Here is a 72,089-nt window from a genome sequence, read left to right on the forward strand (position 1 = left end):
GTTCCAGGAGGAGACCCACATTCTTTCCCTCCCGGCTGGTGGTGTCCCTCTCAATGCCCCCCCCTCAATGTCCGGAACCTCCACACGGGCCGATGGTGTTGTTGGTGTAGCTTCGCTCTGGGTTGGCACATTTCATCTGCCTTAGTCTTCATCTCTCTCCTCCTCCTCACTGGTGACATCAATGGTTTGTACCCACCAGCAAGCTGAGGTTCCAATGTCCTGCTCCTGGTCCTGGATGTATATCCATTGGCCATCTGGATCCACTCAAATAGAAGGCAAACAATTATGTAGTTGTAGTACAAATCATAAAGAAGCTCATGACAACATAAAGCAAGTGATGAATTTGTAATCCTTTGGTCTCACTAGGCTATGCAATGTTTTTTTAACCCAAGCATATGTGTATTATCACTGAAAAGTATTGTAAGTATACACACAATAACATCTGTCTCATGTTTTCTCTGTATCCTCTTCAATATTTACTAACCTTCACCTTCAGCATTGGTGCAATGCGAGTTTCTGGACATTGAAACATAGTTATCTTCCAATGTAAAAGTTTACAGGTAGGAATGTGATACAGTCAGGATGGATATATCCACACCTAAAAGTGGATCCAGGATTATCCTGTAATATGCAGTCTCAACAGTCATTCACTTACTATCAAATGTCATATACCTGCAAAATAAGGTCTACAGAAAAAAAACAAGGCCTTGGATATGACCTTGTCAAAGATGTGATTGAAAATATTGGAATATCCCTAGAGAACATTAGACAGTATACATGGCAAGTGCCTCATTTAGCCTGCAATGAAAGCTTTGTCTGATGTATACTGTTAACCAAATGTGCATATTTAGGACTTCAACCTAGAAATTAGAGATGACAGATGTGCCATTGCATTGAAGATGTGTGTATGCCCTCTTTGATATGTTTGTATCATTTTGAGTAAGACAAGAATCACAAAGTCAGCCTTTACTTCATTATCAAAATATATTCTATTCATTTTAAAATCAAATACACACACAAGCATGCATGAGACAGCATCCAACACCCAAACCCCTCACAAACCAACACTAAGCCTTGTGCAATCCATTCCTTCATAATTGGATGCAGTGTTTATGAGATCTTTTGTAAACTAGTCATGATTTTGTAAGTGCATTTCTTCAATAAAATGCAGCTGTAAGTTAAATTTTCCCCAAATGTTTTTACTACACTACAAGACCCAGAAAGCCCTCATAAAGCAGTGTTCCAATTGCTCAAAGGAGACATACACCTCATACGCACTGCAACCATTGCATACATAGGGTGAATGCCGACAAGAGACAAAGAGAAATGCATTGGGTAGCATCAAACACCCAAATCCCTCACACACCAATATTAAACATTGTGCAAGCCATTCCATCACCATTGGATACAACAGTTGTGAGGTCCTTTGTAGACTAGTCATGATTTTGTGAGTGAATTGAATCATTAAAAATCAACTGTATGTGAAATTTTATACAGTTGTGCTTAGTACACTACAGGTAACAGTAAGTCCTCATAAAGCAGTATTCTAATTGCTCTAACTTGAAACAGACTTCATGAATACTATACCCATTACACAGGTAGGGTGAAAGCTGACAAATAAACATGATGTAACATCTCTTTCACCACTCACATCATACTACCAGACACATAAAGCATTTACCAGAATGTCCTCATAAAGCAGTATTCTAATTGCTCTAAGGTGACATAGACATCATAATTACTATAACCATTACACATGTAGGGTGAAAACTGATGTATAAACATGATGTAACTTCTCTTTCACCACGCACATCATACTACCAGACACATAAAGCAGTTCATGTGCTTACCAGATCTCTGCTGCTCATACGCCTCCAGCTGAGCAAGGAGAGTTGGCCAGACTGTCCTCAGGACCCTCTGGTAGAGTGGGCTGAGGTGGGGCCTATGCAAGTGCAGCTAGGAGGACAGGCCCAATAGATCCTAGCTCTTAATTCGGGCCCAGTGTTGCAGGTCCTTCCAGTGTTTTTTACACATTTTGCCCCGTAGAGGTAAACACCCACTGAACTTCAGTGCGCTGTGATGTCCGCCCAGAACCTGGTGTGTGCTGCAATACTCCGTTTTTGCTCCAGGTCCCCATAAAGCTGAGGGTACTTATCAAGTACCTCTTGAGCTACGATGTTTAATTTAGCCTCACTGTAAGGGGATGCCATATCATCAAGTCCCTTAGCCATGTTGCGGATAGATTTGCCAAACAAAGCAGCAGGATGGCATATTATCTACGCATGCAGGTGAAGACAGCTCTGAATGACTAGACAATGACTGCCAGCATCTTCCTGTTATGAACTTCCTGCTGTTTATTTCCTGTTTGTCATATCCTGTATAATATTGTTTAGTTCCTGCCTGTCCGCGGGCAGTCTCTGCTCTGTGTACAGAGTCTCTGCTCCGTATGCAGAGTGTATTCTGCTCGGGCACAGACTTTGTGCTCGAGCTGCAAAACAGTGATTTACTAAAAAAAATGACACACAGGCAACAAAAAAGCAAAAACACAGTACTTAACTTTACACACACCCATTTGAAGATTTTCTGAGCCATCCTCACCACCAGCAAAAAAGCAGGCACTCTTGCAGCTGAATAAAGCAGGAAAATGTTTTAAAAGCATATGTCCGAGAGAGTTGCATCACTTTAGCACCACACAAAGTGGTTCCTGCATCAAGCAAGCCTCAATGGCAGATATATGAAGCCATGCAAAGCAAATTTACATGGCTTTCAGTGGCCTAATAAACCAGAAGTAGCCGTACGCTGCGCAAGTCGCAGCATTACATTACTGTGCCCTGGGTTGCGGTGGTTATTCCCATGCAACACCCATAGAGTTTGACACATCCCTAGATTTAGAAGGCTGTGCAACCTTGGAGAAGCACCAAAACCATGCGCCTCCCCAGAGGAGGTGTAATGAGGAAACAATTCAGTATTTCTCTTCGTTTTTTCCCTTCATTCTGCAGTACACATAGAATGAGGAAAATGCCTTTTAGGTTTGTTTATGTGTGCCTCTACCTGCACCTATGCAATTGTGCATGCAACAGAGGCGCATTTGCACCATGGTGCAATGGTGCCTGCATTGGTACTAGGAACCCAATTTTGCACCAGCACGGGTGTAAAGAACAGGAATGTGTCAGATGCCTTAGATAGGGCACATTCCTGACACTTCCGAATGGCGCAGTGCAGCGCTGCAAGTTCACTTGCTGAGCAGCACTGCACCATTTTTTTGTAAATATGCCCTCAAACTCATAACACTGCCTGACACCCCCATGTCACATGTATATAAGGGCCATTCTCCAACGTACAGTCTGCCACACAGCAAGCCTCCTTAAACTATAAGAAAAACGTGCTTTTTTGTAGCAAACAAAATCTAAGGTTGACACTTGTACATAGTGCCATACATAAGTGCATAGGCATTGTCCCTTGTGACACTTGGGGGCATATTTTTGGGGATTTGGCTCAGGTCTGCGCAGCTATTCATCTTACTGTGATGGCCTGTGCCATGGTGAAAGGGCAGTAATGCGCAGTATGTATAGCATACAGCACATTTCTGTCCCCCCCTACTGGTAGACAATGGGCTGCCGAGTGCCAGGATTGTTTCTGTGTAAGAAGGAGCACCTTTCTGCACAAAAGCAATGCTGGGAAGCTTTTTCCTCTTTATATGTGTGATGCAGAATGCAATTAGTTATCTTGGTCTTTTTTTGATTTATTCATTTATAGATTTGTTAAAGATAGGATTAGACCTTACTGTATGCATTTTCTAACTAGTAAGGGTGGATATCTATGTGCCCTGAAGAAGGTGTGTGACCAGCTGGTCACAATAAACTGAAATGCGTGTCGGCACGATTCTTGGCGGGACTCAACGCCTTGATTCTTCTCTCTTTGGATCTTGGAGCAGATATTGCATTGAGTTAGTCATTTGGAGGATGATACATTCAAGGATGGAATCAATACATCATAATAGACTTTGTATGAGTATAAAGTGAAAATAGTTGAATCTGGAAAAGTAGAGTGCAAACAGTTGAATCAGGAAAACTATTTCGGTGAATTGTATTCAATAATTAATGATACTGTTCCTCCTTACTAGTGAAAGATCCTGAGAACAATATCAGTTAGGCCAACTGTAGTTTTACAACTTTTTACCTGGTGAGCATGATGAGAGTATGTGGGTATGAGTTTCTTTTGATTGGGAGTTTCAAGACAGGTCCATTTATTTATGAAATAAAATATAAGATGATATTGGTTTATAAAAGTTTGCGTACAAATAAAAAAAATCATGATAATTACTGTTTTTATATGTATATAGTTTATGCTCAACATTTAGAGAATCATTATAAGGATTCCAGTGTTGGAACCTATATGGGAGGTGGGTTTTTCTCTTTTCTCAGTTTGTTTTGTCCCTGTCCCCCTCCTTTATAATTTTTTCCAGGGAGCCCTTCCTTTGTGTGCCTCCTTTTAATGCCTGCTCTGCGCAGGTGTTAAAAAATGCCACAAAAAATGGCACAGTGGAATCTCATAGATTACACTGTACCATTTTTGGGGCCCCCTAACAGTGGAACCCCCCCTTGCATACATTATGCCTTGTGCAGGCATAATGTGGCACAAGGGCTTACAAAGTGGTGCAATGCAAGCATTGCACCACTTTGTAAATATGGCACAGCATTTTTGCCACACTATCGCCAAATTAGTGTAAAAAATAAGGATGCTAATGTGACAATGGTTGGCGCTAGGCCCTCTTAAATTTGGGCCCTATTGTGTGCTGTGTCAGCCAATTCTTCTGTTGTGGTTGTTTGGGATAGCTGGCACTCAAGATAGTTTTCAAAGATATCCCTCTACTAAAAGTACTATCAGATCTATCTGAGACACAATCTCTTAAGATTCTATCCGCTTGTAGAAGGTGACAATGTTACTGTAAACATTTGCATAACTTGTGTGCAGCCCAGCTAAATTCAGTAATTAACTGAAACCTCCCCGGTATATCTCTATAACCTTTATTCACTCCAGGGGTACTTGTCCTATCCACCCTCAGGATCTTATTCCTAGATGTTTTGATTATGTGCATGTTATAGCCTATCTGTAGAAATCTTGCATCCATGTCTTGCCGGCATTTCTGAAACTCCAGTTCATAGCTACAGTTGCTTTTGGCCCACACCATTTCTCCAAAAGGAATCACATTTATCTGACATTTGGGATGCAAAAAAGTTGCATCCCACACAAAGAGCTTATGTTTGGCCTATGTAAAATTGTTTTTTTCTTTTAGCCCTGATGAAGTTGTGGGGGTAAGACTCCCATTCATTGAAACACATGTTGGCAGAGGGCCAAGGACCAATAAAAATTGGATTCTTGATAATAATGGACTTTGACATCTGATGAATAATTTCACCGGGTAGTGAACAGTCTGTGTGTACTTAAGGCTTTGTTGTTTGTTATAAAAACCTTATAGATTTTTTGGGGGGTCTTGGGTGGACATCTATCGAATTCTCAAAAGTAAGCTTCAAATTTTAGTCGAAATTTAGACCAAAAGTCAAAGTTTACGGCTTTTGGTATTCACAGAGGTCATTTACAAGTAGTATCTTTACATCCACAATTGGGGTGGGATCTCTACACTTGGAGTGGAGTTTCTGCACTTGGGGTAGAATCTCTGCACTCTTGGGCCAGATCAGTTCTGAAAATATGAAATAAGTACATGTGGGCACTGGCCAGTCACATATGTGGATGTGTAGGGTGTGTATTGCAGTGGTAAATGTTTTGTCGAAAATACATACTAAAAGAATGTTGAAAAACGTAATAAATGCAATAAAACATGTCCTCTACAGTTTCACATGTAACCCACAATCCTAGTTCATGTAAAGTATTCCACAAACATTCAATTTGTGAATGTAATATATCACTCTAGGGGATATATATATAGGCCCCTAGTGCCACAGGAATGTCACTTTTTGTGACTTTCCTGTGGCGCTAAGCACTATGCTGTATTTACAAGGTGGTTTTAAGCCACTTTTTGTAAATACGGCCGCTTCCCATGCAGCACTGTGCGTAGAAGGGGTTGCAATGGGTATTGCTGTTGGCGTGCCACAGCAACACCCATTGCATTTTGACGCTGCCTCAGATTTATGAAATTTCGTAAACCTGAGGCAGCGCCAAAATATAACGCCACCCCCAGGGGTGGCATTAGCAGGGCACAAAGAGGAGGAATACTTTTATTCCTCCTCGTTTTTTGCTTTTTCTATGCATGCTGGATTCTGCAGCATGCATAGAGAGAGCAAAATGCCCAACATTATTGTTTATGTGAGGGAAGATGTACCTTCCTGCACATAAACAATCACACCCCTCAATGCAGACATCATTGCACGATGGTGCAAGGACGCCTGCGTTGGTGCTGGCAGCTGAATTTATCACCAGCACAGGGGACAACACAGGGATGCACCGTATTCCCTTAAATATGGTGCATCCCTGCGTTTCTAAAGTGACGCAGCCTGGCGCTGTGACACTTTTCCGTAACTCTGGCCCTAAATCTATGAACAAACATCACAATCCTCCGTTTCTCCCAAAGACCCCACATACACACACCTGTGTCAGTGCCATCCCCTCACCCAGCTCCATCTAGAATTTGTTAGCCAATTCCATCCTGGTTGAAGACATGAAAACTGAGCTGCCGCACGCAAACCCTTTCAGACCTTTCAACATTTAGCTGAATGTGTTTGTGATCATGCAACAGAATGTTGTGAGGAGAAGTGACAGAGGAGAAAAGCAGAGAGGACCTTCAGGCAAAGGATTAACCTCTTTGGGACATTCAGCCTAGATGTCAGGTCCGGATTTTGTGTTCCCCTTTGTGTCATCTGGGAGATGGTTTCTGAGTGGGAGCAGAATCTTGATTCCATCCCAGCCACTGTCAAGATCCTAGCAGCTCTCCATTTCTTTTCCACAGGCTCGTTCCTGAGGGTGTCCAGTGACATTGTGGCTATATCAGAGGCAAGCCATTCCAGATTGCTTGCATAAGGTACTGCACTGCATAAATAGGAGAGTGCATCAGTATATATGTATGCCCCATACACAGGCAGAAAGGCAAAGGGTTGCCAGGGATGTTTACATCTTATTCTGCTTACCACGTGTGGTCGGTGTAATAGATTGGACCCATGTGGCACTTCAGTCATCAATGTGCAGGGTGTGGGGGACGCCAGTGGATGCTTTTCAGATTTGCATGCAGTGTTCCCCGGCAGTACACACAACAAATACATGTCCTGCAGGTCATCTCTGGCCCGGAAGCTGACAGCTGGAGAATTTAGCAGCATGTGGTTTCCGAGTCAGTACACAAACTACAGAGAAGTCTGCATATGCGTAAAGTTGTTTTCATACACATCCATCACAATGTTGTTATTTTTTTTGCTCCACATACATGATGCTAACAGATATTGCAGATACCATTTCATATCTTAGTAACGTAATAAATACAACAGGGAGATGCAGCAAAATCTCTACTTTTCCTTCTTTAGGTGATGCTGCATATGTACACGCCCCTCATCTCCTCACACCACACCTGCGATCACTGTACCACAGCAGAGGTACAATAGGACAAACATACAGACACAAGCCATAATCAAGTGCACTTTTGTACTCCTGAAATCATGTTTTAGATGTCTTGACCATACAGGGGATATGCTGCTGTACTCCCCTGAAGTTATGTGCAAGGTTTATAGTAGCTTTTTATGTCTTACACAACAATGCAGCCTTGATCAGGGCTTACATATGCTTCTGAACCCTCACCTAGGCCTGAATCGTGTGAACAGGGACATTGTACTTAACAGAGAACAGGGTCTTCAGGCCCATGACCAGCTGGTTGATAAATTTTACTCTTAAGCCACTAGTTGTGTTACAAACTTTATGTGGTTGCAGAGTCAGTTGTCAATGATGATTGGTGGACATTTAACACTCTGTCCACAAATTCCATCCTGACATGTCTTTTTAAGCCATACATATAGGGCCATATTTATACTTTTTGACGCAAAACTGCGCTAACGCAGTTTTGCGTAAAAAAAATTAGCCGCCGGCGCTGCCTGGTGTGCGTGAAAAAAAACGACGTACACCAGGCAGCGCCGGCGTAGGGGGATATGGAGCTTGGGCGCCAAAAAATGGGGCAAGTCAGGCTCAGGCCAATTTTTCGCCTCAACCCGATTTGCGCCATTTTTTTCGACTCCCAACCCCCATTGAAATGACTCCTGTCTTAGCAAAGACAGGAGTCATGCCCCCTTGCCCAATGGCCATGCCCAGGGGACTTCTGTCCCCTGGGCATGGTCATTGGGCATAGTGGCATGTAGGGGGGCACAAATCAGGCCCCCCTATGCCACAAAAAAATAAAAAACAAATACTTACCAGAACTTACCTTAATGTCCCTGGGATGGGTCCCTCCAGCCTTGGGTGTCCTCCTGGGGTGGGCAAGGGTGGCAGGGGGTGTCCCTGGGGGCTTGGGAGGGCACCTCTGGGCTCCTTCCGAGCCCACAGGTCCCTTAACGGCTGCCCTGACCAGGCGCTAAAAAACGGCGCAAAAGCGTCCGGACGTCATTTTTTTTGACCCGCCCACTCCCGGGTGTGAATTTTGCCCGGGAGTGTAAATACGGCGCACATGCCTCGGAGTCAATTTTTTAGACTGGAACGCCTACCTTGCATATCATTAACGCAAAGTAGGTGTCCACGCTAAATAATGGCACAAACTCCATGGACTTTGGCGCTAGACGCGTCTAATGCCAAAGTATAAATATGGAGTTAGTTTTGCGTCGGAATTGCATAAAAAAAAACGACGCAATTCCGGCGCAAACAGAGTATAAATATGGCCCATAGTATTTCAACAACAGATGTTTTCAAAAGTTCCTGCTACAGAATTTGTGTCCATGTCAGTGTATAGTGTTGACAAAGTCGCAAATGACTTAATTGCCTAAGGTGAGTACATGTCATTTAATTTGTGTGATCTTCCTGGACAAGAGACATCTTAAACTTTCTCCTCACCAAGGACCTTATTTCTGAGTCCCTTGGGTCACTGTTGCATCGTCCTTTGTGGCACAATGGCAGCATAGACCTTGCAACCAAATCACTTTGAGCGGCTTTGAATGGCCTTATAGATAAGGAGTAAGGAAAGGCAGTGCAAATCTGTGCATTTCTTTAGTCTGCAGAAAGGAACCGTTCCATGGGCATTGCAGTGGTTGCTCCCACCCAACACCCATGGATTTTGATGCAGCCCTAGATTTACATGTCGTGTATAGCTGGGGATGTGCCAAAAGTAGTGGTAAGCTGTTCAAGTCACGGTGCTACACTACTGTGCCCTGAGTTGCCATGGTGAATCCCACGCAACACCCATAGACTTTGATACATCTTCAGATAAAATGAGGCACACCATTATTTATAATGGGCCTCCATGTACTTTGCAGGATTGGCGACAAGAATATTGGCGCTAATCCTGCAAAATACAACAATAGCTTAAAAAATTATGACGCTCTTACCCCTAACCTGTGCCATGGTGTGCCGTATGTTAAATACAGCACACACATGGTGGCATTAGGGAGAAGCAATGAGATGCAAGAAAGGTGGCGCTTCATTACATGAAGCGCCACTTTTCTTAAATCTGGGCCTAGGTTATTACAAAAGCGGCCATTGTGGAATGTGTAGATGGGCACTGGATAAGACTAGAAGTTTTAGGAATGGGGATAAAGATGAATATGTAATATGCTCAAACATTACTGCAGTCCTAAATTTGTGATGTGTGTTTGGTGTGTGTTATTGTATGTAAGTGCAACTGCATTTATGTGAGGAGCACAATTAGGGTTCTGGGGGATAGGGTTGGTGAACATATGAGGGCACTAAAATCAGGTGAAGTCAAGTACTCAATAGCGGTTCATGCCATGGAATGTAAACCACAGGAACATTACAGATGCTTCCATTTGTTTGGGATTGTCCAGGTTTCAAGGGATCCCGGAGGTGGGAATAGGGTATTGGAATTAAAACAATGAGAAGCAATGTGGATAATGAGGAAGAGTTGATTATGGATCATGAATTGTATTTGAATTTTGCTGTACACTGTAATGTGACAGGACCAATATTGCCTTTCCATTATTGTAACATTAATGTTAGCTGTGAGATGTGATTGATTTACAATCATTATTAATTTATAAACCTTCTGTCGGGATCGGTGGGTCTAATCTCACCCACGGAATTACTAAAGGACTATGATGTTGAGTTCATTGTCAAGTTGATGGTGACTCCGCTTTATTTGGGGGAATCCACTAAAGTATAATATTTATATATGTTTTTGGGGGGAGCTTATTTTACCCCTTGGAGATAGTTTTGTGCTTTATTATGGTGTGACAATTCATTTGATGGTTACTACATGGACAGAAACAGCATGCACCACTATTGTTAGCACGTCTGACCTTAATAAGTATACTTACAAGGAGAAGCGAATAGGTCGATGAACCTTTTGACTCACAATTAAGATGTTCTTACCATAGCTCCAGTACATAATCAATAATCAATACACAATAATCAATAATCATTAGTAATTAATAAATCAATGATCAATAGAGTCAGTAATTGTCATACACCATGACCTTTCAGTCATGAATAACCACACATTTTAGGAAAAGTTTTGAATATTTATTTCCCTATAATAACAATGCTAAGGTAATTCTAGATTAATCTCAATATCAAATGAAACACATACAGAAACAATACTGGTTTTCCAAAGCGGCGGAAGAAACATAACCTAATCAAAGCTTGAACTACAGCACATTCTAAAGTTAAGGGGCAAATCAATAGCAAAGTCAACTACATCAATGTGATAACATACATGAAGGTTAACAGAGAATTTCATCAAACATTAGTCCCTGTTATCATAATTTCATTAGTGAGAATCCTTAAATGACATCAGATTAGCATCAGCATGTTGGGCTTCATGCAAAACCATTTAGTAACACAAATTTGGGAAAACGTCTAACTATGGCTCTATCAAAACAGCGCAGTTGGTACCTAGAAAGAAAAAGCAAATATGCATAATAATCACAATTTGGATAGACCTATCCTCAGGGTGGATCAGCAAAACAGAATCAGTCTTCGTCCTCAGGACGTCAGTCTATCAGCAAGGTATCAGGCTTCAGCATCAGAATTTAAAAGGGCAAAGTCTTTAAGCATTAAAGTTAAGCACGTCTCTTGTCAAGACGCATAGGAAAATAGTAACCTCTCGGTCAGAAAGGCAATAGGCAATGGGCTCAGAATGGCTCAGAATGACCGTCTTCTCACTGTGCAGTGTCGTTAAGTCAAAGTTACCTAAACTACCTCCTCCCCCCCAAAATCACTATTGGTCAGTTAATCGTATGTCCAATAAAACTAAAATCTCAAATCTATGAATTCTAACATTACTCCATTCACATATCATTCATTGGTTTATCTTGCAAGGTCCTCATCATTCGGCTTGTCAGGTAACAATATTGTTGCAGCTTCCAGTCTAGTCATTATCTTCATTGTTACTTGTCCTGGGAAAATCAGTCTCACACACATTGCACACAAAATGTTGCATTAGCAGGAACATCATCTCCAAGCAGTCGGTTCACACGAGAAGCTTTCGTTATGAGCACATTTAAACAATACAATAGAAATTCACAGTTTAACTTTCTTGGTCAGCTATTTTATTAAACGCTAAGAAATACAGCTTTTACATGAGGCCTGGCAAGTAGGCCAAGACACTCGCTAAGTTAAGGCCTACAATCAATAAAGCTAAAGCTTACTGCATAACACTTAATATGACATATCACTAGATTAGTCAAACATATATTCAACATTTCATAATATTAAATCATTGATTAGTACACTTCGTTAACATTGATGGCTATTCTTTGTAATCACATTTTCAAATGCGTGCATTATTTTTCTACGTTATCTTTTTTTTTACACAAACTTATTAAACAGAATACATAAACACTCATTAATAATTTTTATTAAAACACCTGCACTAGCGCTCTGAATACATTATTTCTACCAAATACCTACATTCTTGTGGGTATTACCACCTTTTCTGTTTGACTTAATGATATTTGGAGTGGCAACTGATATGAGCCAGAAAATGGCTGATTCAGGATCTGTGTTTGTATTGATAAGAACATCATGGTTGAAAAGAGGTAATGGTATATGTAGTAAGATATTTTGACTTGGTTCTGCTGTGAACAGTATAGACAGTGTAAGGACATTCATTTGATCAGTAGCTGTTTTAAAAGTTTTTTCTCTCGTGATATTTCTAATATGGATTAATATAGGCCTATATTTGTGACTATATATAGAATGCGTTCTCGTACCTTAAATGTGGCGGCCAAGATAGAGATAGTCAGGTAGTCTGTCTTTACTACACATACTATGTCTGTGTAATATTATATGTACTATATACGTGATTATATATTAGAACACGTTCTTGTACCTTAAAGACGGTGGCCAAGGTAGAGGAGTCCATCTTTTAATGTACTGATTAGGTAGACTGCCAATAAATACGGCAACAAAAATGGTGCCCAGAAAGGACACCATGATCCAGACCCTACTCGCTGCTGGATCTGAGCACAGAGGGAGTGCAGATTGCCAGGTGAGTGTAAGCGGTTGTCTAGAGGGGCTGCCAATTAATAAGGAAATTCTGCTAGGACAGCGGCATCTGGGCCACAGTGCCTGATACATTGTTGACACTTTATTTTACAGAAATATCGGTTATGTATTGAAGGAGCAGAGATGTACTCGTCCCTAATTATTGATATGGGTGTTGGCTCTGTACTTGGAAAATGCTGATTACTTGGTGAGTCAGAGCGGCTGCCTAAGGGGGTGATGATTAATGGATTAATTCTGCTGGGACAGTGGAAGTTGGGCCACAGTCCCGGATACAATTTTGACCCCTTCATTTCCAGAAACAGCAGTTTTGTGCTGAAGAAGATGGGCTTACTCTTCCCTAATGGTTGACACTGGCTGAGAATGGCTTTATATTTGGAAGGAGCGTAATAGTCTGACGGATTGTTTGCTGACCGTGGTTTGCTTGTGATTAATATTTGGTCATGAGGTAGGAGCCTCATATTTAGGCTTGACACATAAGAGTTGTTGGTAACTAGAATTGGTACAAATATGTTCCTTTGGTCTTACAGAGAGACGACTGACAATAGGTATTTGTTTCACTACTTGGATGTCTGGGATTTGTAGATTAGCAAGGCTTTGCTTTAGTATGGACACTTATGATTTATATTACATTTTGTTTTACTTATGATACACGCCTGATTATACAAGGTATTTAGGGCCAGATGTATCAAACGTTTTTTCATTCGCAAACGGTGCCAATCGCAAAATTTGGCCGTTTACGAATGCAAAAATGTGGTCTGCAGTGCATGGAAGGCATTCGCAGACCAAAAATACGAATTCGCAAAAATTGCGATTTTTTGCGTTGCGACTTGGTTTTGCGAGTCGCATTTTCCGTCTCGCAATTTGCGACATGAAATACCGAATCGCAATTAGCGATTCGGTATTTCAAGTAGGAAATTGTGAGACGCAAAATGCGACTCGCAAAACCAAGGCGCAATTCGATGCACCAAAAAATCGCAAATTGTGATTTTTCGTAGAATGGTATTTTGCACATGCAAATTACCTCTAAGTGAAAGCAGGTGGTAACCAGGTGCAACCTATATAAAGAGGCCCAGAATGCCTCATACTCTTTTCCACAAATGCTGCACTCTAGGTCATGGCGAGGAGAATGAGGATCTTGGCAGGTTTGAGGAGAGGGAGGAGGAGACAGGAGTGCATTTTCAGAGTGCGCATTACACTTTTTGACCAGACTAAGGAGGAAATATTTGAGAAGTACAGGTTGAGCTCAGCCATGATACTTGACCTGATAGCTGAGCTACAACCCATATTACAGCACACAACACATAGGACTCATAGCATCCCCAACCATGTGCAGCTATTATGCTCCCTCCACCTACTCACCTCAGGGAGCTATCAAGGGGTCATAGCAGCAGCTGGAGGGGTCTCACAGAGTACCCTCTCTAGATTTTTTAATGCATTTATCAACGCCATGCTGAGCAGAATACACCAGTACATCAGATTCCCCCACACCCCACAGGAAATACAGCAGACAAAAATAGATTTCTACCAGATAGCACAGTTCCGCCATGTCCTAGGTGCCATAGATGGGACACATGTAGCAATCTGTCCACCATTAGCCACAGAGTATGTGTACCACAACCGTAAATACCTCCATTCCATGAATATCCAGGTGATATGCAATGCCTCCTATATCATAACTGATCTCGTGGCCAGGTACCCAGGGAGCACACATGATTCATGCATCTTTCGCCACAGCGGCATTCACACAAGACTGCTAGCTGGGGAGTTTGGTGAAGGATATCTACTAGATATTGTCCCTCTGTACACTGGCGCATTGATGGCGTGCTGATGTCAGATGGCTCAGCTACTCATTATACCCTCTGTTCCTTCCAGGAGACAGTGCATATGCAGTGCGCACCTACATGATGACACCCTACCTAAATCCTACAACAGCTGCTGAACGGAGATACAATGCAGCACACAGGGCAACCCGCAATGTGGTGGAGCTTCCGGTGCCTCCACAAAAAGTACAGCCCAGAGACAACATGTAGAATAGTGGTTACTTGTGCAATCTTTCACAATATAGCTACCACCAGGGGCATACCTGTGGAAATATGTGATTCTGAATCTGATGAGGATGATGATCCCATACCACCCCTACAGCCAGCAGACTGGACCAGTGCAGCAGAGGGCAGGCAAAGGCGTGCTGACATCACGCACAACCATTTCAGATGTAAGTATGAACAACACAAATCCACTAACAATTGTACTTGTAGTAAGTAAATGTATTACCTTAATGTCAGGTAATATCAGTTCCACTAGTATCAACAACAAGTAATTGAAACAATAAACAAAAGCAGTTAACAGATATTCATTATTCCTTCATAGTTTCCTTATGGCACAAATATTTACAGTCCCCTGTGGCCAATACACTCATTTCCTCCGGCCACGCAAGCCACTCGAGTGCGCAGTTGCCTCACTGGCACCTCTATTTTCTGCCTCAGTGACAGTGCTGTGCCTGGCACTGCGACGTCTGGCATCAGTTGTGGGCCCACTAAGCTGCTGAGGCTCGATGTGTCCTCAGTGTCCCCCAGTCCCAGTTCACTTGGTGTGGCTGACCGGTTACCCATCATGTTGTCTATCACATTCGTGATCTGCACCAGTCCTTGTGCCACATCCCTACTGCTGGGCGCTGCCTCTACCAGTGCGGCCAGAGCACGCCGCAATATGAGGGCTGTTGAATCTGCCAGCCTATTGACAGAGCGACAAAAAACGCCAAACATACCCATGAAACGTCTCTCCTGTCTTCGGTGGCTAACTCTGTTGTGGCGCAGCTCATGACACAGTTCCCTCACTGCACTAGTCAGCTCCCTCATGTTCTCCGATGCTTGAATCTGTCCCTCATGCAGCCGTTTGATGTTCGCATTGAGACACTCCAGCTGGGGATGCAGCCCCCCCCATGTTTGTATTGTGTGCCTGCATCTGCCTTTGTAACACAGAGATTTTTTTGTTTTGCAGGCGCTGCTGCTTTGACATAGCCGATTCCAGGCCACCGAACACTGATGGTCCCTCACCTGCCTCAAAAGCCTGTGCGCCTGCATACGTAGGCATCCTGCGGGGTGTTGTGCTATGCTGTGGATGGGGTTCCTGCATTCCAGTGCATCTGCACTTGGGGAAGGTGTGTGTGAGTCATCCTGCTGCTCATCAGAGTCCTGGCTCAGTTCTGGTAGTGGCACTGCCCTAGGCCTGCGTTGGATGGGAGCTATGTTCTGTGACCCGCTGGTATTAGAGTCAGAAGCAGGTTGGGTGTCTGTTTCCCCTGCAATGGCACATGCTGTAGCTGCTGGGCCTGGGCCACCTGCAACGACAATATGCAGCATGTCAGTTATGTATGTATCAATAAAGGTCACACAATGGTAATAAACATACAGTTACTTCTCATCACAATGTTGCAGGTGTTGTGGTCTTCTCTGTGTCGCTCTGCCTATTACATTGTATGTGCTACTTTTAGCTCTGGGTTGTGGACTACCACTCCCATAAGGCATTGTTGTGCTGCTTCTAAGATGTGGAATGGACTACTTCTCACAATGCTTTGCCCTACTTGCTAATTCCTAGGGGCTTTTCTGCATACACATATGGGATTACATTTCAATATTGCACTTACCTTTTTGTGCCGGATGTGTCAATGTCAGTGACCCCACTGACTGCTTCTGGGAGGAGTGTGGACTCCACTAGGTCTTTCATCGGGCTGAAGGGTGTCTCTGTGGGTGGTCCGCCTCCTGTGCTCCTGGCCTCCTGGAGTCGTCTTGCCACCCTCTCCTTGGCACGGGACCACAGGTCGTACCACCTCTTCTTTATTTCCTCCACAGAGCGCTGCACTATTCCAACAGCACAGATTTTGGTCTGGATATCTGCCCAGAGTCTGCGCTTTTCACTCTCAGGCACCTGGAGTGAGCTTTTGCTGAACAAACGGTCATGGCTCCTGACCACCTCCTCTGTGAGCAGCTCCAGCTCTTGCTCAATAAACTTTTGTTTACGCTTCCTTTCTCCCTTCTCCTTTCCCTGTGCAGAGGTGTCCATGGTAGATCTGCAGTGCTGCCTTCTTCAGAGACTTGCTCACTGTGGCTCGGCTGACTCTCTCTGAGTGCTAGTTTGGGTGTGGCACCTGCAAACTGCCTGGGATGACTCACTTTCTGCTTGTGATGTCATCAGGCTCCTCCAGGTGTACGTTCTCGCAATTTGCGATTTTCAATTACCGAATCGCAATTTGTGTTCTCGCAAATTGCGATTCGGTATTTGGGCCTCACAAACCACAAATAGTGAATTTTAAGAAATCGCTAATTCCGATTCGCAATAGTGATACATGGCCTATTGCGACTCGGAAAAAGCAGTTTCTTAAAAATCGCTATTTGTGATTATCAAGGCCATTTCATGATACATCTGGCCCTTATTGCATTATCACAGAGACCGATTGGGATTAATTGTGAGCACATAGAGGCTTTTAATGAGATGGAGGGGCAATTGGAATGTGGCACAATGGGTTAAGAATGTACATTTACGTAAATATTACAGAGATTGTTTAAATGTATGGTGTGATCACACTTATCGCCGATGGTGGTTGAGGCATATTGGCGACGTATATTCTGTATGGAATAGTGTTGTGTGTTTTGAATTGCGACTTCTATTTACTTATACAACTAATACATAGGGTCTTTCTTATAATTTATTCATATGGAATTGTATTTTGAAACTTAACAGTGAAGGGTTTCCACTAGATTTTGACTATGACTGTGGCATGAGATAAGTGCATATCATGTCATGGGGTGACTGGATTTCACACAGAGAGCTTATTTTTGGCCTAAGTAAACTCAATGTTTTTTTCTGTTTTAGCCCTGATGAAGTTGTGAGCAAGACGCCTATTTGACGAAACACTTGTTGGCAGAGGGTGAAGGACCAATAAAAATTGGATTCTTGATAATAATGGTTTTTTAGGGGTGTTGGCTGCACATTCTCCCTTTTAAGCACCACATTTACAAAGGGAATTCTGAAAAGATAATGTGTACCCTAGAAGTGAGTGCCAGTTTTTATAAATCAACCTTTGTTTGTAGTTTCACAGCAACATGTCCAAGGTACAAAAAAAATTCCCTGGAAGGTGTATTGGAAGGTTGGCAAAAAAATAAAGCAGTCAAAATATCGGGATCAATAGTGCATGGTATTAAGGGTAATACACGTTCAGCCAAAACCTTGTTGAGGATCTTGTAATTGGTGTTGAAAATTACCAAGGATCAATAGGAGGCAAGGTTGGCTGGATATCGCCCTAGTTTACTGATGGATATAAGAAGAGTTTCCCTAAGTGATGGGGGTAAGCTATTTTCCATAATACCTATGACATAGCTTCTCCAGCCACAGTACTATTAGATCAGGGAACAGATGAATTCTTATGTTTTGGTGGAAGTGATAGGTGCCTCTAGTTCTTGATGCTGTTTGGGAGAAATGCTAGGCTATGGAGCATTATCCAGGAAGGCAGTCAGTGTGTAGCAGCCACTGGTAACCGCATACAGTGCTATTTAATATTGGGTGAAGGTAGCGTGTATTTCGGACTCTGACTATACAGTGGTTGTGGACGTGAGAGGGATGGGAAAACATGGGGGCGGGGGTACTCTTGGTTAAGAAGCCAGGTGAGTAAAGAGCTTGATTTATCCATAACAGTGTAGGTTTTTACCCCTGAGCATTAAAGTTAAATCAGCGAGTCTCTCAAGCAGTACAGCATGTTCAGTGCACATAGTGGCAAATGTGCAGGGATGCAAAGTGTAATGCATACTGCAGCCTTCTAGTAGGAGCAACAATTCCTAAATTGCTTTCAATCCCCTGTCTAATGTTTTTGAACCCCTACCACCATGCTGACAAGGTGGCCACTGATAGAAAGTTTGAATTTTTCCCATTCAAGGGCATTGAATGAAGTTGAATTTTGATTGAGCTCAAATAAGTCAGCAATTTTGTTGTGTAAGGCAGCTTGGAAATTTGAATGTTCATGTGCTCGCGGCAAAAGTAGCCATGTTGGCACCAGCTGATTTACCCTACCCCACTAAAGCCTGACCAAAAGAGGGTTATGATCAGAGATAGTTCAACCCAAGTGATCCGTATGAGTAATCAGGCAACATAAAGAAGGCGTACATACCACACAATTGAGTCTGACATGAACGTTGTGCAGAGGAGAATTGTTAGCAATTGGGTCTTTAGTTGGCAGAGGTATGTACCCTCTTCAAGTGGGAACACAATCCTAGTCAACGTAAATCACAACACAAACTAAATTAAATCTTTTGCTAACCCTCCGGTAGCTTGACACAGAGCAGGCAGACAGGCTTAACTTAAAAGGCAATGTGTAAAGTATTTGTGCAATAGCTCATACAGTAACACAGTGGAAACACCACACAAGTTATTCCACAACAGTTTAGTAAAATAGATAATATTTATCTGAATGAAATAATACCAAAATTAAAAAAAATCCAATATGCACAAATCAAGATATCACTTTTTGGAAGTTTACGAAGTTTAGGTGCGTCAATTCTTTTTTCTCACTGTCAAGGTGATACATGGATTTCCAGGTGTGCAGCCTTGGCTCCTGGGGCTATTTTGCTGCCCAAGGAGGATGTGTGGAAAATCTAAATACACTGCAATGATAAAACAGGCAATCCCTCGATTTGGGAGGTGCTACATTAGTTTTTCAGCCGCGAGCAAGGCGCTGTGTTTATTCTTCAAACGATGCGTCGATTTTTGCAGGCATTGCATCAGTTTTCCGATGCAGTGGATGTTTTCCCTCTGTTGAGGTCTTTGATAATCCTGAGACTTCTTAACAGGAGGCAAGCTCAGTCCAAGACCTTGGAGATCACTTGTGGGGGAATGCAAAGTCCTTCCAGCAGAGTCAGGGAGCAACAGGAAGCAGGGCAACAAGCAAAAGAACAGTCCTTCAAGAAAAGCAGTCCAGATGAATCCTTTGGGTAGCATGGCAGTCCCTCTGAAAGAGTCAAGTTTTAGGTCCAGAAGTGTCTGATTTTAGGGGGTCACAGATGCGGGATATATACCCAAAGGTGCCTTTGAAGTAGAGGAGACTTCAAAGAGTGGTTTTGAAGTGCACCAGTTCCCCTTTCAACCCAGTCCTGTCTGCCAGGAGATCAGTCCTTTGTGTGAGGTCAGGCCACCAGTCTTTGAAGTGTAAGTGAGAGCCCCTCCACCCTTCCTGCCCAGGAAGACCCATCAGCATGCATATTAATGAAGATACAGCTGAGTGTCCTGTGTTTATGGCTGTAGGGGAGCGGTCAACCAGCACAAATCCGATGTGGATTGGAGACAGTCTGTAAGGCACAGAGAGCAGTAAGTGCAGAGAAATGCCTACTTTCTAATAGTGTAATTTCTAAAATAGTACTGTTAAATCCAACTTCACCAGTAAGCAGGATTTCTCACTACCATTCCAACCTTACCAAACTTGACAATCCTACTGCTTTCAGATCAGAAATTATCACTTAAAAGCATGTAAGGAAATTTCTAATGGTGGCCTATAAGAGGAGCAGGCTTCACAATAGTGAAAAGCGAATTTGGGAGTTTTTCACTGCCAGGACATGTAAAACTTACAAGTACATGCCCTGCTCTTTACTTACATAGCTCTCTGCCCTGTGTGCTACCCAGGGCTTACGTTAGTGGTTACTTATATGTAATAAAAGGGGAGTTTAAGTCTTGGCAAAGAGTTTTAAATGCCAAGTCAGAATGGCAGTGAAACTGCTCACACAGGCCTTACATTGACAGGCCTCTGACACGATTAAGGGGCTACTTATATGGGTGGCACAATCAGTGCTGCAGGCCCACTAGTAGCATTTAATGTACAGGCATGTAGTGCAGTTTACTAGGGTCTTATAAGTAAAGTAAATACACCAATTGGGTATGAGCCAATGTTACCTTGTTTAGGGGAGCAAGCACAAATGCTTTAGCACTGTTCTGCAGTGGAAAAGTGTGCAGAGTCCTAAAGCCATCAAAAACGAGATCTGAAAAATGGACAGAGGCAGGCAAAAAGTTAGGGGAATTCCGCTCTAAGGCTGTCAGGTCTAACAGGAACAAAAGGAGTAGACCCTCATACCTATGTAACACTGTCACCAGATAACTCTTAGTAACCCCGGTGAAAAGGCAGAGAAGGTTGTGGAAAATATCTGTCCTTTTCAACGCTTTTTAAGATTAATAACGTTTGTACCTGTAGTGTATGCCTCATGAGATAGCACTATGTGAGTTCCACTGTTCTTCAGTTAGGAGAATGTGGCTTAGTGCTTATCAGCAGAAGCATGCCTCTAACATTCCATGTAGTGAAGCTTGATTTGCCTTTTAGTTTCATGTTGGGTTAAGGTATGGGAATTTTGGAGGCTGATTTTGATCTTGATGGTATTACTAGCAATCTTCCGCTATGGTGGTCCCAAGTAGTCTGTCAAGCTGTTGGTGTTCCAACAGCCGTATTCAGATCTATGGCTGCACACCCTCCCTCCACGTTGATGGAGTCTACCTCATTGCCTTAGCTGTATCCGGCAGCCGACATAGCAGACTCCAATGCTGGCAATGAGCACTCCGTCACTGTCTGGATGGCAGCATTGTGCCAACCATATTTAGGTATCACAGTCAAGCTGGCAGTGTACCAGTGGAGATCCCGTGATGGCAGAAGTCCGTTGCAGGACAAGTTCAGCATTGGACTATGGCTAGAGCTAGTGGATGGATTTTACCAGCCCACACCTGATGTATATTAGACAATTGTAAACACCTTCAAAACACACTATTAAACACACTCCAGTTTAGACCATGATCCTTTGCGTTGCACTGATGACCACCATTCTGAGGATGACATTGGAACTGAACATCCAGGTTATTGTTTTGTTTTCCTGTTCTCCCTCTGTTGCTTTCACTTTTATAGGACACTAGTATATATATTTGTTTTTATCACAATAGCAGGGAGGAGGAACCCACATTTTACAGAGGGAGAGCTGTCTGTCATGGGGAATGAAATTATTAGAGTACAGCCACAAATTGTTTGGAGCATAAGTATAAAATACTACCATATCTCAGAAAAAGCAAATGTGGGACAGAATAGTCAGCAGAGCTAACAATCTGCGCACACAGGAGGAAATTAGGGAAAGGGTGAATGACCTGCAGTGAAGAGTCCATTCCCTGGTGCTTGAGCTTCACCTGGAGGCCTGAAGTACTGGTGGTGGTTCTCCCAGACCCCAGTTACAACTAATTCCCTCGGAGGAGAAGGTCTCACAGATCCCACTTCCTGAAGGCTTGCATTTTTCCTGCAATGTCAGACTTTCAAAAGTAATATACCATTATGCCTGCTGGACTTGTCTGGATGCCTGATATATAGGGCTTGTAGGTTTATCAAGAACCCTAGGTAGCCAGAGCCAATAAAGAGCTGCACCTTGCAATGGGTTTTCACTGTAATCCGGTTATACAGCAATTCATTTTTTGGAATATAAAGAGTGAAAAGTAGGTATCAAAGAAGCCTTTGTATTTCCAAAATGGGTACAATAAGGTGTTGAGAAACAGTGGTTATTTGCTCATCTCTGACTTTCGGGGTCCCCATACTAGCATGTGAATTACAGGGCATTTCTCAAATAGATGTTTTTTTTACACACTGTCTTACATTTGGAAGGAAAAAATGTAGAGAAAGACAGGGGGCAATAACACTTGTTCTGCTATTCTGTGTTCCCCCAAGTCTCCCAACAAAAATGGTACCTCACTTAGGGAAACCTAGCAAACCTGTGCATTTTTCACTCTAGAGGGGAATCCAGGATCAGGTGACTTGTGGGCCTCTCGTCAGGTTCTGTTAACCAGAATCCTTAGCAAACCTCAAAATGAAACCTCGCTTGTGTAGGTGGGCCAAGTGCCTGTGACAGGGAAGAGCCAAAAACATGTCAAAAATGATTGGGAACCAAAGCGGGTCCAAAAGGGCAGTTTGTAAAGAAAATTTTTAGGCTGCCAAATGGGGTATAATTTTTATCGGTATAGATGAGACAATGCTGGGTGGTAGGAATTTTGTAGATTCCTGCAGATTCCAGAAGGTTCCATCACAAACATGTGGGAAAATGTGTGATTTCAAGCAAAGTTGGAGGTGTGCAGGTCATTGTGGGTATGAAAATGATGCAGGGTGCATGTGCAGCACAACACCCTGGACTCACCCAGATGTTTAGTTTTCAGATGTGTCTTGGTCTTGTAGATTTTTCTACATGGCAGTGTCCCAAACTCCAAAAAGTGCAGCCCTTACCATTCCAAGTGGGCCAAATTTGAGAGTTAGACAAACTTTCATGGTCCAAATGTAAAACCAAAACCCAAAATATTCAAATGTCCTCTTGCTTGCCGTTGGGATAAGATCTTTTAGTGTGCAGGGCGAGAGATGAACTACTGTTACCCCCTTCAGTTGGGGTGGGGGCATGACCATGCCCATATTGGTTGGTAGCCACCACCCCACAATTTTTTTTAACTCCCTGGCATCTAGTAGGCTTTCTGTCCCCACAGGGAGTGGATTGGGGGTAATTGCCCCATCTGCCTACCGGTGGGCAGAACAGCTTTGTCCCCATTTATTTGGGGTGGAGGGTTTGGCCATTTAAAAAAATAATCTTCCCTGGTCTCTGGTGGGCATTCTGCCACCCGTGGGGGCAGATAGGCCTTACAAAAATATGCTGCTCTGCCCCAAAGGGAGGCAGAAGTGGCCTAATATAAATTTGCCCCCAGGGAGTGACCATTGCCTAAGGGGCCACTTCCCTTGCGTGAAATTGGCGGGGAAAAAAAATCCCTTGTGTCTAGAGGTTTTTGCCCCACTGGGGGCAGATTGGCTTAAGAAAAATACGTGGATCTGCCCCCAAGGGGGGGGGGGGTGGCAGAAATGGCCTAAAATAAAATTGCCCCCAGGGGAGCGACCCTTACCCATGGGGTCGCTCCCCATCTGTAAAAAAAACAAACAGAAAATAATCCTTGGTGCCTGGTGGTTTCTGCACCCCCTTGGGGGCAGTTCTGCCTAATTAATATAGGCTGATCTGCCCCCGGGGGGGCAGAAAAGGCCTAATAAAACAATTGCCCCCTGGGGAGAGATCCTTGCCTAAGGGGTCGCTCCCCTTATCAATGTAAACAAACAAAAAAATCCCTTAATATAGGCCAATCTGTCCTCAGTGGGGACAGAAAAGGCCTAATAATAAAACTTGGGAGCGACCCTCGCCTAAGGGGTCACTCCCCTTATAAACAGAAAAAAAACAAATCCCTGGTGTCTAATGGCTTCTGCCCCCCCAGGGGGCAGATCGGCCTAATTAATATAGGCTATGTCCCCGGGAGGGCAGAAATGGCCTTAGATAAAAGGACCCCCTTTAGGGAGCGACCCTTGCTAAAGGGATTGCTCCCCTCATGCCAATTTCCGAAAAAAAAAAACATACCTAGTGTCTAGTGGCATTCCTACAGCACAATCGCTATGTGATTGTGCTGCAGGAATGCTCAGAGAAACATGAAAAGGAAAAGTCTTTCCTTTCCTTTTCATGCCTCCCCTGCCCTCGTACAGGGGAGAAATTAATCTGTTTCTCCTCGGTCACGCTGGAAGCCATGCTTCCAGCACAATGGGAGGTGACCTCTGATGAGATCAGTGCACGATCGTGCCCTGACATCATCAGGCGTCACTGGTGGGATGGGTGTTGTGGGTGGAAGGAGAAGCGCTTCCCCTTCCAGCCCTGTCCGGGGGAGGTAGGGAAGAGGCCCTCTGGGGGAGCACTAGTGCTTCCCCCGAGGGCCTGGTGCAGGATGTAATGGTTACGTCCTGGGCACCCGAGAGGTGCTGTGCTACACAGGACTTAACCGTTACGTCCAGAGCACCCAACGAGTTAAACTTTAGTTCCCAAAACACCTTGTGTTATCTAAATCAGTGGCATCGTGATTGTTGCAATCTATTTAACAATGACCAATATGTATTGTCAGATTATGTGTTGCCTCCATGGATCATCAGTTGCATTTTGCTTCGTTCTTTGCTGTATCTCAGTGTAGGTTGTCTTACTTCAAAATACAGGTTCCAAACTTCATCCATATGCACATGAAGGTATAGTTCTTGAAAGTGATATGTGTACATATCGAAAATGTGTGTTTAATTTTCACTGTACTTATTTACAGAAGTATGTGTTACTCACTTTTTTCTCAAGTGTTGGCAATAGTGTTCACAAATGACTACAACTACCATGATGCCCTCCTTTTGTCTCTGCGAAACAATAGTTCAATGTGATGTTGCCAAACCTTCCTTTCCTTCCACATATGCACAAAAGACAAAGCTTTATGTAGTTGTCATTCACCATTTCATGTAAGTGTAAAATTTAATCTGCTGTGTTGATCCAATATGTTGCCACCTTTTTGTCACTCCGTTGAATTGATCTACTTGCTTGCAGAAATCATAGTGTGTATATTCAAATGTTTCCAATCATGTTCTGTTTCATGCTGATTAGAAGTATTATTGATACACAATTTACTTTGATGTGTTCATGCAATGACCGATGCCTTTTAATCCAATAAGTTGTACCCTTGATTATTTTGGAGGCTGTTAGGCTTTGAAATGATTCAGCTCTTAAATCTCCTATGCGCTGTGTTGAGTTGCATGTCTGGTACATGGAATGTACACTTCCTAAATAATTCACTTTTCAGGACATATCCCCATGATTATTACTGACGTATCTGTGTCTCAGAGTACATTAACCTGCATGACTAAAAAGTGAAAAATTAGACAAAGGCATCAACAGCTCATCAATCATTATTTTTTCTTTCCATTAGGTTGTGACATCTGTAGCTGAAGGCAGATTTGAGGTACACTACGGACCCTTAGTCCCATATTTATACTTTTTGACGCAAATCAGCACAAGCGCAGATTTGCGTCAAAAAGTTTACCGCCGGCTAACGGCATTCCAACGCGCCAGCCAGGTGCCTTGTTTATGGAATGATGTTAGCCGGCACTGAGGCCTGGTTAGCGTCAAAATAAATGGCGGTGACCGGGCAGCGAAGGGAAGACTGGGGGTTGTGCGCCAAAGAATGGTGCAAGTCAGGTTAGAGTCAAAAATATTGGCTCTAACCTGACTATCGCCATTTTTTGTTCACAACCCCCATGGAAAAGACTCCAGTCTTAGCAAAGACAGGAGTCATGCCCCCCTGCCCAATGGCCATGCCCAGGGGACTTCTGTCCCCTGGGCATGGCCATTGGGCATAGTGGCATGTAGGGGGGCCCAAGTTAGTCAATGACATCTTGACATAGGTCAATTTGTTCCTCTTCGCCACTGTCATCTTCATTGGGCATTTCAACAATCTCACCTGGTGGCTCTTCACAATAGGCATCCTACAACAATAACACCAATAGTGTACATCATGGCAGTAACAACATTTGAGGCCACATGACCATTTCAGGACACTGTGGCAGTATCTGGTGGAATGTCACAACCACCATTCAGTTGCGTGCTAAGAAACGTTCTTTCAACTGTGAGTTGACACATCAACAGCTTTCTATACTGACCGCGTATTGAAGATTTTGCTAGTGTGAGGGTAGACCAGTAAGCTATGGCCTGATATGGTTATAACACGTTAAGCAGTACATATTGCCTTGTTGGCAACATCCCACAGAAAACAGATTGGTTACAATCGCAAAGCGCTTCCATTCATTCAAAGTGCAACTTATCCCTGTACAAGATCTAGCCATCTCAAGTGGGTGTCTGTCCGAGGATCAACCTATGTTCCTTTTGTACTTTCCAACAGCAACTCATCACTGCAAATGTCACAACCTTGAAATGCCAATTGAAGATGACATGGTGAAGGACCTTGAAACAGCACAACAAGGGAAAATTAATGAGTTCACATATACAGTTTGACTCAAAGGACAAGTTAGTATGACATACATTAATACCACAAGCAAAGTTAATCTGTGACAATAAGCACAGTAGGCAGTGTAGGGCGACTCTGATTCACAAACATCTTTGGCTTTAACTTTCCTGCCTTAAACGTTCCTGAACTAACCATTCCTACCAAATTACCACTGCAGATTGATATGGTCCCTATGTCACAAGTTGTTCTGGCATTGGATGTCACAATATGTAAAGGAACACTTATACTCAGGTGAAGAAGTGGTCAATGACATCTTGACATAGGTAAATTTCTTCGTCTTCGCCACTGTCATCTTCATTGGGCATGTCAACAATCTCACCTGGTGGCTCTTCACAGTCTCCATCCTCTGCAATAATTGGGATGTTCTGCCGCAGGACAATGTTGTGCAGCATGCAGCAGGCAACCGTGATTTGGCACACCTTATCAGGTGAGTAGAGGAGGGCTCCATCAGCCTTGCCCAGACACCTAAATCTGGCCTTCAGGAGCCCAAAAGCCCACTCCACTGGCCTCCGTGTTCTTCCATGGGCTCATTGAAGCAGACTTCTCCCGGAGTTGCTGGATTCCTCAGTGGTGACATCAACTATGGTTGGCTAGGATATGCTTAGTCTCCTACATGGAAACAATAAATTGATACATTCAAATCATATCAGGCCATTGAGCATTCCTAAACTAGGATTAAAGCAAATTATTTTAAAGTCAAATTGTACTTACCAATAAGCCAGGCCTTCTCATGTCCAATTTGTGACATTTGTAGTTGTATGGTGCTGTTCCGTAGTACAAAGGAATCATGTGTTGCCCCAGGAAAGCAGGCACACACACTAGAGATGTATACATCCAGTAAGCAGACAACTTGCAAATTGAAATGGAAGTTCTTCTGATTGCTGTAGACTTCGTGTGTGGTGACATCAAGGCAGCATGTGTGCCATTTATTGCTTGAACCACGTGGGGTAGGTCACCCAAATCTTAAAGTTCTCCCTTCACATTGGCCACATCCTGATCTCTTGGTAACTAGATGGTGCTGTTGATATGTCTCATCATTGGAGCAAACACGTCTTGTAGCACACACTAAAAGTTGGCTGTGACATGCCACCAAATACTGCCAGAGTATATTGAAAAGGGCCATTAGCCACAACTTGAAGTGCTGCCATGAGTTTCCCTATTGGTCTTATTGCTGTTGTGTTCCTATTGTGAGGAACGAGAACAGGCTTCAGCCACTGACACAAATCCAGTATAGTTTGCATATTTAATCTGAATGTTTTTATTATGTCCCTTTCCTCCTTGGTTGCAATGTCTGGAAACAGTCTGAAGGACGCCTTCTTCTATCCCTTCCTGGGTTCATATGTCTGTATGTCAGGAAAACACACTATCTATAAAAATTGTCACACAAATCTTTCACAATCAATACACATCCCATTTCTAGGTTAGATTAGTGATCTTATTGTGTCATATGTGTTACCATAATTTTCAAATATCTTTTCTACTGCAAATTGATATTTTTTACATGCCTGACATTTCTTACAAATAATGTGTGAAATATCTGCCTGAAATGTATTATTTGGGTGTTTTTTTTTTATTTAGAAAAAAATATTACTGTTAACTGAAGTATTACATACACCGTGGAACTATTGATGTCAAATGCAGTAACAGTTCACTGTTTTATGTGTCATATGTTGCCAAAAACAGTGTCGTACGTATCTGGGATATGTATACAAAGCAGTCACCATTTTGAGTGGTGGTGATGCACAAACAATTGAAAAATACACAGCTACATATCCTTAAATGGCGGGTGCCTGACCTTGCTGCCAGGACAATGGTTATCTGATGGCCATTGGCAGACGTTGACTGAGTAGTAGGTGGAACACTCCATGACAGACACAGCTATAGGCTAACTTGTGTGACAGATGTACACAAAAGCCAATGGCTGTGTCCATCTCCGCAGATCGCGTACACTATGCCCAGACGTGGGTCCCTTGCTTGCTGTTCCACTGGATTCAAGTTAGCCTGGCTGATGAAGGGTGATACCCCGAAACCGGTCCCAGGATTCTTGGTTCCGGTCCAGGGAGGATCTGACTTGGCAGTTCGGGCTGGACTGGTCCCATTGGGAGCAGGGTACAAAATTGATTTGCATATGGCTAGGGCCAAATGGGCGTGACGTAGCAAGCAAAATAACGATGGATTAAACCCAGATCTGTGACTCTGGGTGAGTGTTTGATAAGTTTCAACACTCCTTCCATCATTTCTTGTTTATTTTGTCCTATATCACCCAAAACCAAACTCTAATAGACAGTGGTAGCCCTCCTGTATCGACTGTAGGCACAGTATATGGTGCAAACCATAGTATCTGACTCTTATAAGGTTAGGCATGAAGAAAATGTAACTGTGCATGTGTTTATGTGCAAATAATGCACAGGTTGTTTAGCCTTCAGTAGCTCACAGTGAGTTGGACTAAAACGGAGTGGGTCTCACTACATGAAACGTTTCCTATCTCTGGCTTTGAAGATGTTCTGTCTTGGTTTGATAACCATTAGTAGAAAGAAGGTTTTGGGGCTACTACATACATCACTGCAAATTAGTGTTTCTTAGGAACTTGGAAATGCTTGTAAATAATCTGTACTGACTGTTCTGGGAATGTATATGAGAGATGGCAAAAAACGTGTGTCACTTCACTACAAACAAACAACATCACTCAAAACATCTTTTGTTCTCATCCATACAGGTCAAAGTCCATCAGAAGCAGGATTTGTGGAAAATCATTGCAAAGTAGGTGCGGACCCTGAGGGTCTTTAAGTGGCTCAGCCTGCAATGCAGGAAGTGGTGGGAGGATCGCCGATGCTGGAACAGGAAGTCAGCAGTAGTCCTGCTTGGCAAGGCCTCCCAACGAGGCAAGCGTGTGTGCTGCACTCTGACCCCCCTATTGGCCAGCATCATTGCGGTGGCCTACCTGGAGCTAGATGGGCAGTTGAGAGCCAAAATGCATATCCAGGGGTTGAATTATTGTATGTAGCTAATGCTGTTGGTTACCCTTTTTAATTTACAGCAATGTTGTTTGGCATCAACATAATGGCTGACACATATCCAATGCAGAGGAGGATTTCTGGAAGTGTACATTTTTCAGACGGTGTCTGATGCTGTGTTTGGTATATTGTTTTGTGCTAAAGGTTGTCACTAGATTCCTCATCACAAGCTAAACACTGTTTCGAGCAGACACATGGCTGCATGCAAAGAAAGGGGTACCTGTATTTTCTCCTTGTTATGACCGAAATCTGTGGGAAGCATGCACCCTTTGAGTATTGGGTCAGGTGTGATGCTCCATCACAGATGTGAGCTGGGTAATGTAGGCCCTATTCCGGGTGACATGGCATAGTAAGCACTTCTGAGACAGTTCATGTTTCAGACTTTACATTGGTAAGTTGGTACAATGAAATATGATCATGAGCATTCATGAGCATCTGCACCAAAAGGACTGGAAGCATTTGTACAATTAGATCATTCTTTATCCGAAATATATTTCAATGGCAAAATTAATTTAATTTCACGTAGACAGTAGCAGATTATCATGAAGCCTCACTCCTTTTGTAAGGTACATGTAATCCAGTCTGTGTCAACCAACACGAATGTTCATGCCTGACTGTATTGATTGAAAGAGACAGGAACGTGTCCATATTGGTGGCAGAGTGACTCATAGCCCATGGCATTTAGGTGTCCTTAGTTATGTCCAGATGAAAAAGCAATGATGTTGAAAAAAGTGATACTTTAAAGACATTTGCAGATGGAAGGTTCCATTACATAGATGTTGGAGAATCACAACTTGATAAGTCAGTAGGGGGCCCAAAACATGTCTCTGATGCATATGTAGAAATGTGTGTGCTCTATACTGAAGTGGTTTAGAAATGTGTCCAGGTGTATGTACTTACTAATGCTGTCAAAGCTATTTGCCATGCAGAGAACAAAATGAATAACAGACAAAAGGGACATATGATGTGGGAGCTAGCTTGGGGTTTTCCTAGACTGTAAGCAAATGGTTTGTGGAATTATTTCCTACAGGTTTGAGATACTGATGATTAAGAAGCAATGTTTGAGAGCCTTGAAGCTGGTTTAGTACGTAGACGTGGCAAATGTTTTGTAACTAAAGTTCATGTTAAAATATCTTTTCCCACAAACGCTCAAAATGTTGTGTCTGTCTTTAGAGCATCATCTAGGCAAGACAAAGTTGACAGGGGCTACGTTAGCAGAGAAGAAGCTGGGCACTGTGGTCTTGGTCCAGACAAGACTAACACCGAGGAATCCAGTATCACAGAGGGTGAGGCGACTACCCTGTTTTTTTTGCCTCTGCTTTCTATGTTTTGACTGAGGGCTGGACTCTCTTTTTGCTGTTTTTTGTACTCTGGGTATTTTACCACTGCCGACCAGTGCTAAATTGCAAGTGCTCCTTTGTAAATTGTATGTGTAATTGGCTTTTCCATGATTGGCATATTTGATTCACTAGTAAGTCCCTAGTTCAGTACACTAGACATGCTGGGGGTGGGGATAAATCAAATGCTACTAGTGGGCCTACAGCACTGATTGTGCCACCCACATGAGCAGCCCGGTAACCATGATTCAGACCTGTCATTGCAGTGTCTGTGTTTGCAGCTTTAAACTGCCAATTTGTCTTGGCCCAAACCTTCTCTTTTTATACATGTAAAGCACCACTAAGTTAGGCCCTAGGTAGCCCCATGGGCACTGTGCAGTGTTTGATAAAGGTAGGATATGTATTGATGTGTTTTACATGTCCTATCAGTGAAATACTGAAACATTTTCACTGTTGCAAGGCCTATCTCTTTTATAGGTTAACACGGGGGCTTGCTTTAAATAACTTTTAAGTGTAGTCTACCTTTGGGAGCAGATAGAAAATGTGAGTTTGGTGCCTCTGAACTCACAATTTAGAAATACATCTTTTGGTAAAGTTGTTTTTTAAATTGTCAGTTTGAAAATGCCACTTTTAGAAAGTGGGCATTTTCTTGCTTAAAACATTCTGTGACTCTGCCTGCTTGTCTATTCCCTGCCTGGGTCAGACCGACAGTTCAGCAGTTTGTGAATCCCCTCTAGACAGTGACACAGAGGAATCTGGGGTCTATCCTGTGTACCCTGATGGGCCATCTGGACTAGATTGGAGGGAGGAGGAGTCACTTACACCTGAATGGGCTGTGCCTGTTCTCACACAATGCAGTCTTGGAGCCAGGCCTGGTCAAGGCAGGATCTTGTGAACAACAGAGACTTTTCCTTTGAAGTTTGCCTACTTCTAAGGCAGAAAGGGGTATAAGTAGTGGACCTAAACCCCAGATTTTTAGATTAATTCTGGAATCAAGAGGAACCTCTGCGAAGGAGATGAATAGTTGGAGGAGGAGTGCTGCCTCTTTGCTTGTGACTGTGCTTTGCTGTATTGGCCTGCAGTTGCTGCTTCTGCCTGAAAGAGGACAAAGACTGGACTTTGTAGTATAGTCCTTCTTGTGAAAAATCTCCAAGGGCTTGGATTGAGCTTGCCTCCTGTTTTGATGTCTCAGGGACATCAAAGACTTCCTCTGCCAGCACCTGGACTCTCTGCTGAGACTCCAACCTGAGGAGAAACGGCCTCACTTGTGAGTGTGGAATCAATGCATCGCTGACTTTTCTGACGCACGCTAACCTGTGCGGCTTTGTTTTTGACGCAAACCAGGTACTTTGTGTAAAATCAATGTACCATTCTTTTCTATGGAGTAAGACTTATTCTTTTGAAAATTCCTTTCTTGACTTGTGTATATTGGATTTTTATTGTTTTGGTCTTGTTTGATTTAGATAAATATTGTCTATTTTTCTAAACTGGTGTTTTCACTGTATTACTGTGTGTGTTGGTACAAATATTTTACACATTGCCTTTGAGCTAAATCTGACTGCTTGTGCGAAGATACCAAGGGGTGAGCAGGGATTATCTTAAGTGTGTATCTCCTTTGCCCTGACTAGAGTGAGAGTCCCTGCTTAGACAGAGTGCAAACTGTCTCCCAACCAGGGACCCCATTTCTAATAAGCATGCAACCCAGACTTTGTACTTTATTGCCAATGAGCCTTTTCTTTTTTTAATGTTTTAAAAAAAGAAAACTATTGAGAGAGTTATCATATTTATATAAAGAAAAATGTAATTTGAGAATAACTTTGTCCTGGCCTTATTTTTTGATTGTTACTCATTGTTTGCTGGTGATGCTATTTCTGCTAATATGTGTGCCATGCACTTACTCTTATTTATGACAGTGACAAACACAGGTTGTATATCTTAGATATTTTGAAAAAATGCATACATTAGTGTTGTACATTTGTGAAGGGTATGTTATTTTGGTGCAAGCATTCATCATGTTACTAGACACTTACACCAAATGTATATGTGTTTCTATTATTGTGACTGGAGAATGCATTTGTGTTTATTTTGCCATTATGTGTCATTGATATGCACATATGCATTACACAGGGAACCTGACACTTTACAGTTAAATGACATCTAATATTTGTTATTAATTGCAGAGACCAAGGGGGCATGTAACCTTCATACATTTCTGACATGTTTGCAGTTTAAAGGTAAGATTGTTTGTACATTCTGTGTAAACCCACAAGTAGCATTTTGCAGTTAAATTGCTACATTATCATGGATATGAGTAGTTCCTATTGGGTATACTGTTAATGCATATGATATGGTAATTTAGGCAAAATTATGGCACACACCTGTATGGACACATTTCTATTTGTGATTTCTGCGACTTTTTGTGTAGGTGTTCATTGCCATGAAAGCAGTTAGCACCAGATTGGTAAGGTGATACTAATATCTCCAGGTGTGTTTTTAAACATTATTCTCAGTACGACATATGCTTTGCACATCATTGTAGTTTTACTTGCATATATTTCTTAAACATACTTGAGTCCAGTGGTAATGTACAGCTATAATCCTGAGGATGACAGATAATATAGTGACTTACCTTCTTGGTCCAGAATTCAGCAGCAATGGCAGGACTTGCATGATAAAAGGTAAGTTTCATGCTTATATCCCTCTCCGTATGTCGATTAACAGGAAATCTGACTGTAAGGCGACGGCAGGACTGTTACTGTCAAGATCTAAATCAGACTCTTTGTCTAGCTATCTGAGTTCAAAAATGGTTCTTAATCAGTTCAGAGTTTTAAAGGTTAAGGGATGGGACGCAATACAAGGTACTAAGGGGTTGTTTGGGTACAGTAGATCAATTAAAGAATGCCTGTAATAAAATTTACTTTTCAAATTCAACGTTTATAAAATTGTCTTTGGCAATAATGAAGGTCATGACATTATTACTTCAACAAGTTAAACTCAACTTTAATGTAGTCAAAATTGTAAAAGTTAACTTTATTACATGGAAACCATTATTTCTCTGTCTTAACTGGAATGATAAAAGGACTGATTGACAGGTGAAAGTTTCTGGCTTTAAATAATGATAAAAGTATTGTTAGTTACAATGTCGATTTCATCTATCTTTTTATTTCTTATTTTTTCCACCATCGACAATCAAGGATTTTCAAAAAGTTAGAAAGTCTGTTATCAGAATTTATTAGGGTAGATGGGAAACCACAGCTGAGAACATGGGGTAGGCCATACTGATTTGCACTTGTAATACACTGATGCATTAGCAATCCATAAAATACACTGATGCATTAGCAATCCATTAAACCAGATTCTGAGACTTTTTTGACTAATCACTGAACTACTTTGACAACAGCTTGTTTAATTTAATATGACAATATGATATATGCTTATTTATTATTTTCCCTCAAATTCCTAAGTTCACCATATTTGACACTGGTGGAAAGTGGTGAAAAGCAACAATATGCCATGCTCAACGTTTAAAATGTCCTTAATACATGCCAATGCAAGATTATCTGACTATGTAAAGTTTGGGATAAACCGAACAAAATTTATATCAAAGAATTTTTTTTTAGCTGAAGACCAAATAAATTGCAGGGAATAAAGAAGGACAAGTTGTGATTTGAGTTCTCATACCTTCCTGTCACCAGTGGAATCAGGTCTTCACTGAACAGCATTAACACAGCTGCAACACTTGAGGGCAAGCTGTTAGCTCTGAAAAAGTAGTTTAAAGGGATTGGAGATCTACAAAGGTTTTTACATGCACTGAATTCTACAAACCTGGGGGCATATTTATACTCCGTTTGCGCCGAATTAGCGTCGTTTTTTTCGACGCAAATTCGGCGCAAAACTAACGCCATATTTATACTTTGGCGCTAGACGCGTCTAGCGCCAAAGTATGAGTAAAGAGCGTCATTTTTTAGCGTGAACGCCTTCCTTGCGTTAATGAGATGCAAGGTAGGCGTTCCCGTCCAAAAAAATGACTGCGCCGCAAATGCGTCGTATTTATACTCCCGGGCAAAAATCACGCCCGGGAGTTGGCGGGGCAGAAAACCCCGCATTTGCGCCACTTTTTAACGCCTGGGTCAGGGCAGGCGTTAAGGGACCTGTGGGCTCAAAATGAGCCCACAGCTGCCCTCCCATGCCCCCAGGGACCCCCCCTGCCACCCTTGCCCACCCCAGGAGGACACCCAAGGATGGAGGGACCTACCCCAGGGACATTCAGGTAAGTTTAGGTAAGTATAATTTTTTTTTTTTTTTTTTTGGCATAGGGGGGCCTGATTTGTGCCCCCCTACATGCCACAATGCCCAATGACCATGCCCAGGGGACAGAAGTCCCCTGGGCATGGCCATTGGGCAAGGGGGCATGACTCCTGTCTTTACTAAGACAGGAGTCATGTAAATGGCATCTGGGCGTCGTTTAAAATGGCGCAAATCGGGTTAAGACGATTTTTTAGCGTCAACCTGACTTGCGCCATTTTAAGACGCCCTAACGCCATTTTTCCCTACGCCGGCGCTGCCTGGTGTACGTGTTTTTTTTCCACGCACACCAGGCAGCGCCGGTCTGCTTGCGCCGGCTAACGCCATTCAATAAATACGGTGCCCGCATGGTGCTTCAGAATGGCGTTAGCCGGCGCAAAAATTTTTGACGCTAAACTGCGTTAGCGCAGTTTAGCGTCAAAAAGTATAAATACGGGCCCTGGATACCAAGGGGCATATTTATACTCCGTTTGCGCCGAATTAGCGTCGTTTTTTTCGACGCAAATTCGGCGCAAAACTAACGCCATATTTATGCTTTGGCGCTAGACGCGTCTAGCGCCAAAGTATGAGTAAAGAGCGTCATTTTTTAGCGTGAACGCCTTCCTTGCGTTAATGAGATGCAAGGTAGGCGTTCCCGTCCAAAAAAATGACTGCGCCGCAAATGCGTCGTATTTATACTCCCGGGCAAAAATCACGCCCGGGAGTTGGCGGGGCAGAAAACCCCGCATTTGCGCCACTTTTTAACGCCTGGGTCAGGGCAGGCGTTAAGGGACCTGTGGGCTCAAAATGAGCCCACAGCTGCCCTCCCATGCCCCCAGGGACCCCCCCTGCCACCCTTGCCCACCCCAGGAGGACACCCAAGGATGGAGGGACCCACCCCAGGGACATTCAGGTAAGTTCAGGTAAGTATAATTTTTTTATTTAAAAAAAAAAAAAAATTGGCATAGGGGGGCCTGATTTGTGCCCCCCTACATGCCACAATGCCCAATGACCATGCCCAGGGGACAGAAGTCCCCTGGGCATGGCCATTGGGCAAGGGGGCATGACTCCTGTCTTTACTAAGACAGGAGTCATGTAAATGGCGTCTGGGCGTCGTTTAAAATGGCGCAAATCGGGTTAAGACGATTTTTTAGCGTCAACCTGACTTGCGGCATTTTAAGACGCCCTAACGCCATTTTTCCCTACGCCGGCGCTGCCTGGTGTACGTGGTTTTTTTCCACGCACAGCAGGCAGCGCCGGTCTGCTTGCGCCGGCTAACGCCATTCAATAAATACGGCGCCCGCATGGCGCTTCAGAAGGGCGTTAGCCGTCGCAAATTTTTTTTACGCTAAACTGCGTTAGCGCAGTTTAGCATCAAAAAGTATAAATACGGGCCCAAGGGTCTTGTTTATGAAGACGTCATGCAGTGCAGAACAGCAAGTCACCTTGCTGTGCTGCAATGCATGACAGAAAAAGGGCAGGAATGCACCATTAAGGCAAGATGGTGCATTCCTGTCCTTTCCCATGTGCTGGCTCACAATGGGCTGCCTAGCGCCAATGAAGGCATTTTTGCACCATGCAAGGGTACCTGAATGAGATGCACAATTATTTTTGTGCAGGTCCTACACAATAACAATCCTGGGAGGCATATTCCTCTTTCTGCAGAATGCAGCACACATAGAAGGAGGAAGAAACGAAGAGAGATGGAGATAATTCTCCTTGTTATGCCTCTCCTAGGAAGGGGTGAGAGTTTTGCGCATCCCCACGTTTACTAGATCTTGTAAATCCGGGGATGCATCAAAATCCATGGGAGTTGCGTGGGAACAGCCATGCAACACCCATGAAATCCCAGGGCAGAGTAATGCAACACAGCAATTTGTGCTACGTTGTGTTACTCCAGGCTTTTGGAGCCACTCAGATCCATGCAAAGTGTCTTTGCGTGGCTTCAAAAATCTGATTTAAGATTTGTGTCGCTCCTACACCATGTTGCGTGGTGCAAAGGTGATGCAAACTGCCTCATCAATTGGCCTCTATATTGCAAAAGTGGTACAAATATCACACTCTGATTCGGCCTGAAATGTGCGATTTGATTTGTTTCCTTATATTAGAAGAGCAAATCTAAGTAAAATACATTTTTTCTTAAGATGGATGCCCTATTACTCAGTGTGCTCCCTTCCAAATTCCATAATTACGTTTCTGATGTGAAGTGTCTCACATGTCGCATTTGGCCTGGGCTTGCCTGAGTTCGGAAACAATTTGGCAAGTAACAAATTGTTCATTCATTCATGTATTGAAGTTAGTGTTCACCCCTGTTTGGTGGTGATTCTGGTGGGTTACTCTCAGCACTTAAACGTCGTAAATTGTTTTTTATTGCAGCCTTGATTTATCGTTATTAATTACTCAAAACTGAAGGTAACACATTCAGATTTTATTGAATAACTGCATACACAGCACGGGGTGAGAACATATGAATCCATTCATTGTAAATGTAATGGTGGTTCAAAGCAATATGGAACATATTTGATAAATACATAATATATTTAATCACAGCCATTTTATGAAATCTTACAGTGCTTTTATTGGTTGTATAGTAACGATTTTTTGCAGCTTTCAGTTCCTCTAATTTACGGTATTTTGAATGGCTTATAGAAACATATTTTTTTTTTTTGTGTTTATCTTTTTGATATGGAATGAGAAATCCAATAGCAAATGTATCAGGGGGACAAAATGGCAGAGGAATCAAGATCTGTACCAATCATGATGGCACACAGTCTTGTTTGTAACCAAAGGCTAGATTTCCAAACTAAGCCAGTATGGCTCAGTGAGTTCAATGCCTGCCACAAACATTTGTGTGATCTGCAGATAACGAGCTTGAATACTGGCATGGAGGAGTCAGCCTTTTAGCCTTCTAAAGTTAGTAAACTGAGGTGGTCATTACGACATTGGCAGTAAAAACCGTCTACTGCCACAGTGAAGGCCGCAAAAATACTGCCACAGTGGCTACCATCCATCCGCCACATTATGAGCACTGCCGGACTTCCACCACAATCTGGCAGTGTTCATGGTTGCAGATGGCGGTAAGGTGGCGTTGCTACCACCAGCCAAGCCATGCCAGTAGAACGCCGCCAGCCGTGTTATGACCAGTATTACTAGCTGGTGGTGTTTTGCTGGCCGGGCGCTGCTGGCGGTAGCAGTGCCCCTTCCCATTCCCTGCCGGAAGACCCCCTCGCTCAAGGTAAGTCAGGCATCCGACAGGGGAGAGGGTGGGAGGGTGAAGGCTGTTGTGTGTGTGTCTGAGTGTGTGCATGAATGTGTGAGCGAGTGTGTGAATGCGTCTGTGTGTGTTGTGTTGTTTGCGTTAAGTATGCGTGAGAGTTAATGCGTGTAAGAATGGTTAAGTGAGTGCATGTCTGCACGTCAGTGTAATTGTTAGTAAGAATGTGTGCGAGCATGTCTGAAAGTATGCATGTATGAATGCATGTATGCCAGTGTATGTATGAATGCATGTATGTCAGTGTTAGTAAATGTGTGTATGCCAGTGTGTGTATGAATGCCTGTATGCCAGTGTGAGTGATTGGGTGTATGCATGGTGCGTGTCTGCGGGTGTGTGCGTGTAAGGGGGCTGGAGGGGGTGTGTTTGGATCAGAGGGTGTGGTTTTGTGTTTGGATCAGGGTTTGGGGGGTGGGGGAGCTACCTACAGGTGACATGGAACGAATTCTCTGTCACTGGTAGGGCATACCGTCATGGTTTTTGTGGCGTTGCTTACACCACAAAAATGATGGTGGTAGCCAGGCTCATAATATCGCCGGTGGTACTGTGCCGGCCGCCGGGCTGGAGTTTGATATCTCTAGCCCAGCGGCTGATACTGCCATGGCTGTATGAGTGGAGAAGTGGCGGGTTGGCTGCAGCCAACCCGCCATTCTTATACAGTGGCGGTATGTACAGCCAGCCTGTTGGTGGTAGTACCGCCACATTAACACTCACCGCCAGGCCATAATGACTCCCTGAGTGCCTCTGAACTAATATTAGTAGTAATAGCAGCACCTATGTTTACAGTGCTTCAAAAATGTAGTTTGACGCTCTACACAGAAACAACATACTTATACTCTAATTGTTAGCCAACACACATGGTTTACAGAACAACATGTTATGGCCATCAGCTCATGGGGTAATGTTTTACCATGTGTACTCATGGTGATAGCAGGTTGTTCAGAGCATCAGGGCAGAGCTCTAACTGTTTACTGATTGAAATGCAAGGAGCACAAATATGCCATCATGGCAGTGGCGTTAACAAGGGTGCCATGGTGATAGTGAAAACTAGGAAAATTTACCCCCTGACAGCTACTTGAATAATAAATTACAACAATGATCACGGCTTACTAAGTTGGCCCCTGGGACCTCCTGGCCCTAGTGCTACTTCACCTGCTGCACATTTGATAGCTACGCCCGTGCATCATGGCTGCATGTTTCTGCATACACGTAATCAGATATCACACAGAACATGTTAACAATGGAAGTTCGCAAATATATCCTAGACAACACTCACTAAACACTAACATTTGCAAATAGTCACAAAACAATAGGTCACTTCACTAGATGCTTCAAACATCCAGAGTTAAAAGATACAACCACCTTAACAGAAGTACACCTGAAAGAAATCTTGAAACATACATGATAGGTAGGGGGTTCATACAGCATTAAAAGCACTTAACCTAATTCTACCACAAAACGTTGCTTCCGGTCTATCCTTTACAGTTTACATCAAACTTTAGCCAATGGTTACAAGAGAAATAATGCCTGAAAATATATGCTTCATCATTACCGATGCCGTGAATGTGCCGATGTCCTTATACGCAAATCAAAGGAAACTTGAAACTTCCTACCACTACTAATATACAGGGCTCACTAATATAATAGCTAAAAACAAAAGCCACATTAACCGCTAAAAAAAACAAAAACATGTCACCGCAATAAAAGAAAACAAACCAGTATTATGTACGTATTGTAGAAGGATACATGCCCAAGCATACCACTATCGTATGACATTCCACAGGCACCAGCCACTCACCATCAAATGTGATCAGAAAAAGCCCACAATTAATTGCAGTCCACAAAGTTTCTCAAACCACGTATAAATGGGGACATCTTACATGGCTGAAAAACTGGTCACAGTAATTAGATCCAGAAAACAATTATGCAAGGCACAATCCTAAAAAACATAGGTGGAGGGACTAACCAAGTTAGTCAATATGCAAGTGACGTCACAGCATGTGGCATCACAGCACATGACATCTAACATGGCAGCGCAGGAAGTTACATCACGTCTCATGACCTCATAGGAATTGACATTACATGAAGTGATATCAGATCTTAACACCTCACACATGTTTAACAGTTCAATCATGAGTACATTTGAGCAAATTATGAGATTTAGCAAATGAGATTTTGCATCAAGGTTGGCCAAAAAGTGATGCAACCTCGACTCAAAATCTAGGCCTCAACCTATATATTTGTTTGTTTTTAAACTCTACCACAAAGAAATTGGCAACAAAGAGAAATGACGGATTACATCTGTTCTGCTTAATTGTTTGCAAAGTCTGCATTTTAAAATATCTAGCAGGATGAAAGCACCTGCTGAAGAGACAATTGTGTGCCAGTAAATCTTAGGGGATAATAATAATGGTAAGATATCTCTGGAGGTTAACACGTTTGCGAGAGAGATGTGTTTTGCGCAGTCTTAGGTTTGAATCAATGTAGCGTTGAGGGTTAAAGTATCTTGTGCAAAGCACCTAATTAAATATGCAGATTACATTTTTATTTTCTGTCGCTAGGTAAGTGGGTTACTGCTTTTAACACAGAGATCCCTTTGTTACTTGCAGTTCATAAATTGTAATCGTTCTAAAATAGCACAGTGAGCTATAAAGGGACATGTGACTCCTACATCTTCTATCCCTGACTCTCTTAAGTAACACATCCTGTACAATGATTTACACACATGTGATTTGTCAATACATAATGTGTTTGTGTGATTTAAAGTGCTCTGAGGCCTTACATTTGGATGACTAGCACTATAAAAGAAATTCAACAAAATTGTGGTATTTAAATTGTTATTTCTGTAATGAGTGGGACAGACCAACACATCTGACATTCTTACAATGCATGCATATCTCTTATATACGAGGACTGAAGAAGGTAAAAACAATGCCTCCCTTAAGGACTTGTGAAGTAACGATAAGCTACATACCTTTATTTCCCTACATTGTGGGCCAAATTTACAGGGATTTGACAGAGGGCAGCACCGGAAGTCACCTTGCTGCACTGCCCTATGCTGAAGTGAAAGGGAAGAAATGCACTGTATTTTTGCAATACTGTACATTTCAGTCGTTTCCCCCTGCACTGGTGCCATTTCAGCAGTCTAGCGCTAACACGTACACACTTGCACAATGGTGCATGAGTGCCTGTGTTGTCAGGAAGATTGTTTTCTTGCAGGAAGAAGCACCTTCCTACACAGAAACAATCTGTACAATCATTTGCATGTTTCCAAGTGCTCTGTAGAACGCAGCACACATGGAAAGAGGAAAGAATGAGGAGAAATAAAAATATTTTTTAGATTTTTAGATTCCTCGGCCAGAGTAATGAGTTCACCCGGATATGAAAAGGGATGATCAATTAAACCAAACCTCAGCATAGGTGGCAACTTGTAGCAGCCACAGTGCAATTAGCATAGAGACACACTTGCCCAAAAGAGCTGTGGAAGTGTGCTCCACAAGGAGTCTCTCCTCTGAGTTACTCAACTGAGAGGTTGGCCTCAGAAGCTCTGAGACAAAGGATTCTTCAGAGACCATGTTCCAATTTTGTCATGAGGCTTTGGCCATGGAATTTCTGCAGTGACAAGAGATGGGTATGTTGAAATGGCAAGGGTGTGGTCAGACCAGGTGATGGCAGTGAGCTTGTCCACTATGATTTCACTGAAGCTGGTGAAGATGGTGTCCAGTAGGTTTTTGGAAGCGTGGGTTGGGCCTTCCACTCCCTGGGTGAGTTTTTGAGGTTTGTCAGGTCCCCCAGGAGGTTGGCTGTGTTAGGGTCAGTACAGTCATCTAAGTGGTAGTTGAGATCACAGATGAGGATGAACATGCTGGAGTCTACTATCAGGGTGACAAAGTCTGCAATTGCTCTTCTGAAATTGCCCCAGGCACCCAGAGTTTGGTAGACGAGGGTACTGCTCCAGGTGTAGTTGGTGGGGATGTGGACGATCAGATGTTCCCTGGTGCTGTTGGCGCTAGCCAAGGTAGTGGATTACTGGATGTGTTGTTCTTTGAAGATGATGGAAAACCTGGTCTGTTAGTCCTGTCCTGTTTAATGACCTTGCATCCAGAAGGATAGCTGTTGCAATTTTGGAAGCTGAAGAGGGAGTCAGCCAGGTTTCTGCTAGGAAGTGCAGGTTTAGTGTGTGGTCGTGCAGCACATCCCAGATTTTGGTGGCGTATTTGGTGAGGGAGCAGGTGTTAAGGAGAAGGCAGGAGGTGGAGGTCGGGTGAACATGGACAAGTGTGAGGTGTGTTGTGTGCAGCTTGTGTGGAGTTGGTCTGAGGGTGCAGGAGAAGTTTCAAGTAGAACCGGAGAAGGCACTTTCAGAATCGGCAGGTGAGACTTGGCAGCAGAACTTGGAGGTGCGCCCGAGGTTCAGGACAAGGAGGAAAACAAAGTAGTTATGGTTTTGGGTGGGAGGGGGACCAGGGGTTCTGGTGCGGGATGTGGATGGGCACAGATGGGCTTGCCAATGGCGTACCTTCAGCATGCCTGCAACAAGCCTGTTTAGTATATCCACACTGCAGGTACCATTAAGGAGGAGTGGTTGGGAGGAGTTTCAGGGCAGTGGGTGGGGTTAAGCAAGTGGCAGGAAGGGAGCATGGCATGTTACAAGAGGCTGCGGTGGTGGGGGAGGGTGCAAAAAAAAGCAAAACAGTGGTAAAAGAAAGCAGAAGAGGAGGTAAGACAGAACTTGAGTGCAGTTGCAGCTCATGGGAGGGAGAAGGGACGGGGCTGCGTGGTGCGAGAGAGGTTGGAGTGCAATCAAAAAATTTTATTAATTAAAGAAACGTACCTGTTTCACCACGCTGCGCCACCTCTGAACCACTCCTCATCTGCAGGGACAGGCTCAGGCTCCCAGCCTGCCCTGCATCCCTGCGTCTATGCGGGCAGCATGAAAGCAGCAGTAGGATTGGGCAGAGCACCCTGGCTGGCCTCTTTGAGGCAGAGAGGGAGACTCTGCCTGCTCGCTCTAATCCAGCACTGCGTTGCCAGGTTGGACAGAGCCTACTGCGCATGTATGTTTGGCCGTTTCAAGACAGCCGGGCACACATACATGCGCACAGCCCCAGTTATGCCTGTGGCCTCGCCCCCTTTTGCAGTAAGAACATAAGAATCATAGTTTATTATGTTTTTACTGTAAAAGTTTTGTAGCTGCTGCTGAAGGCAGGAGGAGAGGGGCAACACTCCTCCACCATAGCAGAGGAGTTCCCCATCCTTGAGAGTGCAACACTCAATAAAGGGCTGGTACTTAAAGGGGCCTAAAGGCATCAAGGATAGGTTGAAAAAAGGCAGAGATAAATCTTAAAGAATAGAAGACAAAGGCACAGATGTGCAGAAAGAGTGATAGATTCTCAGAAAAGCATCAAAGAATGGTTGAGAAATGCTCAGCAAGTGGCAAATAATGAGTGAGAAAGAATGAGAAAATCCTAGAAAAGTGACTGAGAGAGAATGAGAAACACACAAAAAGTGGCAAAAAATGAATTTAAAAAAGTGAGTCATGCACAGAGAAGCATGCAGAATACCATACATTTGCTATCAATGCTCCGCATTAATGGAATGAAGAAACTGAGTGAAAAGCAAACTGACAGAGGACACTATTAAGCACACTCCCATTTAAGGTAACAGTAAAAAGGCTCGCTGTAATCAAAACTGACCCTTCTGACCATAGACCCCGCCTGCTCTGGGCCTCAAGCCATTACACATGAAGAAGCAAGAACACGTGATTTCCGTGCACAGTGCAGTGAAAATCAAACACCTACATAACCTTACTGTAGAAGGAACTCCAGGCAGTTTGCATGCTTTAGCGAGCCATGCCGAAGGCAGAGGAGAAGGTATGGGTGTGCGTGCACACCTATATTTGCCATTCATGTCCCACACAAATGGAGCAAAGAACCTGGCTAAAAACAAACTGAGACAAATTTAAATGGGAAGACAATGAGCACTATCCCACTTTGGACACCATTAACAGGGCTGTCCTTTGAACGCAGTCAAAATGCTACCACCATCGTAAGCCTTTTGTTAACTGCAGAGACAGCAGTAATCACTCTCAAAAGGAGGCATGCCACTTTAGCCCACAAAGCCCTGCACTGGGTCTCAAGTCAGTACACATGATTTCTGTAATAGGCAGTCTGCAAAATGTATTAAAATAAAAGCTGTGATCACAGACAATTTGGGTTGTGGTTTCAACCAGCAGGGAGATGGGGAGAGTGCACTAAGTGCACATGTGTGCTTGGCCAGCCGTCTCAGGCCTGCCAAACACACATGCGCCCTTCGAGTTTTCCAGCCCGGCTGCATACACAGCCGGGCTGGAGGAACAGCATAGACCCCAGGCTTGGGTTTGAGTGTCAGTGACTGCCGCTCAGATCAATCCTGACACTGCTTACATCCTATGTTTAGCATGTAAGCAGTGCCAGACTTGCTGGGGAGTCTGTGCTAGTGTCCCAGTGAATGCTGGGACACCACATGGAAGTTAGAGGAGCGTGAGGCTGCAAGAGACAGAGACAGCTGTAAAATCCGTTAGTGAAAAAAAAATATTTTGCCCCTCCGTCTCCCTCCTCCCCTGTGATCCCCCCACCACTCCCCTTGAGATTTTCAGAGGCCATGATGCAAAGCAGTGCACACATTAACATTAAAAATCAACAACTTCTAGAAGAGCCACAAGGCAATGGTGCAAAAGGCATTAATATTAAAGCTGTGATCACAGAAAACTTGAGTTGTGATCCCCACAGCAACCAGGGGCATAGCTTTATGGGGTGTGTGTGCGGTGTTACACCCCCTGAAGTTTGTATTTTGTGTTAAATAGTTGGGTGCAGATCAGGGGCAGCTCCTCTGTTGTTGCAGAGGAGCGTTGTTCCTCCTCCCAGCAGCAGCAGCTGAAAAACCTTTAGAGGAAAAGGATAATAAACGTTGTTTATTACCCTTTTCTTTTAAAGGGCCGGGGCCATGGGGTAACGAGCCCTCAGTGCTCATGTATGTTTGGCCGGCCGTCTCGGGCCGGCCAAACATATCAATCAATCAAACATTTGTAGAGCGTGCTACTCACCTTCTAGGGTCTCAAGGCACTGATGGGGGGCGGGGAAAATTGCTACTGCTCGAACAGACAGGTCTTGAGGCATTTCATGAAGGTCAGCAGGTCCTGGGTCTGTCGTAGGTGGACGGGGAGGGAGTTCCAGGTCTTAGCGGCGAGATGGGAGAAAGATCTGCCGCCGGCTGTAGATCGGTGGATGCGAGTGAATTCACCTGGAACATACATGCGTAGTGTGCTCTCTCCAGCCCAACAAAACAGTTGCCAGTCTGTAGATAGCCTGCTCAGGCTCCCAGTCTGCCTCGAAGGGTCCTGGCTGGGTGCTGCCAGCCAATCCTGACGCTGCTTTGAGGAGCGTTAGGATTGGCCACAGGGCAGGCTTGGAGCCTTTGCCTGCAGCAAGACTGAAGAGAGGAGAGGAGCGGCGAGAAACAAAGTAAGTTTATTTTTTTTAAACTTAATATATTTTAATGTTTATTTCCCCCAACCAGTGTGCCACCACGCCCCTTCCACACCCCGCAAGCATCTCCTGGTGCAGATGTTTTCTGTCAGGTGTGGTGTAGTGTCTGTCTGAATTCACCAGGAATGTTTACACAGACAAAATCACACATACACTCTCTCCCTCTCTCTGTTTGGAAAGACTTCAAAAATGTTGGTTATTTACAAAATAATACGCTTTCTTTCACTTAGTACACTCAGTAATCCGCATTCTTCTCTTTCCATTGCCTCTTAAGCCCCTCTCGTACGCCTTGCTTGTCGTATAATGGGGCATATTTATACTCTGTTTGCGCCGGATTTGCATCGTTTTTTTTTACGCAAATCCGACGCAAAACTAACTCCATATTTATACTTTGGCGTTAGACCCGTCTAGCGCCAAAGATCTTGGAGTTTGCGTCATTTTTTAGCGTGGACACATTCCTTGCGTTAATGATATGCAAGGTAGGCGTTCCCTTCTAAAAAATGACTCCGTGACATGTGCGCCATATTTATACTCCCGGGCAAAAATTACGCCCGGGAGTGGGCTGGTCAAAAAAAATGACGTCCAGCCGCTTTTGCATCATTTCTTAACGCCTGGTCAGGGCAGGCGTTAAGGGACCTGTGGGCTCGGAAGGAGCCCAGAGGTGCCCTCCCATGCCCCCAGGGACACCCCCTGCCACCCTTGCCCACCCCAGGAGGACGCCCAAGGATGGAGGGACCCATCCCAGGGAACTTAAGGTAAGTTCAGGTAAGTATTTTATTTTTATTTTTTTGTGGCATAGGGGGGCCTGATTAGTGCCCCCCTACATGCCACTATGCCCAATGACCATGCCCAGGGGACATAAGTCCCCTGGGCATGGCCATTGGGCAAGGGGGCATGACTCCTGTCTGTGCTAAGAAAGGAGTCATTTCAATGGGGGTTGGGAGTAAAAATGTTGCCTCAGCCTGACTTGCCCCATTTTTTGACGCCCAAGCTCCATTTTCCCCTACGCCGGCGCTGCCTGGTGTAAGTCATTTTTTTTGACGCACACCAGTCAGCTCCGCCGGCTAACGTCATTCCATAAATAAGGCGCCCGCATGGCACTTTGGAATGGCGTAAGCCGGCGTTAAATTTTTTGGCGCACAACTGCGTTGGCGCAGTTGTGCGTCAAAAAGTATAAATACGGCCCAATGTATTTTAACATCCTGTGCTAGCGTGATTGTCAGGAAATCTGAAGCTAGCATCCCCTACCCCCAATCATACTGACCAAGCTAGGTCCCTACCAGCAACCACCAGGGAGAAATTCTCTGCGAGGCAAAACAGTGCGCACATAACCATCAAACATCAAAAAGTGTCACACGGCTAGAATGCTAGGCTCCATATATTGTGCACGTGCAGCACTTTTGAAATTTCACATCTGAGGTGCCAAGTACGCTTTCCATCTCGTTGAGAGGTAAGGTCTTCATTACTACTATAGTATGGCCTAGAAAGAGTATGGTCACAAAATGAAACTTAGCAGGATTTTGTTTTCATAGAGCTACTCGTGTGTATATTTGCTTGGGTATGTATGTGTGTATGCTGAAATGTGGGTGTGCACATGCAACGCAGTGTCATAGCAAGGGTGTCCTGGGACAGGCAAGGAAAATGCTCTATTAATATTTATTACTACCCCTGAGTGTGTGCACATGCATGTGTGTGTTTGCGGACTCAAAGTTAGAATTACTTTGGGGACCTTCTTAACATGGGGACTTTGTCACTGTTTAGATGGGGACATGGATGTCTTGTGGGGATCGCACCTAAAGTGGTTTCACATTGTTTCCTAATTTAAAATCATTTTTATGGCTTAAGTTGAATAACTTTCCTGGTGTTATATGTCGACTTGGAGTTAAAACAGTAAAAGACACCTTGGGGCATATTTATACTCCGTTTGCGCCGGAATTGCGTTGTTTTTTTTGACGCAATTTCGACGCAAAACTAACTCCATATTTATACTTTGGCGTTAGACGCGTCTAGCGCCAAAGTCCATGGAGTTAGCATCATTTTTTAGCGTGGACACCTACTTTGCGGTAATTATATGCAAGGTAGGCGTTCCCGTCTAAAAAATCGACTCCGAGGCATGTGCGTTGGATTTATACTCCCGGGCAGAATTCACGCCCGGGAGTGGGCGGGTCAAAAAAATTGACGTACGGCCGCTTTTGCGCCGTTTTTTAGCGCCTGCAAAAGGCAGGCGTTAAGGGACCTGTGGGCTGTGAAGGAGCCCAGAGGTGCCCTCCCATGCCCCCAGGGACACCCCCTGTTTGCTAAGACAGGAGTCATTTCTATGGGGGTTGGGAGTGAAAAAAAATGGCGCAAATCGGGTTGAGGCGAAAAAATTGCCTCAACCTGACTTGCCCCATTTCTTGACGCCCAAGCCCCATATCCCCCTACGCCGGAGCTGCCTGGTGTACGTCATTTTTTTTAACGCACACCAGACGGCACCAGCGGCTAACGCCGGCTAACGTCATTCAATAAATACGGCGCCCGCATGGCGCTTCAGAATGGCGTTAGCCGGCGCTAATTTTTTTGACGCAAAACTGCGTTAATGCAGTTTTGCGTCAAAAAGTATAAATATGGGCCCTTGATTGATCTGAAGGACAGATTCCCAGAGTGATGTGCACACGTGGCGGACAAGCAAGAAAAGGCAACCTGCACCTTTTGAGCATTAGCAACCATCATGCAGAGCTAACACAATTTCAGATATGTGCACTTAATTCAAGTGAACTATCATGCTGACATCTGATTTGTCTAAATCTAAAAATATCGATGAAGATGATTAACAAAGTTATGCCTTTAATTTTCAAAGGCTTTACATAAACAGAGGCTGTATAATTTTTTCACCTTTCAGCTATTCCTTGAAATCCTTCCCATTAAAAATTCGAAAATGCACTGCATTATTATTAATGCTGATTCGACAAGCAGAGCGATCAAACTGGCTCTCACTGGAACGGTTTCAGAAATATCATTAAACATTAAACATCACATACATATGGGGACTGTTTTATTACAATCCGTTTCCTAGTTTACCAGTATATAGATGATTTCATTGCCTCCAATTTACATTTTAATAGAATAGGCGGCGTGAGCCAAAAAGTTACGCTATTGAATTTAGAATGCATTTGAAATGGTAAAATTACATTTTGTACATAAGCAAATAACAACTGTTGGCCCATTCCGTGCTAGGTCTCTAAGAAATTCAATTATTAAATTATTACTATGAAAAACATTATGTACTGTGAGAAAAAAGTGGTTTGCCCTTCTGTTCTCTAGCCCATCTTCCAGGCATGCATTCAGTTCGCAAGATCATCAAGTGTTGTACTTGAAACAGACAACAACACACTGCGTGAATGCGTTCTCTTGTTGCTGCTACTTTTATGTAGACATCATCTTTCTCTTTGGCAAATAAGTAAAGTAACATGCATTTGTTAACCTCAGCGTTCATCTGAAAGGTACCTTGGCGCTATAAACCTTTGCCGATTCCCAGAAATACAAATTGTCTTCCTTCTGCATCAGTATACTCAGAATATTCTAGGTATAGCCCTACTACTACTTGGGAAAGTGCCAGGTCTTCAGGTTTATGCTAAAGCTGGAGAGTTTAACACCGGCTCTAAGAGGGGCTTGAAGTGTATCCCACAGTTGGGCTGCCTTTATCTGAAAGGTTCTTCCCCCACCCTTACTCTCCTGAATTTCGGGGCACAGATTAGGTTGGCTGAAGCAGATCGTAGATTCCTTTGAGGTTTGCAGGGTCTAAAATGCCTTTGTAGTGATAGTGCATCTGTTCTGTCCAGGGCTTTATAGCCCACAATCATTGATTCAAAAACTATCCTCTCTGGAATCCAGTATAAGTGCTGGAGGAGGAATCATATCTGGATTTATCCATAGTAATGTTTTGCAGCTATTCTTTGCACTCAAAATAGTTTTTTTGTCAGGTAATCCAGAGCCCCCAGAAGAAGTGCATTACAGTAGTCAATTCCACACAAAATCGTACTCTGGACTACTAGCTTTCTTGCTGCTTGGGGCAGCAGTGGAACAATTTCCCTGAGGTTCCCAAGAAGACCAAAACAAGTGGCTGCCTTTTTGTTAATATATGTTTCCATGGTGAGTTTGTCATCCACGTATACTTCAAAATTTCGGACTGTCTGAACTAATCTATGGTTGTCAGTGAAAATCCATCGACAGTAATCATTCAGGAGATAGCGCACTCTTTGGAGGGAAAAATATCAGTTTTTCTTCCATTGAAAGTTAAGGGGTTCTTTTTCAGCCAGCTTGCCATCTCGTTTATTCCCCTGTGCAGCCCTTCTGATAGGTTGTGATGATTTTTATCCAAAGCCAAAATTAGCTGCATATCGTCTGCGTACTTTACAAATGAAATCCCATAAGATCAAAAAGGGTCGGCAGTGGTTGTAAGTATATATTGAAGAGGATAGGGCTTACAGCTGATCCCTGTGGTACCCTGGGTTCTTTTCTCTTATATTCCAAGCAGAAGGGTGGGATTGAGATAGCTTGGGACCTATTTGTCAGGTAGGAGTCAGTCCACTCCAGTTCCCTCTACTCCTATCTCCTTCAATTTAAGATTCAGTGGCCCAGATTCTCAAAAGTTTAGCATCCGTTTAGCAATTCTTTTGTAATGCTAAACTGATGCTGAACTTTTTTTGTCATTCTCAAACTAACGCAGATAGGTATTTGCATTGGTTCGTGTGGCAAAGTATCGCAACGCAGCACAAAACGCTGCTTTGCGTTACTTTGAGTCAAGGGGGCATTACATGGGTGATACCTGAGTGTACCAGTGCTACCACCCATGCTTTCTGGTGCTAAACCTTATTCTGAAACATCAGAAGAAAGGGTTTTGTGCCAACAATTAAAAACCTTTGAAAAGTAGGCGCTAACCGGAGAAATGTTTTTATTTCTCCCTGCTTTTCCGAATTTGCATGTGTGCTGCGCTGTACAGCAAGTATTCAAAGTAGGAAAAGCCTTTCCACTTGTCTAGGATTTGTATTTTGTACAAGTAAGGTACCCTTCCTGTACAAAACCTATGCTACACTCACACACACACCCTAGCATTATGGGGCTAAGGTGTGTGCATGGCACAAGGCAGCTGAAATCAGCGCCGGCACTGGCGAGAGGGGAGGATAGTGACATAACTATGTGAATATGGCACTCTACTGTTCTTTCCTAGTCACGCAGCACAGCTTTTTTGGCTGCTGCACTGCGCTGAATGACACCTTTCAGAAGCTGGGCCAGTATGTGATGGTTAATAGTGTCAAATGCAGCTGAAAGATCTAGCCATATCAGAACTGCTGTTTGACCTCTGTCTGTCGTCAGCCTTAGCTCATTTAAGGCCCGCATTAGTGCTGATTCTGTGCCATGAACTGGCCTGAAAACCATCTGTCCAATCTCCAAGATGCTATGATTTTCCAGCTAACTTGCTAGTTTTTTTACTAATATATTTGTTTCCATTGTTTTTATTGTATAGGGGAGCTTTGAGATTGGACTGTAGTTGCTGGGATCATTTATATCAGCTGTTGGCTTTTTCCGTAATGGGGTGACTAAGTCTTTCTTCCATGCTTGTGGTACTGTGCCTGTTCTCAAAGATTTGTTGCAGAATTTTAATAAGCTTGAATAAAACTCATACACCCTTTCTTTTCACATATTCGGTGGTACTGGATCAAATAAGGAGCCCGAGGAGATAGTCAGGGCCAATGTTCTAAACTCCTCCTCCTCCAGTCCTACAATCCTTTCTAATTTAGCAGTTTCCCTTTCTATTTGTGGCCCCAAAGTGCCCTCCTACTCTATTGGTGGATCAGACATCAAGGAGTCTGTATTTATGTCTTGAGGATAAGTTAATTTTTTTGTTGCTAAAGAACTCAGACAAATTGTAACAAAGTTGTTATGAAGGTTTCTAGCTTGAGTCGTACAATCTGGGTTTGCCAAGTCCCTTCCTAAGCCAAATATTTTCCTCAACTTATTTGTTGCTTCAGTAATAGTTTTTGTATCGTAATTTTCTTTGACTTTCCTAATTTCAATTTTGTGCAGCTTCAGTGCATTTTTCAGTTGCAGCTTATTCTGTTCTAAGTATGCCTTCCGCCAATGCCTCTCCAATTTCTTACAATGAGTTTTCATTTCTTTTAGGGTTTCAGTAAACCAGGGAGCGGATGATTTACATCACTGTGTCAGACTTTTTGTAGGTATTATTTTATCCAGAGTTCCATTAGTAGAATCCTGTAGGAGTTTGTATTTCTCATCAACTGTGGCATTCTCCTGATAACAATTTGAGGTATCAAATGGCTTTTCTTTTTAAAGTTTCCTTAATCTATACCACCCCCTACCCTGAACTGGCTTTTTAGCTATCTGTCATTCCTCCATTGGTTTTGTCCTATGTCAAAACCCACCAAGCTGGTGATCTGACCAGCTTGGTGGGTTCATGTCCGTTAGTGTAATCAAGCCCATTGGGGCAAATATAAAATCAGGAGTATGTACCTCTTGGTGTGTAGGACCATTTGTTCCAAACCTGTAAATGTACAGTACATGTGCTCAAGAAATCATTACCCTGGGTAGATGATCTATTCTCTGCCCATGTGTTAAACTCCTCTTACTACAAAGAGATTGGAATGAGTTAGCACTAGATTTGTGATCAATTTTAAAACAGGTTCTATGAAGTTATTTAGTGATTCCAGCAGCCTACAACTGTGATGTCACGCACTACCGCAGCGTCTCTTAATCGGCCCCCGGTCAGGCCGGTGATCCACGTTTTGGAGCGCTGGCACCGCCACAGCCTGTGTTTCTGTCTTCATTTTTCTGTGGTGCGGCCCAGGAGGCACATTATGTGCTCTGGGTCGCACCGCAGCCCCTTCCAGACTCCCTGATTTTTCCCCTACTCACCTCATAGGGATTTTCCTATTCTTTCCTCCTTTTTCTTTTTTTTTTCTTCTGTCATCACTTCTTTTTTCTTGGTCTCCATATTGTCTTCTTCCTTGGTGTTCTTCCCAGCATGTCTTTTTCCTTTTCCTTTTCTACTTGGTCTTTTTTCCTATTCATTTCTACATGGTCTTTCCCAATCCAAGTTGGTGTCGTACTTTCTTCCTGTTGTGCCACTTCTTGTTTTCTGGTATAGAAGCACTGCAGTTACTTTCTTCCTTGCGTTGCAAACACTTCAGCTTTCGTGGTGATCCTCGTTCCTGTTTTCCGTGTTTTCCGTGTTCCTGCTTCTTCCTGCAAGATTGTATTCTATTTCCTTCCCTTTTTTCATTGTCTCTTGTTCCTCTTTTTCAGGAGTTCCTGTGATAGAGTTTTTTTTTCTTCCAATTTTTGGTTTTTTTCCTCTGGAACTCCTTCTTGAGGGTACGGTCTGCATTGTCGTCTTTTCCAGTCAGCATCACCGTAGCTACTAGAAAGGGTCGCCCCTAACTTGGCCAGTCCGGAACCAGTAACAGACCAGGGGGGTCATTCTGACCGCGGCGGACGGCGGTCGCCGCCCGCCAAGCGGTTCCCGCCGAAAGACCGCGGCGGTCATTCTGGCTTTCCCACTGGGCCGGCGGGCGACCGCCGAAAGTCCGCCCGCCAGCCCAGCGGGAAACACCCTTCCCACGAGGACGCCGGCTCAGAATGGAGCCGGCGGAGTGGGAAGGTGCGACGGGTGCAGTTGCACCCGTCGCGAATTTCAGTGCCTGCAAAGCAGACACTGAAATTCTTCGTGGGGCCCTCTTACGGGGGCCCCTGCAGTGCCCATGCCATTGGCATGGGCACTGCAGGGGCCCCCAGGGGCCCCGCGGCACCCCCTACCGCCATCCTGTTCCTGGCGGGAGAACCGCCAGGAACCGAATGGCGGTAGGGGGTGTCAGAATCCCCATGGCGGCGGAGCGCGCTCCGCCGCCATGGAGGATTCTCAAGGGCAGCGGGAAGTCGGCGGTACACCGCCGACTTTCCGTTTCTGGCCGCGGCTGAACCGCCGCGGTCAGAATGCCCAGCGGTGCACCGCCAGCCTGTTGGCGGTGCTACCGCCGACCTCCGCCATGGCGGTAATTACCGCCAGGGTCAGAATGACCCCCCAGGTGTTCCTTCAAGTTCTTCAGCCTACGGTGGTAAGAGACGTGCAGACCATGTCAGATTGCAACGCCAAAAGAATCTGCGTTGCGTGACAACCATGGAGGGACCACAGGATGATGTTGTAGAAAATGCACAATCCATGCTTCATACTGTGCAACAACAAGCTCAAGAATTACAACAACTGCAGGTAGAGAATACAGCACTACGGCAAGCCTTGTCTTCTCGACCTGTGGATATACCTACTGTGTCTACCTCGACACCTCGATATTCCTTAGATTCGCATAAAGTAAAGGAATTTCTGGACTCCTTAACAGTCTTCTTTGCCTTTCGGCCCTTACAATTCTCATCTGACAAAGCCAAGGTGGGTTATTTGATCAGTGCCTTGTCTGGCCCCGCACTAGCTTGGGTGACCACCTTGGTCTCTGCTGAAGATCCTGTCTTAGATAATTATCCTGCCTTTTTTAAAAATACCAGGAACACACTATCATTGATCTAATATCCTCTCCAAATCATACTATGATATTAGGAATTTCCTGGTTAATTCAGCATAACCCATATATCAATTGGGAAACAAGAACAATATCTTTATCATCACAGTTTTGACAACAGAACTGTTACTCTACGAACTCTTACTGGTCTCAAAAGGTTTAATTCTTTCTTCCAAAGTTGCAAACTGCTCTATCGACATTATACAGGGAGTACCAAGTTGTTACCAAGAATACTGTGACCTATTCCAGAAGTCTTGCAAACCTGTTTTACCTCCTCATCTGGTCTATGACTGCACCATTCCTTTGATTCCGGGAGAAGTGATTCCCTTTGGACGGATGTGTTCGTTGACCGAACAAGAAAAGAAGGTACTTAAAGAATAACTAGATGATAATCTCCAGAATGGTTTAATCGCCTCCTCTTCATCTCCTGCTGGGGCTCCTCTTTTCTTAATTCCAAAGAAAACAAAAGATCTACGTCCCTGTGTTGACTTTCCCAGACTTAATGAAATAACCATCAAGGATTGATATCCCTTACCCCTTATTAGAGATATACTGGACGCCGTTCAAGGTGCCAAGAGGTTTACAAAATTGGATTTGAGGGGTGCCTATCATCTCTTACATGTCAAAGAAGGAGATGAATGGAAAACAGCCTTTCGTACTCCATTTGGCCATTATGAATACCGAGTCATGCCTTTTTATTTTAACCAATGCACCCTCCATATTTCAACTATTCATGGATTCCGTGCTTTCTGACTCATTGAATCACAGTGTGGTGATTTATCTGGGCAACATCCTAAAATATTCTTGTATACCTGAACAGCATACTGAGCATGCACTTCAGGTTTTGGAAAGACTCAGACAGAATCAGTTATACTGTAAACCTGAAAACTGTGAATTTAACAATACAGAAGTACAGTATCTTGGGTTCTGCATCAATCAGACTGGAATAGCTATGGATCCAGACAAAGTACATGCCATTTTGGATTGGCCCTCTCCCTCTTCTGCTAAAGAAACCCAATGCTTCCTAGGTCTCTCCAACTTCTCTCGGGAATTCATACAGGACTTTGCCCATCAACCAAGTTTTATCACCCAGACCATCAAGGGAGAAACTCTGAAGAAGGGATTTATCTGGACAGACAGTGCTGAAAGGGCCTTTCAAAATCTGAAACAGGCCTTTACCCAAGCTCCTATCTTACGACACCTGGATACTACTAAGAAGGGTATAGTAGTCACTGATGCCTCTGAGAGAGCAATTGGTGCAGTCTTGCTTCAGAAACAAGAAGATGATGGTTTAGAACATCCTGTTTTTTACTTATCCCACATACTTACAGAAGCCAAACACAATTATTCTGTGTTAGAAGGGGAATTACTTGCTCTAAAGTCTACCTGTAAAGAATGGAGACATTTCCTAATGGGTACCAAAGAACCATTTGAAGCAAGAACTGATCATCGTAATTTACAATGTCTCCAGAATTTCCAATGTGGAAACAGCCGTCAGGCAAGATGGGCTTTCTTTTTCAGCAAGTATGACTTCATTGTGATCTACATTCTCGGATCCCAGAACTTAGTAGCTGATGCATTATCCCATCGCTACCCTAAAGCACTAACATTTCCTCTCCAAATATAATCAAATCCAGCCGAATCATTGGGGTTGCTCAATCCTTTCTTGATCGTGTTAAGTCAGAATACCAGTATCTTCCACTAGAAGAATGGAATAAATTGAGTCCTCACCTACAAATAGATTTGTCTATTATCAAAACACACAATTTTTGCCAACTAAGAAAGTACAGACCAAGGGTTTACAGATGTACCATGATTCTCCTGTAGCTGGACATCGTGGAATTAAAAAGACACAGCAGTTGCTTGTACGTTCTTTTTGGTGGCCTACTCTTAAGACCAATGCCAAATCCTATGTAACATCATGTCCTGTATGTGCCCAAACCAAGACACCTCGTACAAATTCAGCAGGATTATTGATGCCCCTACCTGCTCCCTCTGCTCCATGGGACACAATGTCTACAGATTTCATATGTTCCCTACCGTCTTCTTCAGGAAATCATGTCATCATGGTAATGTCTCCCTTTCATCAGAATTTCATCCACAAACTAATGGTCAAACTGAACGCTTGAATCAGGAACTCCAACAGTATTTACATTGTTTCTGTAATGCCAATCAAAGTAACTGGTCGGATTTCCTTTCTTTTTCTGAATTTTCCTACAATAATACGGTGCATAGTACAACAGGATCAACACCTTTTTATTGCACTCATGGTTTCCATCCCAAGACTTTTCCACTATCCCTCGTGTGCTGCCTTCTGTTCCTGCGGTTACATCATTTGCACGATGACTCCATCATATTCAAGACCTGATCCGTACTACTCTTTGGCTTCCAAACATACTATGAAAAGAAAGGCTGATTGCCAACATTGAGTGGCACCATCCTATCAACCAGGAGACAAAGTGTGGCTTTCGTCAAAATTTCTGCCCTTTCGTTTTTCTCAAAACAAGTTCAAACCCCGCTTTTATGGTCCTTTTCTCATACTTCAGTTATTAAATCCTATTGCTGTTCGGCTACGTTTATCACAGACTTGGAAAGTTCATCCAGTTTTTCATGTCTCACAGCTTAAGCCTTTTGTTCCTGATCCATACCATAGGTGTTTTCAATGTCCACCTTTTTCTGTGGATGGCCATCCTGAACATGAGGTACAAGAGATCTGTGATTCACGTATCTTTCTGAACAAGCTACAATTCCTGATCCACTGGAAAGGTTATCCCCTCAGTGACTGTTCATGGGAAGATGCTTCGTTAGTTCATGCACCCAGTTTGGTTAGCAGTTTCTTCTTTCTTTTTCCAGACAAGCCGGGGCATCAGGAAGGGGGCCTATTGTGACGTCGCACACTACTGTCGCGTATCTTCATTGGATCGCGGTTGGGTTGGAGGTCAATGTTTCGGAGTGCTAGCACTGCAGCAACCCATGTTTCTGTCTTAATTTTTCTTCAGTGTGGCCCAGGTGACACATTTCGTGCTCTGGGTCGCACTACAGCCCCTGCCAGCCTCCTTGATTTTTCCCCTACTCACCTCCTTGGGTTTTTCCTCTTCTTTCCACCTTTTTCTTTTTTTTCTGTCTTTGTTTCTTCTTTTTTCTTGGTCTCAATATTGTCTTCTTCCTTGGTGTTTCTTCTTCCCAGCATGCCTTTTTCCTTTTCTTCTTGGTCTCTTTTCCTATCCATTTCTAAATGGCCTTTCCCAATCCAAGATGGTGTCGTACTTTCTTCCTGTTGTGTCACCTGTTTTCTGGTAAATAAGCACTGCAGTTACTTTCTTCCTTGCGTTGTAAACACTTCCGCTTTGGTGGTGATCTTTGCTCCTGTTTTCTGAGTTCCAGCTTCTTCCTGCAAGATTATATTCTATTTTCCCCCTTTTTTTATAGAGGTAGAGTTTTTTCCCTTTTTTGGGGGGGGGGGTTCCGTCAGGACTCCTTCTGGAGAGTACGGTCTGCCTTGGCGTCTTTTCCAGCCAGCAGTACCGTGGCTACTAGAATGGTTCGCCCCTATCTTGGCCCGTCCAGAACCAGTAAAAGAACGGATGTTCCTTCAAGTTCTTCAGCCTATGGTGGTAAGAGATGTGCACACCGTGACAACATAGAACACCAGAACAGGCTGTCCCACCTTTGACTTTTAGGGCAAAACCCAGTAGTACAACCTCCTGTATTTTGTCTATTTTGATGGAAGGTATCTCTCATTTCTCTTTAAAAATAACTGCTACCCCTCCTCATTTCTCACCTCTTGGTTAATTGACTACTTTAAATCCTGGGGGGCATGTTACTCTTGGATCCACCTCAGAGTCAGGGGGATCCAGGTCTCTGTAGTGAAGATAATATCCCATGTATTTAAATCAGAAAGGATGTTCAGCTCTGACGCATGTTTCACTAAAGAGCATGCATTTAGTAAGACACACTTAATCATCTCCCCTCCTCTCCCATCCTGACTTTACACTGACTAGCGTTATTATGCTGTCTTCCCCAGCTGCCGGTTCTCTTCCCCATTCCTTTCCAATGAAGTACCCTGCCTCAAACTTAATCACTCCTTACTTGATTAGACAATCCTATCTATTGGCAGCCTTCCTTCTGTTTAAAAACCGGCAGCATGTCTGGCTCTGTGTGCGGTTGGTGCACAGATGGGAGCAGATGGGCTTGCCTTTGGCACACTATCAGCACAGTAATTCCAGCTTTGTTCTTTTGTACCCCCTCCTCTGACCCCAAAAAGACCTAGAGCACTCACTCCAGTCTTGGTAATTGTGGCTGTCAAGTGACCATAGAGTCAAAAACAGGTAGCAACAACACACTTCGTCAAGAACAGGTTAATCAATTAAAATCAAGGTTATTTGGTTAAAAAAAATCCCACCTGTTCCCTATGCAAAAAGCAATTTACGAGCATTTTGGTAATTACAAAGGCCAGAATACATCCCTAAGCCACTTCAATACAGAGCAAAAACATTTCCACATATTCAAAAGAGATGCTTTGGGCCTGATATTGACTTATCAAGATAGGATACTCCAACATCTATGTGACATAACCTTCCATTTGGAACTTATCACATCATTGCTTTCTCTTTTGGACATAACTAGGGACACTTAAATGTCTTTTGAGATACTTGTTGCTCTGTCACCAGTTTGGACACATTCCTGTCTGTTTCAATCAATACAATCTGGCATGAAAAATCATGGTGTTTGACACAGACTGGCTTACCTGCTCATTTGGGAGAGACTGAGGCTTCATGACAATCATCTGCCACAGTCTACATGAAAAGATTTGAAGTTTTCTATTGAAACATATTTGTAATATATTTCAAATGAGGAATGATGCCATTGTACACATGTTTCCAGTCCTTTTGGTGCAGATGCTCGTGATCATATTTTCGTTGGACCAACTTCCCAATGTAAAGTCTGAAACATGACCTATCTCAGAAGTGACTACTATGCCATGTCTTCAGGAATAGACCTACATTACCTACTCACATTTGTGATGGAGCATCACACCTGACCCAATCTCCAAATGGGGCATGCTTGGTACAAATGCCCCTAATAACATGGAGAAAAGGCAGGTACCCCTTTCTTTGCATTCAGCCATGTGTCTGCTCAAAACAGTACTTTGCTTGTGATGAGTGTGAGAAAGTAGCCTCTTTCTACAATGGCTACCCCCATTTTTGGCCTGTTTGTGAGTTTTTGTCACTGCTCATAGTTTAAACCGCTATTTGTCAGTGTGTTTTGCCTGTCTCACTGGGATCTTGCTAGCCAGGACCCCGTTGCTCATAGTTTGTGGCCCATATATGTTGTCAGTATGCTTGACTGTGTCACTGAAGTTCTGCTAACCAGAACTCCAGTGCTTATGCTCTCTCTACTTACCAAATTTGTCACTATAGTTTAGTGACTCCATATTCCAATTCTAATTGACACACTGGACCCCCCTTATAAGTCCCTAGTATATGGTACCTAGGTTCACAGGGCATTGGGGTTCCAGGAGATCCTTATGAGCTGCAGCATTTCTTTGCCACCCATAAGGAGCTCAGACAAACCTTTCTTCAGGACAGCCACTGCAGCCTGAGTGAAATAGTGCACACACTATTTCACAGCCAATTTACACTGCTTTAAGTAACTTATAAGTCATCTATATGTCTAACCTTCATTTACTGAAGGCTAGGTGCAAAGTTACTTTGTGTGAGGGCACCCTTGTACTAGCAAAGATGCCCCCACGTCATCCAGGGCCAATTCCCCGGACTTTGTGAGTGTGGGGATACCATTATAAACATGCACTACATATATGTCAATACATATATGTAGCTACACAATGGTAACTCCCAATATGGCCATGTGAGGTGTCTAAAATCATGGAATTGTCGCCCCAATCCAAATCTGCTATTGGGGGGACAATCCTATACACCCTGGGGGCCCCACCATGGACCCCAAGTACTGCCAGACCAACCCTCTGAGGTTTCCACTGCAGCCCCAGCTGCTGCCACCCCACAGACAGGTTTCTGCCCTCCTGGGGATTTAGCAGCTCAATCCCAGGATGGTAGAACAATGCATTTCCTTTAGGAGAGGGGTGTTACTCACTCTCCCATTGGAAATAGGTGTTACAGGCATGGGAGTGGTAGAACCTTCTGGAAATGTTTTGAAGGGCACAAACAGTGCCCTCCTTGCATAATCCAGTCTACACCGGTTCAGGGACCTCCAGTCCCTCCTCTGGTGCGAAACTAGACAAAGGAAAGGGGAGTGACCACTCCCCTGTCCATCACCACCCCAGGGGTGGTGCCTAGAGCTACTCCAGTTTGTCCCTATCATTAGCCATCTTGGATTCCAAGGTGTGGGGACCCTCTGGAGACCTCTGAATGGCCAGTCCCAGCAGGTGATGTCAAAGACCCCCCGATAGGTGCATACCTGGGTAGGTAGCCAATCCCCATCTCAGGGTTATTTAGGGTCTCTCCTCTGGGTGTTTCCCCAGATTCAGTTTGCAAGATTCCTCCAGGAATCCTCTGCATCCTCTGCTTCTGATTGTCAAATCAACTGCAGACTTCTCCAGGAACCACTGTAACTGCAACAAAGTATCCAGGATGACTCCTGTGACCTGCAATCCAGCCAGCATTTCCAACAGTTTCTAAGGTGTGCACGCTCTGAGGACTGCCTGCCTTCACAGTGCACCAGAAGAACCAAAGGAATCTCCTGTGGAGTGACGGAGTCACTTCCCTGCTTCAGTAGGCACCCTTCTGCGACGACAACCGGTACTCTGGGACTCCTCTCCTGACGACGAGCGTGTTCCCTGAAATACAGGTGGTGGACCAAAGTGACCCAGACTGTCCAATGGTCCAGCTGTCCCAAATGGGTGGAGGTAAGAGCTTGCTTCCCCGTGCTGCGACAGTACCTCTGTGCACCCCATCTTCTGCAGCTCTTTGGGCTTCTGCGCACTTCTTCCAAAAGTTCTTTATTCACAGTGCAGCCCAGGGCCTGCGATGCACAGCTCCCTGAGTTGTTCTACGGCAGAGTGGGACCTTCCAGTGTAGTGCTACAATGACCGCACTTTCCATCTTCTTTGTCCTCATGTTCTGGGACTCCTGTGGGTGCTGCCTGGTCTTCTGAGAGCTCTCTGAAATACTGAGAGCCCCCTCTGCCTCCTCAGTCTGAGTTGAGACCCCCAGGTCCCTCCTGGGTCCAGGCAGCTCCTTTTTGACGCAAACCACGTACTTGCTTGAACCAAAGCTGGTTGGCAGAATCCAGCGACGCAAACAGCCTGCATCCAACAACTCAATGTGGGATATCTTCTGCACCAAGCAGGAAGCCGCAGCCATCTTCTTTGGTGCACTTCTGTACTTTTCTTCTGACCAGAGAATTCACTTTTGCACCTCCTTCTAGGTTGGCAGGGGCTCCTGTCCTTCCTGGACTCTTCTTCAACAGGTCTTCAGGTCCAGGAATCCATTGGTTGTTGCTTTTAGTCTCGCTTGGTTCTTGCATAATCCTTTATCATGACCTGTAGTGTGTCCTGAGGAAACCTTGCACTATTCTATGATGGTTTACTTACCTAATTTTGGCTACTAGTGTATATATTGTGTATAATACCTATCTCCAGAAGGAGTATTGCCTCTAAGATATTTTTGACCTTGTGCCACTAAAATAAAGTACCTTTATTTTTGGTAACACTGGGTATTGTCTTTTATTGTGTATAAGTACTGTGTGACTATAGTGGTATTGCAGGAGCTTTGCATGCCTCTTAGTTCAACCTAAGCTGCTCTGCTACAGCTACCTCTAGACAGCCTAAGCTGCTAGAACACTGCCTACATTTCACTAATAAGGGATAACTGGACCTGGTATAAGGTGTAAGTGCCTTAGTTACCCACTACAAACCAGGCCAGCCTCCTACAATGAGGAATCTAGCAACAACCTTTAGCACAAAGCAATATACCAAACACAGCATCAGACACTGTCTGAAAAACCTACATCTCCAGAAATCCTTGTCTACATTGGATGTGTGTCAACCGTTGTGTTGGTGCCAAACATCATTGCTGTAAATTAAAAGATTAAACAACAAGATTAGCTACACACAAAAACTCACCCCCCTTGATGTTGCCATTGGGCTCTCAAGTGCCCATCAAGCTTAAGGTAGACCACCGCAAGGATGCAGGCCATTGGGGGGAGCAGGGTGCGGCGCACATGCTTGCCTTGTTGGGAGTCCTGGCCTACCTGGGCTTTTGCTGACTTCCTGGTCCAGCGTTGGAGGTCCTCCCACCTCTTCCTGGACACAGGCTGTGCCGCTTAATGACCCCCCAGAGTCTACACCTTCTTTGTGATGTCCTTCCACAAATCATGCTTCTGATGTGCATTGACCTGTATGGATGAACAAAAAACAGCAAAAGATGTTTTGAGTGGCTCCCAGAGGCCTGTAACAGCAGCGAAAAAACAAGGAGCTCTTGTTGGCTGCAGTGTTAGGAGGCAAGTGAGGTTTTTTCAATACTCCACGCTGAAGTACATGGTGTACACTCACTGCAACAGAGACGGACACAGCCATTGTCTTTTGTTTTAGCTGCCATGCATGTTAGCCGTTGATAATGCCTGCCGTGGAGTGTTACACCTACTATGCGGTCAACTTCCGCTGGTAGCTGGCTGCTACCCAATATCTTGACATCAAGGTCAGACCGCTGGCATTTTAAGACATGTGGCTATGTATTTTTTAATTGTTTATGCATCACAGCAATCAAAATGGTGCCTACTGTTTTTGGCAAGATATGATACGAAAATAATGAATTGTCACTGTGTTTGACCTCGATAGTGCTGCGGTGTACGTAATACTTTCAATGATTGTATTTTCATGAAAAAAACTCAACAAAATAATGTGGAAATAATACATTTCAAGTGTATTATTCACACATTATTTGTAAAAAATGTCAGACATGTTAAAAATATCAATTTGCAGTAGCAAAGATGTTTAAAAAGTATGGTGGTAAACAGGACACAATAAGATGATTAATTGAGATGTGTGTTGACTGTGAAAGTCTTCTGTGACAAATTTCACTGATAGATTGTTTTCCTTACATTCAGACATATGAACCCAGGGATAGGTAGAAGGAGGCATCCTCAAGTCTTCCGACCATTTCCAGACCTTGCCACCATGGAGGAAAGGGGCATAATCAAAAGTTTAGATTAGATAGGAAAACTATACTGGATGTGTGTCAGCAGCTGGGGCCCTGATCTCATGCCTTACAATAGGAACACATCAGCAATGACACCAATAGTGAAACCCATGGCAGTACTTAATTTTGTGGCCACTGTCTCTTTTCAATATACTGTGGCGGTACCTGGAGGCATGTGACAGTCGACTTTCAGTAGTGTGCTACAAGAAGTCCTTGCTTCAACGATGAGGCATATCAACAGCTTCATCCAGTTTCCAAGAGCTGAGGATTTGGCCAATGCAAAAGGATAATTTCATGAATTGAGTGGCCTGCCACATGTGGTTGGAGCAGTTGATGGGAGACATGTTGCCTTGGTGCCACCATATGCAAGAGAACAAGTTCACTGCAATTGGAAGAACTTCCATTCCATCAATTTGCAAAATGTCTGCTTATCGGATTTATACATCTCAATTGATGCCAGCTTTCCTAGGTCAACACATGATTCCTTTGTACTATGGAACAGTACCATATCCCTGCAAATGCCACAACTTGGACCTGAGAGAACCGTGCCTGTTGGTAAGTACAATTTGACTTGAGAATCATTTGCTTTAATCCAGTTTATGATTGTACAATGGCCTTATATGAATGTAATCTGTCAATGTATTGCTTCTTGTTAGAATTGCTGCTAGTTTGCAGTCAGTTTACACCCTGTCCATGTAGGGACCCTCACTCTAGCCAGGGTACGGGAAATACCCAACCCAGATAACCCCTGATCACCCCCTTGGAAGCTTGGCACAAGCAGTCAGGCTTATCTCAGAGGCAATGTGTAAAGTATTTGTACCAACATACACAGTAATACAGTGAAAACACCACAAAAAGGACACAACACCAGTTTAGAAAAATAACCAATATTTATCAAAATCAAACAAGACCAAAACAAAAAAAATTCCAACATACACAAGCAAAAATATGAATTTTTAAATCAAAAAGAGTCTTAATCCACAGAAATCAATGGATACATTGTTTTTGCACAAATTACCTGGTATGTGTCAAAATTAAAGCCACGGGGCAAGTGTACGTCGGAAAAGTAAGCAGCACAATGATTCCTGACTTGCAAGTGAGGCTGTGCGTGGATTCTTCTATGGTCGGGTAGGCGATACATCATTTCTCTCTCCCATTGAAGAGTGATGCTTCAATTTCTAGACGGGCAGCCACAGGTCCTTGCAGGTTCACTGTGGTTTTGATGCCCACCAACGATGCGTGTGAAATCCTGGGGCACGGTGGTGAAGAGCTGCAATGTGTTGGGTATGCATCGATTTTGGGAGCTGCAATCAGGTGTTGCATCGATTTTTCTCCTGCTCGGCTCCAGTGGGTGGATTTCAGCCTTAGTTCCACCAAATTATCCTTTCAAGTGCCCAGGGACTGGATAGGGCACAACTTGGAAGGGTAGGTGTCTCAGCAAGAGAGTCCAGGTGCTGGCAGAGGAAGTCTTTGATGGCCTTGAGACTTCAAAACACGAGGCAAGCTGCAGTGCAAGTCCTTAGAGACACTTCACAAGCAGGAAAACATAGCAAAGTCCAGTCTTTGCCCTTTCTAAGGCAAAAGCAGCAACTGCAGGCCAAACCAGCAGAGCACACTCACAGTCAAAGGGGCAGCTCTTCTCCTTGGCAGAGGTTCTTCTTCATCCAGAAGTAATCTAAAAGTCTGGGGTGTTGGGTCCACTACTTGTACTCTTTTCTGCCTTTGAAGTAGGTAAACTTTGAACGGAAGTCTCTATTGTTCACAAGATCCTGCCTTGCCCAGGCCTGGCCCCAGACACACACCAGTGCGTTAGAGACTGCATTGTGTGAGGACAGGCACAGCCCTTTCAGGTGTGTCAGCTCCTTCCTCCCTACTCTAGCCCGGGAGACTCATCAGGATCTTCAGGGCACCCCTCAGCTCCCTTTGTGCCATTGCCTAGAGGGAATTCACAAACAGCTCACCTGTTAGTCTGACCCAGACGTGGATTCCACAGGCAGGCAGGGGCACAGAATGGTCAAGCAAGAAAAGTCCCACTTTCTAAAAGTGACATTTTCAAACTGACAGTCTAAAAACAACTTTACAATACAATGTATTTTTAAATTGTGAGTTCAGAGACCCCAACATCCACATCTCTATCTGCTCCCAATAGGAAACTTCACTTAAAAGATATTAAAAGTCACTCCCTTCTCATTCTGTTTCAGAGTCCTTCACCATGTCATCTTCATTTGGTCATTTCAAGGTTGTGATATTTGCAGTGATATATTGCTGTTGAAAAGTACAATAGAAACATGGCTTGATCCCGGGACAGACACCCACTTGGGATGGACAGATCTTGTACAGGGACAAGTTTTACTGTGACTGAATGAAAGTTCTTGAGATTGTATCAGACCTTTTCACTGTGGGATGTTGCCACCAAGGCAATATGTGTTGCATAACTTTCTCTAACCACATGCGTATATCAAGCCATAGCATATTGTGTAGGAGGCTGGCCCGGCTTATAGTGGGTACCTTGTGGTACTTACACCTTGTGCCGGGTCCAGTTATCCCTTATTAGTAGGTTAGAGGTGTTCTAGCAGCTTAGGCTGATAGAGGTAGCTATAGCAGAGCAGCTTAGGCTGAACTAGGAGACATGCAAAGCTCCTACTACACCACTTATTTCACTTAGTACTATATGTAGGAGGCTGGACTGGCTTGTAGTGAGTACCAAGGGGTACTTGCACCTTGCACCAGGCCCACTTATCCCTTATTAGTGTATAGGGTGTCTAGCAGCTTAGGCTGATAGATAATGGTAGCTTAGCAGAGCAGCTTAGGCTGAACTAGGAGACGTGTGAAGCTACTACAGTACCACTTAGTGTCATATGCACAATATCATAAGAAAACACAATACACAGTTATACTAAAAATAAAGGTACTTTATTTTTATGACAATATGCCAAAGTATCTCAGAGTGTACCCTCAGTGAGAGGATAGGAAATATACACAAGATATATATACACAATACCAAAAATATGCAGTATAGTCTTAGAAAACAGTGCAAACAATGTATAGTTACAATAGGATGCAATGGGGACACATAGGGATAGGGGGAACACAAACCATATACTCCAAAAGTGGAATGCGAACCACGAATGGACCCCAAACCTATGTGACCTTGTAGAGGGTCGCTGGGACTATTAGAAAATAGTGAGAGTTAGAAAAATAACCCTCCCCAAGACCCTGAAAAGTGAGTGCAAAGTGCACTAAAGTTCCCCTAAGGATAAAGAAGTCGTGTTAGAGGAATAATGCAGGAAAGACACAAACCAACAATGCAACAACGATGGATTTCCAATCTAGGGTACCTGTGGAACAAGGGGACCAAGTCCAAAAGTCACAAGCAAGTCGGAGATGGGCATATGCCCAGGAAATGCCAGCTGTGGATGCAAAGAAGCTTCTACTGGACAGAAGAAGCTGAGGTTTCTGCAGGAACAAAAAGGGCTAGAGACTTTCCCTTTGGTGGACCGATCCCTCTCGCCGTGGAGAGTTGTGCAGAAGTGTTTTCCCGCCGAAAAAACGCCAACAAGCCTTGCTAGCTGCAAATCGTGCAGTTAGCGTTTTTGGACGCTGCTGTGGCCCAGGAGGGACCAGGAGGTCGCAAATTGGACCAGGAGGTACAGGGGATGTCGAGCAAGACAAGGAGCCCTCTTAGCAGCAGGTAGCACCCGGAGAAGTGCCAGAAACAGGCACTAAAAGGATGCGTGAAACAGTGCTCACCCGAAGTCGCACAAAGAAGTCCCACGTCGCCGGAGAACAACTGTACACCTTGGAAACAGAGGTGCTGCTGGCACATTGGACTGCTCTGAGTGGCCAGGGCCAGCAGGTGACGTCAGAGACTCCTTCTGATAGGCTCCTTCAGGTGTTGCTAGCCTATCCTCTCTTCGAAGTAGCCAAACCATCTTTTCTGGCTATTTAGGGTCTCTGCTTTGGGGAATTCCTTAGATAACGAATGCAAGAGCTCATCAGAGTTCCTCTGCATCTCTCTCTTCACCTTCTGCCAAGGAATCGACTGCTGACCGCGCTGGAAGCCTGCAAAACTGCAACAAAGTAGCAAAGACGACTACTGCGACCTTGTAACGCTGATCCTGCCGCCTTCTCGACTGTTTTCCTGGTGGTGCATACTGTGGGGGTAGTCTGCCTCCTCTCTGCACTAGAAGCTCCGAAGAAATCTCCCGTGGGTCGACGGAATCTTCCCCCTGCAACCGCAGGCACCAAAGAACTGCCTCACTGGTCCTCTGGGTCTCATCTCAGCATGACGAGCGAGGTCCCTTGAACTCAGCAACTCTGTCCAAGTGACTCCCACAGTCCAGTGACTCTTCAGTCCAAGTTTGGTGGAGGTAAGTCCTTGCCTCCCCACGCCAGACTGCATTGCTGAGAACCGCGCCTTTTGCAGCTACTCCGGCTCCTGTGCACTCACCAAGGATTTCCTTTGTGCACAGCCAAGCCTGGGTCCCCGGCACTCTAACCTGCATTGCACGACCTCCTGAGTTGTCCTCCGGCAGCGTGGGACTCTCTTGTGCAACTTCGGGTGAGCACGGATTCACTCCACTTCATAGTGCCTGTTCTGGCACTTCTGCGGGTGCTGCTTGCTTCTGAGTGGGCTCCTTCTCTTGCTGGGCGCCCCCTCTGTGTCCTCACGCAGTTGGCGACATCCTGGTCCCTCCTGGGCCACAGCAGCATCCAAAAACCCTAACCATGACCCTTGCAGCTAGCAAGGCTTGTTTGCGGTCTTTCTGCGGGAAAACACTGCTGCACGACTCTTCACGATGTGGGACATCCATCCTCCAAAGGGGAAGTTTCTAGCCCTTGTCGTTCATGCAGAATCCTCAGCTTCTACCATCCAGTGGCAGCTTCTTTGCATCCACAGCTGGCATTTCCTGGGCATCTGCCCACTCCCGACTTGATCGTGACTTTTGGACTTGGTCCCCTTGTTCCACAGGTACCCTCGTCTGGAAATCCATCATTGTTGCATTGCTGGTGTTGGTCTTTCCTGCAGAATTCCCCTATCACGACTTCTGTGCTCTTTGGGGAACTTAGGTGCACTTGGCACCCACTTTTCAGGGTCTTGGGGTGGGCTATTTTTCTAACCCTCACTGTTTTCTTACAGTCCCAGCGACCCTCTACAAGGTCACATAGGTTTGGGATCCATTCGTGGTTCGCATTCCACTTCTGGAGTATATGGTTTGTGTTGCCCCTATCCCTATGTGCCCCCATTGCATTCTACTGTGACTATACATTGTTTGCACTGTTTTCTATTGCTATTACTGCATATTTTGGTATTGTGTACATATATCTTGTGTATATTTGCTATCCTCATACTGAGGGTACTCACTGAGATACTTTTGGCATATTGTCATAAAAATAAAGTACCTTTATTTTTAGTATACCTGTGTATTGTGTTTTCTTATGATATTGTGCATATGACACTAGTGGTATAGTGGGAGCTTTGCATGTCTCCTAGTTCAGCCTAAGCTGCTCTGCTAAGCTACCATTTTCTATCAGCCTAAGCTGCTAGACATCCCTCTACACTAATAAGGGATACCTGGGCCTGGTGCAAGGTGTAAGTACCCCTTGGTACTCACTACAAGCCAGTCCAGCCTCCTACATTGATTGTGCAGCGGTGGGATAAGTACTTTGCAACTACTTACCACTTTTGTCATTGTACTTTTCATAAGATAAAAATATACAAAACAAGTTCAGTGTATGTACACCTAACCAAAAAGTTTTGCTTTTCTCCTCTCACTTCTTTTAATAAGTGCTGAAAAGTACCTCTAAACTTTCAAAAACGTTCTTAAAAAGTTTTAAAAGTTTTTTTTCCTGTTCTTTAAAAAGTTCTAAAAACGTTTTCTTTATTTTTCTATCCCTTAAACACTTTCTATAATGTCTGGCACAGGCCAAACTGTTGATCTGTCCAAGACTGCTTATGGTCACCTTAGCTGGAAGGCAGCAAGGAGTCTCTGTGTAGAAAGAGGTTTAGGGGTAGGGAAGAATCCCTCTAGAGAACTGTTAGTTAACATGCTAGTTGAACAAGACAAGACTTTTGTTGGCACTTCTGGTGAGAAATTAGCTGATGGTTCCCACTCAGATTCTGGGGCACCCCTAGCAAAAGAGTTGGGAGGGAACCTTCCCAACCTGCCCCTTAGCAGGCCAACTAGCATAGCTGGTACTGATGTGAACTCACATCACAGTAAGAGTGTTGTCTCACATCACAGTAATAGTGTTGTTTCTCATCACAGTAGAAGTATCACTTCTGTAGGCCAGAATGTTAGTGTGACATCTGTTAGGGCCAGGTCTCCTTCTGTTCATTCTCACTATTCTTCTGTTTCAAGACATGCCCTACCCACCCACCCTGATGACAGAGTGTTAGAAAGGGAGCTCAATAGATTGAGAGTGGAACAATCCAGGCTGAAGCTCAAGAAGCAACAGCTGGATTTAGATAGGCAGTCCTTAGAAATAGAAAGAGAAAGACAGAAATTGGGTTTCGAAACCCATGGTGGCAGCAGCAGTATTCCAAATAGTCATCCTGCAAAAGAGCATTATTCTAGGAATCTGCACAAGATAGTTCCCCCTTACAAAGAGGGGAATGACATTAACAAGTGGTTTGCTGCACTTGAGAGGGCCTGTGTTGTACAGGATGTCCCTCAAAGGCAGTGGGCTGCTATCCTATGGCTATCTTTCAGTGGAAAGGGTAGGGATAGGCTCCTTACTGTAAAAGAAAGTGAGGCCGATGATTTCAAAGTTCTTAAGAATGCACTCCTAGATGGTTATGGCTTAACCACTGAACAGTACAGGATGAAGTTCAGAGAAACCAAAAAGGAGTCTTCACAAGACTGGGTAGACTTTGTTGACCATTCAGTGAAGGCCTTGGAGGGGTGGTTACATGGCAGTAAAGTTTCTGACTATGAAAGCATGTATAACTTAATCCTGAGAGAGCATATACTTAATAATTGTGTGTCTGATTTGTTGCACTAGTACCTGGTGGACTCTGATCTGACCTCTCCCCAAGAATTGGGAAAGAAGGCAGACAAATGGGTCAGAACAAGGGTGAACAGAAAAGTTCATACAGGGGGTGACAAAGATGGCAAGAAGAAGGATGGTAAGTCTTCTGACAAGGGTGGGGACAAATCTAAAAATGAGTCTTCATCAGGCCCACAAAAACACTCTGGTGGGGGTGGTGGGTCCAAATCCTCTTCAAATCAAAACAAAGAAAAGAAACCATGGTGCTATTTATGTAAAATAAAAGGCCATTGGACAACAGATCCCAGTTGTCCAAAGAAAAGCACCAAGCCTCCTACCACTACAACCCCTGCTGCTACACCTAGTGTCCCTAGTAATAGCAGTGGTGGCGGGAGAAAACCTACTAATAGCCAAACCAAGGGAGTAGCTGGGATCACTTTTGGTAATTTAGTTGGGGTTGGTCTTGTTAGGGAGACCACAGAGGCTGTGTTAGTCTCTGAGGGGGCTATTGATTTAGCCACCTTAGTTGCTTGTCCCCTTAACATGGATAAGTACAAGCAACTACCCCTAATAAATGGTGTTGAGGTTCAGGCCTACAGGGACACAGGTGCCAGTGTTACCATGGTAATAGAGAAACTGGTCCACCCTGAACAACACCTACTTGGTCACCAGTACCAAGTAACCAATGCTTATAACAACACACTTAGCCACCCCATGGCTGTTGTGAATCTCAACCTGGGGGTGGGGGGTTACTGGTCCAAAGAAAGTTGTGGTTGCCTCAGATTTACCTGTAGACTGTCTACTAGGAAATGATTTGGTGACATCAGCTTGGTCAGATGTGGAGTTGGAGGCCCATGCAGCAATGCTGGACATTCCAGGGCATATTTTTGCTTTAACCAGGGCTCAGGCCAAAAAGCAAAAAGCACAGGGTGACTTGGATCCTGGAAGAATGGACCAAGTGCTCCCTAAAGCTAGGGTTAGTAGAAGTAAATCACTACCTACTACCCCTCCCTCTACAGTGGATTCTACTTCTGAGGAAGAAGAATTTCCACCCTGTGCAGAACCTACACCAGAGGAGCTGGAAGCAGACACTGCTGAGCTTTTGGGTGAAGGGGGCCTGCCAGGGGGGAGCTGAGTGTGGCACAGCATACCTGTCCCACACTAGAGGGTCTAAGGCAGCAAGCTGTCAAACAAGCAAATGGGGATGTCAGTGACTCTCACAGAGTTTACTGGGAGGACAACCTCTTGTCCACTGAAGCAAGGGATCCAAAACCTGGAGCTGCCAGGAGATTGGTGATTCCTCAGGAGTACAGAAAGTTCCTCCTAACTCTAGCCCACGTCATTCCCTTAGCTGGACATTTGGGTAAA

This window comes from Pleurodeles waltl, chromosome 8 (assembly GCF_031143425.1).
Source record: "Pleurodeles waltl isolate 20211129_DDA chromosome 8, aPleWal1.hap1.20221129, whole genome shotgun sequence".
In the NCBI taxonomy this organism is placed as follows: Eukaryota; Metazoa; Chordata; class Amphibia; order Caudata; family Salamandridae; genus Pleurodeles; species Pleurodeles waltl.